This window comes from Oncorhynchus tshawytscha, linkage group LG08, assembly GCF_018296145.1.
Source record: "Oncorhynchus tshawytscha isolate Ot180627B linkage group LG08, Otsh_v2.0, whole genome shotgun sequence".
NCBI classification, from domain to species: Eukaryota; Metazoa; Chordata; class Actinopteri; order Salmoniformes; family Salmonidae; genus Oncorhynchus; species Oncorhynchus tshawytscha.
Genome location: NC_056436.1, coordinates 31,090,831 through 31,162,919, shown reverse-complemented (window position 1 = coordinate 31,162,919; position 72,089 = coordinate 31,090,831). Strand labels below are relative to the sequence as shown.

General features: G+C 43.2%; 1 protein-coding gene across 1 annotated transcript; it reads left to right on the top strand.

Moving 5' to 3' along the window:
* Nucleotides 1–40,228: 40,228 nt before the first annotated feature.
* bmf1 (BCL2 modifying factor 1) lies at nt 40,229–53,010 on the top strand. The gene is made up of 4 exons (XM_024430049.2): nt 40,229–40,384; nt 43,651–43,850; nt 44,263–44,465; nt 49,225–53,010. Exons 2-4 carry the CDS (start codon nt 43,676–43,678, stop codon nt 49,339–49,341), a joined length of 495 nt encoding a protein of 164 aa, XP_024285817.1. The 5' UTR covers nt 40,229–40,384; nt 43,651–43,675; the 3' UTR covers nt 49,342–53,010.
* Nucleotides 53,011–72,089: the final 19,079 nt, after the last annotated feature.

Below are 72,089 nucleotides of genomic sequence, written 5' to 3'. Positions count from 1 at the left end.
TCTGACCAAAATCACAACTGATGTCCAATATTAGACTACTTACTCTGAGAGTGAATGACATTATGCTGACTACAAGCTGATAACACACCAGCAACAAAACCTACCTCTCTCTGTTGTGTGGATAAAGGATTAACCTCCCATTGCTTATGTTCTCCAGCTCTTTGAACCAGAAACTCTGAGGCCCCAGGGGATAAAAGAGACAACTTGCTGAGAAATTTTAAAAAACTGTGAGGGCTCCTACACATCAAAGGCTTGAGTCACTTTTGGCTGCACTTTTTAGACTTCTGTCTGGTGGAGTAGAAGGGCAATTGTGTGTGTGTGTTTCACTTGTGCACGTGTTATTGTCACGTGCACAAGTACAGTGATATGCCTTTCTTGCTTAAATATCAGTAGTACAATAAACAATTTTTTAAAAAGTAAAGTAGAACAAAAAGACGCGAGAAATAGAAAAAAGAAGAACACAAAAAAGTAAGCAAGCTATATTCAGGGTCAGTTCCAGGGTCAGTGACAATACCACATTTACAATGTGCAGGGTTACTGGAGTCGTAGGATAAGATATGTATAGGGGTAAATGAAGTGTGTTTGTTTGTTTTGGAGTGTCAGTGTGAGTGTGTGTGTGAGTGTGTGAGTGAGTGTGTAGAGCAGTGGTTGACAACCGGTCGATCGCCAAATATTTCTGTAGAAACGCCAACGAACGGTAAAGGTTTGCGCTCCTTTTTAAAATTGTGTTGAGCTGTTGCGGGTAGGGGCACATTAATTCAAAGGTCCTACACACCGGGTAAGCAAAGTGTTCCCATGGGACAAACTCTGACTGGCAAATCTGTGACTAAATCGAGTGCCCAATCAGATAGCTCAAATCACTGTGGATACAGAGCTTCCATGACCCTGGCCACAGCCAAGTTTAATAGGCTACTAGCCTACATAAGATTTGATAACGTTTAAAACCATGACCACAGAGAGACTGTCAATGAACACACAGCAAAGAGCTGCTGTTTTTATGAGTGAGTTCATGCTTAAGTTAATATTCAGCACTGTCACTGTTTTTATTCAACACTATTACAAAATGCACTTCTCCGTACTTCCGCTTGGGCTGCAGCTGCAATCAATGAATGAGTAGTATCGATAGCCCTGCATCTTTATTATTATTAGCAGCTCGTCGTGTTGATTTTAATATTAAGGAATATTTAACTTTCTCTGGTTATAGGAACAACATAAATTTGTGCATGAGGCAGATGAGGTGCGACACGAGTTTCACCATCTCTGGTCAGTCTCACAGGAGAAAAGGAAGGAGAAAGTAGGGACCGTGAGAGGAGGTTGGGAAAAATAGTTTTGAACGGTCATCCAACTCGGAATTCCAAGTCGGAAACTCTGGCATCTTTCTAGAGCTCCGACTTCTCGACCTGAAGATCACTGACGCCGTGATTTGACCTGGTTGACCATCAGATGCAGGTTCCATCAGTCCAGTAAAATAAAAAAGCTAATTATTTCAATTCATGCTCCACAGCCTCACAAGTGCTTAAACCAACTGATCTATTTTGTTATCGAAGCTCAAGTTTTGAAATATAACATGGTCTCATTAACAACATTGGCAGGCCAGTCATATAGCCAATATGCTGTGATTATGTATTAGGCCTACTGCCCAAACTTCCTTCCTACAAAACTGTTTGTGAGGTTAATGTAAAAAAAAATATCTGAGCAGTAGATCTCAGCTGGCTTTTTGACTGTGAAAGTGATCTTGACCCAGAAAAGGTTGGTGACCACTGGTGTAGAGTGTGCATAGAGTGAGTGTATGAGTGTGCATAGAGTGAGTGTGTGAGTGTGCATAGAGTGAGTGTGTGAGTGTGCATAGAGTGAGTGTGTGAGTGTGCATAGAGTGAGTGTGTGAGTGTGCATAGAGTGAGTGTGTGAGTGTGCATAGAGTCAGTGCAAAAAAAATATATATGGCTGGGGGATAGAAGCTGTTCATGAGCCTATTAGTGTAAGACTTGTTGCTCTGGAATCGCTTGCCATGCGGAGGCAGAGAGAAGAGTCTTTGGCTTAGGTGGCTGGAGGTGGCAGGCCTTCCTCTCACACCGCCTGATACAGGGGTCCTGGATGGCAGTCTGCACCACCTTCTGTAGAGCCATGCGATTGAGGGCGGTGCAGTTGCCATACCAAGCAGTGATGGAGCCAGTCAAGATGCTCTCAATGGTGCAGCTGTATAATTTTTTTGAAGATTTGAGGGCTCATGCCAAATCTTTTCAACCTCCTGAGGAGGAAGAGGTCTATCTCGCCTTCTTCATGACTGTTTGAGTATGTGTGGATAATTTTAGTTTCTTAGTGATTTGGACACATAGGAACTTGAACTCGAGGTGACGAATATTCGAGGTGATGAATATTTAAGATACTCCTTGAAGAGGTAGGGTTTCAGGTGCTTTCGGAAGATGGGCAGGGACTCTGAAGCTGATTCCACCATTGGGGTGCCAGGACAGATAAGAGCTCGGACTGGGCTAAGCGGGAGCTGCCCTCCCGTTGGATTGGGAGGTCCAAGAGACCAGAGATGGCAGAACAGAGTGCTCGGGTTGGGATGTTGGGTTTGAGCATAGCCTGAAGGTAGGGAGGGGCAGTTCCTCTTGCTGCTCTGTAGACAAGCACCGTTGGAAGCCAAGAGCTTTGAAGGTGTGTTCGGAGGAGTGAGGTGACATGGGAGAACTTGGGATGGTTGAAGGATAAGTTTCAGAGGTTTGATGGCACAAGCTGAGATGTCTGCCACTTGGGTGTCAGACGGGGGAAAGAAGAAAATTAGTTGAGTTTAATACTCATAGCAATGATAGGAGAGATCATGTGAAGATACTACAGAGCCGAGTGACTTGGTGTATAAAGAGAAGAGGAGAGGGCCAAAAACCAAGCCCTGCCAGACACCAGTAGTGAGAGTACGTGGTGAAGACACAGATCCTTTCCACATCACCTGGTGGGAGTGGCCTTGGATGAAATCCAACAGTGTGCAGAGTCTGAGATGCCTAGCCCTGAGAGACTGGAGAGGAGGGTCTGATGGTTCACTGCATTGAAGGCAGCTGATAGATCTAGGAGGATGAGAACAGAGTAGAGAGAGAGTCAGCTTTGGCAGTGTGGAGAGCCCCCATTACACAGAAAAGAACAGTCTCGGTTGAGTGACTTGTCTTAAAGCCTTTTTTACCCCCTTTTTCTCCCCAATTTCAATCTTGTCTCAACGCTGCAACTTCCCAACGGGCTTTGGAGGCAAAGGGCGAGTCATGCGTCCTCTGAAACATGACCCGCCAAACCAGGAGACAGGAGGGAGAAGGATTTAGCAGAATGGACGGATGATAGGATAGAAGAGGAGAAGGTAGTGGGAGAGAGAGAGTGAAGTTTGCAATGGCACATGACCATCTGTTTAGGGGCTGAGTGGCTAGGGTTGGAAGAAAGGGAAACAAAATAGTTTTCGGAAACCATGAGGGGGTTTGCAGTGAGATTAGTAGGTGAACAGCCTCTAGTAAAGATGAGGTCAAGGGTATAGCCTGCCTTGTGAGTTGAAGTGGATTGGGAAAGTTTGAGGTCAAAAGAGGCACGGATTGGAAAGAGAGTTGGAAAGAAGTTAATCGAAGGCAGACTTTGGGAGGTTGAAGTCACCACGTACGAAGAGCAGTGAGCCATTGTCAGAAAGAGCAGGTGTTCCTAATGTTTTGTACACTCAGTGTATACTGAGTGTACAAAATAGTCACAATAACAGCTGAAAACTCTCTCGGGAGGTGAAGGGGTCAGCATTTGACCATCAGGTATTCCAAGACGAGTGAACAATGGGTTGAGACTTCCACTGCACTAGAGTCAACACACCATATGTTGTTGATGAAGAGCAATACCCCTCCCCCTCTCGATTTCCCTGAATCCAATGTCCTGTCTGCCCTGTAGAAGGAGAATCCATCGAGTTGGATAGCCATGGGGGGTATCTTGTCTGAAAGCCATGTTTCAGAAAGGTAGAGAATATTACAGTTACGAGAGTCCCGTTGATAGCAAATATTATCAACAGAATGGAGGGAAGAGGTGGCCGATTTTCCCTTCGCCTTTATCTCGCCAGGCTCCCCCTTTCCTGGCTCTTTTTCACCAGCATTTCCTCTTGGATCGTAATTACACAAAGATCCCAGGGCAGATGAGTCAAAGTTGAAGGCAGAATTGCCGATCTGATGTTTAAAAGTTATTCTCGGTCATAAGAAATTATAGCGGATACATTTAGTGCAAAAAAGTAAAGCTAAACGCCGAAAGAGTCACAAATTAGCAAAGGTGGTTCGGCGCTCACATGAGCTTGGGCACGTGTGTGTGTCCGCGTGTTGGTGCTATTTCTGTTGGCAGGTGATGGTGTGTGATAAAAAAAAAATGTGTGTTTGCATGTGTGTGTGTTGATCATGTCTGGTGTCAGGTAAGGGTCTGTCTGCTTACTACATTGTGTGAGATAATGAAGTGTGATTAAATATGAATGCTAAGCATTTATTAGCAGAAACTGGATCTACACGGCCCAGGCGGTTTAATTAGAAGCTGATGAGAGATGCCATCAACGGTTCTTTTCCACACATATAGATTGGGTTCTTTACTTTACCTGGACCTCCGCATGGGCCCACTTTCAGACAGACACAGGTAATTAACCTCCTATAAACAAACACTGATCTACTTACAGGACCATGGCACTGATCTGTCTCTACTGTAAATTCAAATGTACATATTTTGTATATAGTCTATTCTGCCCATTGCCTGTCAAATCATATTTGAGATATTTTGTCAGATCGTTAACAGATTTTTTTAATGCCCTGGCACCTGATGTTATGAGTCAGAAAAAAACTACAGAATGATACACTATATATACAAATGTATGTGGACACCTCTTCAAATTAGTGGATTTGGCTATTTCAGCCACACCCGTTGCTGACAGGTGTATAGAATCAAGCACACAGCCATGCAATCTCCAGACGAACATTGGCTGTAGAATGGCCTCACTGAAGTGCTCAGTGACTTTCAGCTTGGCACCATAAGATTCAAATTTCTGCCCTGCTAGATCTGCCCCGGTCAACTGTAAGTGCTGTTTTTGTGAAATGGAAACATCTAGGAGCCACAATGGCTCAACCGAGAAGTGCTAGGCCACACAAGCTCACAGAATGGGACTGCTGAGTGCTGAAGCTCATAGTGTGTGTCGGTCTTATGATAATTGACCGTTAATTAAACACATTTAGCATATCCTGGCTTTCAAGCCATTTTAAGAAGTCTAATAAATCCATGTATTATAGCCTACACCTTCACAAGAAATCTTTTTTTTTTTTTTAACTCCAGACAGGTCTAAAGAAGCATGATATGAAGAAAATGTAATCTACTTCAGAAGAAAATAATTGTAAACTCTGAGTTGTCCTTATGTTAGGTCCTGATGTGGCTATGCCAAATGGCTGTGCGTTACACTAGTTCATTTAGCAGACAAGATTTGCTCATAATTCCGTGGCATTATTTTATATTATTTTATAGTATGAAGAATACAATTGAACAAAGCTGATTTAAAATATAAATATTTACCCCAAATTATTTGAGGGAGTGCGCACATGCATGCGGCTATTCTGTGTTAACAAACAAATTTGTACTCCTATATGCTTAATTTAGAGTTATTAATGTAGCTTTCGTTGCTCTACAAACGTCAAACTATATGTTTTGATTTTTAATACATTGTAAGGCTGCATGATGAGTCTACGCTCCAATAGGCTGTACACACTCCAATAGTCTCTCATTCACAATTTAACAAGCACTTGATAATGCCTCGCATTGGCCATAATGCACCCCTAAAAAAGTGCTGCCTTGTGCCCTTCTCCCTGAGTGTGCTGCGCAATCAAGTCATGTGAACAGGTCTTTCTCACAGGCTACAAGTGAAGAAAGACACATCGGGGACGCAATTGCGTGCATCCTTGTCCAATTCCAAGGTGCATATTGAAGATATTGGAAGAACTGTCCACAATTACTTTTCATCAGCCAACAAGATTAATAGGCCTAACGAACACCAAAAGCACTAGCCTATGTCAATCTACTATCCCCCATATTACAAAAGTGTACCTATTCTATTCTGTGCGAGAAATAAATATTCCAAACATAGTCTGGGACAGTTGTGGGATGCAATAGATCCAAAATTAATACAAGCACTAGCATCAAAAAAAACTTTAGCTTAAAATGTTGATAATGTAATGCACATATGCAATGCACACACAGCAATGTACATATCATAGTAGGTTTAAGTAGTATAAGCGCAAATGTTCAGTTTGCAGTCAAAAGTGACCCCAAATGCAATTATGCATGTAATGCTTTTATTATAAAGGTGCATTTTTATGGTGAAAATGATCTTTCCCGAACTTGAAACTCACGCACTGCTTATACTGTATATACCAGCTATATATGCGGATTAATGTGCTTAATTTTAAGAAGTTATTTGGCCACTTTAGTGATACAAACCTTATTTAAACATATAGGCCTATGGGCTAAGCTACTTGAGGTGTGAGACTATGTGTCACGTTCTGACCTTAGTTCCTTTGTGATGTCTTTGTTTTAGTATGGTCAGGGCGTGAGTTGGGTGGGCAGTCTATGTTCTTTTTTCTATGATTTGGTATTTCTGTGTTTGGCCTGGTATGGTTCTCAATCAGAGGCAGCTGTCAATCATTGTCCCTGATTGAGAACCATACTTAGACAGCCTGTTTTCACCCTTGAGTTGTCGGTGATTATTTTACTGTTTAGTGTGTTTTGCACCTGATGGAGCTGTTTCGGTTGTGCTTTTTTTGTTTCTTTGTTTGATAGTGTTCAGTTTTAATAAATAACATGAACAAGTACCATGCTGCGCTTTGGTCCTCACCTTCTTCCACCGACGACCGTTACACTATAATTTGAAAAAGTCACAAAAAGTGATAATATATCATTCACAAGTGATAGGCTAATATTGTCACCCATCAGACTATTATTGATTTAATCTGGTCTTTACATACACTAAATAACACGTGTGACATTTGTTTTGATTTCGAATCGACCATTATCATTCACCTGTATCGAAACAAATACATAGCTAATGGAGGACGCTTTTCCTTGTTGTTTATTTTCATGCCAGCTAGGTAGGCTATACTGCTCTTGTAAATATAAGCAATGTGCATAATATTAGGAAAGTTGAGAAAATAAATATAGTAGGCCTAGCCTATAGAAAGCTGATGGGATCCTCCTCTTTTTAATAGAGGCCATCACTCTGTTTTCTCCTGCAATTGCATAGCCTACAGAAAAGTTTTGCAACATGAGCTCATGGGCTCACATTAAGTGTCTGATTAGATTTTCAAATACATTTGCATTGATGTCAGTGTGATTAGAGGGACAATAGAGTGCTGAGTACAAGGCGGTATGCAAGTTTGGTAGGCTATTGATGACCAACAGCAGCAGCAGAGCTTGGAGATGCCTAATTACAGTGACTAAAAGGTTATATGGAATTTGACTGAATTCATGACTCGTGACTGCTACTGTAATACGGTCACAGCCCTAGTTGCAAATTCACTACCGAGTTCCAAACGGCCTCTGGAAGCAACGTCAGCACAATAACTGTTTGTTGGCCGCATCATGAAATGGGTTTCCATGGCCGAGCAGCCGCACACAAGCCTAAGATCACAATGCACAATGCCAAGAGTTGGCTGGAGTGGTGTAAAGGTCATCGCCATTGGACTCTGGAGCAGTGGAAACGTGTTCTCTGGAGTAATGAATAACATTTAACCACCTGGCAGTCCGACAGACGAATCTGTGTTTGGCGGATGTCAGGAGAGAGCTACCTACCCAAATGCATAGTGCCAACTGTAATGTTTGGTGGAGGAGGAATAATGGTCTGGGGCTGTTTTCATGGTTCGGGCTAGGCCCCTTAGTTCCAGTGAAGGGATATCAACGCTACAGAGTACAATTACATTATAGATAATTCTGTGCTTCCTACTTTGTGGCAACAGTTTGGGGAAGGCCTTTTCCTCTTTCAGCATTACAATGCACCAGTGCACAAAGCGAGGTCCATACAGAAATGGTTTGTCAAGATCAGTGTGGAAGAACTTGACTGGTCTACACAGAGCCCTGACCTAACACCTTTGGGATGAATTGGAACACCGACTGCGAGCTAGGCCTAATTGCCCAACATCCGTGCCTGACCTCACTACTGCTCTTGTGGTTGAATGGAAGCAAGTCCCTGCAGCTGTTCCAACATCTAGTGTAAACCCTTCCCAGACCAGTGGAGGATGTTATAGCGGCAAAGGGGGGAGCAACTCCATATTAATGCCTATGATTTTGGAATGAGATGTTGAAGTGGATGTCCACATACTCTTGGTCATGTAATGTATCATCATATCAAAAGGTTCCTAAGAGCAGTATGACACCTTTTTATTGGTGGAGATTTGTGCGAGAACAGCCCTTTGTGTAAAAATAAGTGCTTTGTTGGTTTGAGGGCTCTTTGTATTGTCATAAGCCTGGTGTGAGATTGACTCAGTCACAGGGAGTGGTCTCGGTGCTTTTCATCCTCTCCTCCACCTCAGCCACCACAGCGTTGTCTTCCCTTTACTCCCTCATTTCAGGGAGACAGACATGTCCACAGCTGTTTGGACATGCCTGCTTTGTGGTGGCATTACTTTAATGTGAGCCTGACATCAGACAGGGTGTCTTTGTTACAGCAGGTTGACAGGTCAACTCTCCCACAGTCATCCTCTATCAATGTGTGCATGCAGACACCAGACCTTCACGGGACGGAGCCGATCACAAAAGCTCTACACACCACTCAGGGTCTCATTAAACCATGTCGTGATACTTCAATCTCTCTCCTCCCTCTGGGTAACCGGTGGCCCCATGATCTGAGAACACTCTATGAACTGTTCGGGGGATAGAGAAAGCATTCCTATTGATTCACCTGACATAGGAATATCTGAATGGGTCCTAACTATGAAGGTTCCACGACTCTGATGAAGGTGATCCCGACTAAACGTAAGCCTTTTGTTTCTATGTCTCGACAATATATATTTCAGATCTATGCAGAAAGAGTACTCACTTTCTTTGTTTCCTGGATAGTCACCAGTTAAGGTTTCTTGGGGTAAGGAAAGATTTTGGGGTCTTAGCTATGACTTACAGAGCTGAGATGAAGGAGGAGGGTATCTGAGGGTAGCATGTGCCTGCAGTCACAGGGCGTTCTGATGATGTTCAGGGAATAGTCAATTGAAGAACCGTAGTCGAAGATGCCACTTCATTTAAGAATCAATTTCCTCTCTTTGCCCTCTAAGGAATGCACATAGCAACAGGCCTTTGACTCTGTTTTCCAGTAATATACAGTGCATTTGAAAAGTATTCAGATCCCTTGAGTTTTTCCACATTTTGTTACATTACAGCCTTATTCTAACATGGATTAAATTGTTTTCCCCCTCATCAATCTGCACACAATACCCCATAATGATAAAGCAAAACCAAGTTTTTAGACATTTTTGCAAATGTAATAAAAATGTAAAACTGAAATGTCATATTTACATAAGTATTCAGACCCTTTACTCATTATTTTGTTGAAGCAACCTTGGCAGAAATTATAGAATCAAGTCTTCTTGAGTATGATGCTACAAGCTTGGCACGTTTTTATTTGGGGAGTTTCTCCCATTCTTCTCTGCAGATCCTCTCAAGCTCTGTAAATCTATTTTCAGATCTCTCCAGAGATGTTTGATCAGGATGAAGTCCGGGCTCTGGCTGGGCCACTCAAGGACATTCAGAGACTTGTCCCGAAGCCACTCCTGCATTGTCTTGGCTGTGTGCTTAGGGTTGTTGTCCTTTTGGAAGGTGAACCTTCTCTTTCATCTTTCCCTCGATTCTGACCAGTTTCCCAGTCCCTTCACTGAAAAACATCCCCACAGCATGATGCTGCCACCACCATGCTTCACCGTAGGAATGGTGCCAGGTTTTCTCCAGACGTAACGCTTGGTATTCAGGTCAAAGAACTCAATCTTGGTTTCATCAGACAAGAGAATCATATTTCTCATTGTCTGAGACTCCTTTAGGTGCTTTTTGGCAAACTCCAAGTGGGCTGTCATGTGTCTTTTACTGAGGAGTGACTTCCGTCTGTCCACTGCACCATAAAGGCCTGATTGGTGGAGTGCTGCAGAGATGGTTGTCCTTCTGGAAGGTTCTCCCATCTCCACAGAGGAACTCTAGAGCTCTGTCAGAGTGACCATCGGTTTCTTGGCCACCTCCCTGACCAATGCCCTTCTACCCCGATTGCTCAGTTTAGCCGGGCGGCCAGCTCTAGGAAGAGTCTTGGTGGTTCCAAACTTCTTCCATTTAAGAATGATGTAGCCCACTCTGTTCTTGGGGACCTTCAATGCTGCAGAAATGTTTGGTAACCTTCCCCAGATCTGTGCCTCGACACAATCCTGCCTCGGCGCTCTGCAGACATTTCTTTTGACATCATGGCTTGGATTTTGCTCAGACATGCACTGTCAACTGTGGGACGTTATATAGACAAGTGTGTGCCTTTCCAAATCTCAAGGATGATCAATGGAAACAGGATGCACCTGAGCTCAATTTCGAGTCTCGTAGCAAAGGGTCTGAATACTTATGTAAATAAGGTATTTCTGTTTTTTTATTTGTAATACATTTGTAGAAATTGTGAAAAACCTGTTTTGATTTGTCATTATGGGGTATTGTGTATAGATTGATAAGACATTTTTTATTAAATCCATTTCAGATTTAGGCTGTAACGTAACAAAATGTGGAGAAAGTCAAGGGGTCTGAAAACTTTCCGAAGACACTAGATAGAGCATGTCTGGCCAGAACTGTGTTGTTGTTTTTGTCCTGTCTCGTTTAAATTACGCTGTTTCATGTATCATGGATCCTCTCCTGAGATTGACCTGGCCTGATTGAAGAGGTCAATAAGCAAGGTATAACAGGTTAGATGTCAACAGGAAGAAAAAAAACATGTCAAATAATTCTCAGAAACAAAATATAAATCCGTCTTTAGGTCTTCTGTTGGAAGGCATTCATAATCATGATTACAGAGTCAGCCTTCCGAGACAAAGGGAAGAAGCAGGATATCAACAGATGGACACTGACAGATTCTTAGATCAAAAATGATTTCCAAGCCAATTGACTCAAAAAGAAAATTGTTTTAGAGCTCATAGATTCTTGAAAGACATGACAATCTCAACTTTTCCCCCACAAATATTTGTCTTAATATGAACACAATTTGAAATATATATTTTGATTGACCAAAGTATCAGCTATCACACCATGTAAAGGATCAACTTCAATTTTTTTTGCAATTAACTGGATTTATGTCAACCCCGTCAGACATATAAAAGGCATTTTATTTGTACAATTATTGTCCAACAAGTGTTTAAAGGCCTTGATTGTTGAATTCTAACATTATACTATTCAAATATGTAATACAAATCTCTAAACTTCTTCTTTTGTTTCATAGCACCATGAAATGCTCCAGGGCAAAACATTTGTTTTGTTGTTGTTGTTGTTGCATTTTGGTGTTTCTAGATTTACAACATTTAGAAATAAAACATTATCCCTTAGCTATAGCACAGCAAATACTTTAATTGTTTACAGAAGAGTTATTACAACATTTTTTTCTCAATATTGACAAAAGAATTGACCTTAAGGGGGTTAGCCATCAGTGACGGAGTTGACAAGCCAAAACAGATACTCAAAACAGACATATTTTTGCCTCTAAAAATAAAAGTTCAATACGAACATTTGTAAAATATGTATTTATTCATTTGAAAATCCACAATAAGGACATAACAATTCTTTCAGATCTTTCAGCACTGAAGGAGTAAATCTGACAGAGTTGACCAAAATAAAGCGTTCTTCTTTATTCAATTTGCTGTACAATATACTGTAGTTTTTCCTCAGTTGCTTGATGACTCTAAAACCTAAATAAATGTAACATATTTGATGTTTATGATGGTTATGACCATGGTAATTCTAATATTGTTTGTTTAAATCTATCAACAGTAGAGAACTTTAAGGACCATGAGTGGTCTTGTTGCACTACATGCAATGAGGACATGATTAAGGGGTCCTTATGGTATAGCTGAACCTGCTCATTCCTGACTAATTCAATTTTGTTGAGAAATATAATTTAATATGCAATTGTTTTAAGCTGTTCATACCATGGATCATTTTGCTAGTTCTAAAAAAATATATACAGTACCAGTCAAAGGTTTGGACACACCTACTCATTCAAGGGTTTTTCTTTATTTGTACTATTTTCTACTTTGTGGAAACTATGAAATAACACATACAGAAATATCCAGTAACCAAAAAAGTGTTAAACAAATGAAAATATATTTAATATTATAGATTCTTCAAAGTAGCCCCCGTTTCCATCACTCCATCACTCTCCTTCTTGGTCAAATAGCCCTTAGACAGCCTGGAGGTGTGTTCGGTCATTGTCCTGTTGAAAAACAAATGATAGACCCACTAAGCGCAAACCAGATGGGATGGGGAATCGCTGCAGAATGCTGTGGTAGCGAAGCGGTGCAGCCAGCGGGTTTCTCCACGCATCGCGCGGACAGAAACGAACATCTTTCTGGTAAGAAGAGGGGCGGGGGCGTATGCCTTATGACTAACGTGACATGGTGTGATGACAGAAACATACAGGAACTCAAATCCTTCTGTTCACCTGATTTAGAATTCCTCACAATCAAATGTAGACCGCATTATCTACCAAGAGAATTCTCTTCGATTATAATCACAGCCGTATATATCCCCCCAAGCAGACACATCGATGGCTCTGAACGAACTTTATTTAACTCTCTGCAAACTGGAAACGATTTATCCGGAGGCTGCATTCATTGTAGCTGGGGATTTTAACAAGGCTAATCTGAAAACAAGACTCCCTAAATTTTATCAGCATATCGATTGCGCAACCAGGGGTGGAAAGACCCTGGATCATTGTTACTCTAACTTCCGCGACGCATATAAGGCCCTGCCCCGCCCCCTTTCGGAAAAGCTGACCACGACTCCATTTTGTTGATCCCTGCCTACAGACAGAAACTAAAACAAGAGGCTCCCACGCTGAGGTCTGTCCAACGCTGGTCCGACCAAGCTGACTCCACACTCCAAGACTGCTTCCATCACGTGGACTGGGAGATGTTTCGTATTGCGTCAGACAACAACATTGACGAATACGCTGATTCGGTGTGCGAGTTCATTAGAACGTGCGTTGAAGATGTCGTTCCCATAGCAACGATTAAAACATTCCCTAACCAGAAATCTTGGATTGATGGCAGCATTCGTGTGAAACTGAAGGCACGAACCACTGCTTTTAATCAGGGCAAGGTGTCTGGTAACATGGCTGAATACAAACAGTGCAGCTATTCCCTCCGCAAGGCTATCAAACAAGCTAAGCGCCAGTACAGAGACAAAGTAGAATCTCAATTCAACGGCTCAGACACAAGAGGCATGTGGCAGGGTCTACAGTCAATCACGGACTACAGGAAGAAACCCAGCCCAGTCACGGACCAGGATGTCTTGCTCCCAGGCAGACTAAATAAGTGCTTTTTGCGGTCTCTCCTTCACTGCCCGCATTTGAGGACAATACAGTGCCACTGACACGGCCTGTGTGTTTACGGACATATTCAATCAATCCCTATGTCTGCTGTTCCCACTCCTTCACTGCAGCCCAAGAAGCTGAGTAAGACATTTAAACGTGTTAACCCTCATGAAGGCTGCAGGCTGCACCCTGGGTCTCGACCCACTGCCCTGTGCAACTGGGTTCTGGACTTCCTGACGGGCCGCCCCCAGGTGGTGAGGGTAGGCAACAACATCTCCTCCCCCACAGCTGATCCTCAACACTGGGGCCCCATCGACAAGGGTGCGTTCTGAGCCCTCTCCTGTACTCCCTGTTCACCCACGACTGCGTGGCCATGCACGCCTCCAACTCAATCATCAAGTTTGCGGACGACACAACAGTGGTAGGCTTGATTACCAACAACGACGAGACGGCCTACAGGGAGGAGGTGAGGGCCCTCGGAGTGTGGTGTCAGGAAAATAACCTCACACTCAACGTCAACAAAACTAAGGAGATGATTGTGGACTTCAGGAAACAGCAGAGGGAACACCCCCATCCACATCGATGGAACAGTAGTGGAGAGGGTAGCAAGTTTTAAGTTCCTCGGCATACACATCACAGACAAACTGAATTGGTCCACTCACACAGACAGCATCGTGAGGAAGGCGCAGCAGCGCCTCTTCAACCTCAGGAGGCTGAAGAAATTCGGCTTGTCACCAAAAGCACTCACAAACTTCTACAGATGCACAATCGAGAGCATCCTGGCGGGCTGTATCACCGCCTGGTATGGCAACTGCACCGCCCTCAACCGTAAGGCTCTCCAGAGGGTAGTGAGGTCTGCACAACGCATCACCGGGGGCAAACTACCTGCCCTCCAGGACACCTACACCACCCGATGCTACAGGAAGGCCATAAAGATCATCAAGGACATCAACCACCCGAGCCACTGCCTGTTCACCCCGCTGTCATCCAGAAGGCGAGGTCAGTACAGGTGCATCAAAGCTGGGACCGAGAGACTGAAAAACAGCTTCTATCTCAAGGCCATCAGACTGTTAAACAGCCACCACTAACATTGAGTGGCTACTGCCAACACACTGTCAATGACACTGACTCTACTCCAGCCACTTTAATAATGGGAATTGATGGGAAATGATGTAAATATATCACTAGCCACTTTAAACAATGCTACCTTATATAATGTTACTTACCCTACATTATTCATCTCATATGCATACGTAGATACTGTACTCTATATCATCGACTGCATCCTTATGTAATACATGTATCACTAGCCACTTTAACTATGCCACTTGGTTTACATACTCATCTCATATGTATATACTGTACTCGATATCATCTACTGTATCTTGCCTATGCTGCTCTGTACCATCACTCATTCATATATCCTTATGTACATATTCTTTATCCCCTTACACTGTGTATAAGACAGTCGTTTTTTTTTGGAATTGTTAGTTAGATTACTTGTTCGTTATTACTGCATTGTCGGAACTAGAAGCACAAGCATTTCGCTACGCTCGCATTAACATCTGCTAACCATGTGTATGTGACAAATAAAATTTGATTTTGATTTGATTTGGTAGCCATGCTGGTTAAGTGTGCCTTGAATTCTAAATAAATCACTGACAGTGTCACCAGCAAAGAACCCCAACATAATCACACCTCCTCCTCCATGCTTCACGTTGGGAACCACACATGCAGAGATCATCCGTTCACCTACTCCGCGTCACACAAAGACACTGCAATTGGAACCAAAAATCTCAAATTTGGACTCATCAGACCAAAGGACAGATTTCAACCAGACTAATGTCCATTGCTCGTGTTTGTTGGCCCAAGCAAGTCTCTCTTATTATTGGTGTCCTTTAGTAGTGTTTCTTTGCAGACATTTGACCATCAAGGCCTGAGTCATGCAGTCTCCTCTGAACAGTTGATGTTGAGATGTGTCTGTTACTTGAACAATGTGAAGAATTTGGGCTGCAATCTGAGATGCAGTTAACTCTAATGAACTTATCCTCTGCAGCAGAGGTAACTCTGGGTTTCCTGTGGCGGTCCTCATGAGAGCCAGTTTCATCATAGCACATGATGGTTTTTGCGATTGCTCTTGAAGAAACTTTCAAAGTTCTTGAAATTGGTCTTTTACCAACCCTACCTTGTCCCAACACAAATTATTGGCTCAAATGCATTAAGGAGGAAAAAAATTCCACAAATGTACTTTTAACAAGTCACACCTGTTAATTGAAATGCATTCCAGGTGACTACCTCATGAAGCTGATTGAGAGAATGCCAAGAGTGTGCAAAGCTGTCATCAAGGTAAAGGGTGGATACTTTGAAGAATCTCAAATATAAATTATATCTTGATTTGTTTCACACTGTTTTGGTTACTACATGATTCCATATATGTTATGTCTTAGTTTTGATTTCTTCACTATTATTCTACAATGTAGAAAATAGTAAAAACTAAAGAAAACCTTTGAATGAGTAGGTGTGTCCAAACCTTTGTCTGGTACTGTGTATCTGAGAGATATCAAATCAAATCAAAGTTTATTTGTCATGTGTGATGAATACAACAGGTGTACGTACACCTTACAGTGAAATGCTTTACTTACAGGCTCTAACCAACAGCGCAAAAAAAGGTATTAGGTGAACAATAGGTAAGTAAGAAATAAAAACAACAGTAAAAAGAAAGTGAAAAATAACAGTAGCGAGGCTATATACAGTAGTGAGGCTATAACAGTAGCGAGGATACATACAGGCACCAGTTAGTCAAGCTGATTGAGGTAGTATGTACATACTATATGGATATGGTTAAAGTGACCATGCATATATGATGAACAGAGAATAGCAGTAGTGCAAAAGAGGGGTTGGCAGGTGATGGGTGGCAGGACACAATGCAGATAGCCTGGTTAGCCAATGTGTGGGGGCAAGGTTGGTCTGGCTAATTGAGGTAGTATGTACATGAATGTATAGTTAAAGTGATGATGCATAGATGACAAACAGAGAGTAGCAGCAGCGTAAAATAAGGGTTGGGGGGGGGGGTCACACAATACAAATAGTCCGGGTAGCCATTTTACTACCTGTTCAGGAGTCTTATAGCTTGGGGGTAAAAACTGTTGAGAAGCCTTTTTGACCTAGACTTGGCACTCCGGTACTGCTTGCGGTACCATACTCTCGATGGTGCAGCTGTAGAACCTTATGAGGATCTGAGGACCCATGCCTAATCTTTTTAGTTTCCTGAGGAGGAATAGGCTTTGTTGTGCCCTCTTCACAACTGTCTTGGTGTGTTAGGATCATTCTAGTTTGTTGGTGATGTTGACACCAAGGAACTTGAAGTGCTCACCCTGCTCCACTACAGCCCCGTCGATGAGAATGGTTGCGTGCTCGGTCCTCCTTTTCCTGTAGTCCACAATCATCTCCTTAGTCTTGGTTACGCTGAGGGATAAGTTGTTATTTTGGCACCACGCGGCCAGGTCTCTGACCTCCCCATAGGCTGTCTCGTCGTTGTCGGTAATCAGGCCTATCACTGTTGTGTCGTCTGCAAACTTAATGATGGTTTTGAAGTCGTGCCTGGCCATGCAGTCGTGGGTCAACACGGAATACAGGAATACAGGAGGGGTCTGAGCACACACCCCTGGGGGGCTCCAGTGTTGAGGATCAGCGTGGCAGATGTATTGCTACCTACCCTCACCACCTGGGTGCGGCCCATCAGGAAGTCCAGGATCCAGTTGCAGAGGGAGGTGTTTAGTCCCAGGATCCTAAGCTCAGTGATGAGCTTTGAGGGTACTATGGCGTTGAACGCTGAGCTGTAGTCAATGAATAGCATTCTCACATAGGTGTTCCTTTTGTCCAGGTGGGAAAAGGCAGCGTGGAGTGCAATAGAGATTGCATTATCTGTGGATCTGTTTGGGAGGTATGTAAATTGGAGTGGGTCTAGGGTTTCTGGGATATCAAATCAAATCAAATGTCAGCTGATACTGTATCTCAAAGTGCTGTACAGAAACCCAGCCTAAAACCCCAAACAGCAAGCAATGCAGGTGTAGAAGCACGGTGGCCAGGAAAAACTCCCTAGAAAGGCCAAAACCTAGGAAGAAAGCTTGAGAGGAACCAGGCTATGAGGGGTAGCCAGTCCTCTTCTGGTTGTGCCGGGTGGAGATTATAACATAACATGGCCAAGATGTTCAAATGTTCATAAATGACCAGCATGGTCAAATAATAATAATCACAGTAGTTGTCAGGAGTAAATATCAGTTGGCTTTTCATAGCCGATCATTAAGAGTATCTCTACCGCTCCTGCTGGCTCCAGAGAGTTGAAAACAACAGGTCTGGGATAGGTAGCACGTCCGGTGAACAGGTCAGGGTTCCATAGCCACAGGCAGAACAGTTGAAACTGGAGCAGCAGCACGGCCAGATGGACTGGGGACAGCAAGGAGTCATCATGCCAGGTTGTCCTGAGACATCGTCCTAGGGCTCAGGTCCTCCGAGAGAGAGAAAGAAAGAGAGAAAGAGAGAATTAGAGAGAGCATACTTAAATTCACACAGGACACCGGATAAGACAGGAGAAGTACTCCAGATATAACAGACTGACCCTAGCCCCCCCGACACATAAACTACTGCAGCATAAATACTGGAGGCTGAGACAGGAGGGATCAGGAGACACTGTGGCACCATCCGATGATACCCCCGGACAGGGCCAAACAGGCAGGCTATAACCCCATCCACTTTGCCAAAGCACAGCCTCGACATCACTAGAGGGATATCTTCAACCACCAACTTACCATCCTGAGACAAGGCCGAGTATAGCCCACACAGATTTCCGCCACGGCACAACCCAAGGGGGGCTGCCAACCCAGACAGGAGGATCACGTCAGTGACTCAACCCACTCAAGTGACGCACCACTCCTAGGGACGGCATGGAAGAGCACCAGTAAGTCAGTGACTCAGCCCCTGTAATAGGGTTAGAGGCAGAGAATCCCAGTGGAGAGAGGGGAACCGGCCAGGCAGAGACTGCATGGGCGGTTCGTTGCTCCAGAGCCTTTCCGTTCACCTTCACACTCCTGGGCCAGACTACACGCAATCATATGACCCACTAAAGAGATTAGTCTTCAGTAAAGACTTAAAGGTTGAGACAGAGTATGCGTCTCCCACATGGGTAGGCAGACCTTTCCATTAAAATGGAGCTCTATAGGAGAAAGCCCTGCCTCCAGCTGTTTGCTTAGAAATTGTAGGGACAATTAGGAGGCCTGCGTCTTGTAACCGTAGCGTACGTGTAGGTATGTACGGCAGGACCAAATCGGAAAGATAGAGACGACTGTACAACCATCAAGATTAATTGTCAGATTCAACAGAATATCTTTTTGTTTCTTGGGACCTAGAACAAGCATCTCTGTTTTGTTCGAGTTTAAAAGTAGAACGTTTGCAGCCATCCACTCCCTTATGTCTGAAACACAAGCTTCTAGCAAGTGCAGTTTTGGGACTTCACAGTGTTTCATTGAAATGTACAGCTGTGTGTCATCCGCATAGGAGTGAAAGTTAACATTATGTTTTTGAATGACATCCCCAAGAGGTAAAATATATAGTGAAAACAATAGTGGTCCTAAAACGGAACCTTGAGGAACACCGAAATGTACAGTTGATTTGACAAGCCATTCACAAAGACAAGCTGATATCTTTCCGACAGATAAGATCTAAACCAGGCCAGAACTTGTTCGTGTAGAGCAATTTGGGTTTCCAATCTCTCCAAAAGAATGTGGTGATCGATGGTATCAAAAGCAGCACTAAGGTCTAGGAGCACAAGGACAGATGCAGAGCCTCGGTCTGACACCATTAAAAGGTAATTTACCACCTTCATAAGTGCAGTCTCAGTGCTATGATCGGGTCTAAAACCAGACTGAAGCATTTCGTATACATTGTTTGTCTTCAGGAAGGCAGTGAGTTGCTGCGCAACAGCTTTTTCAATTATTTTTTGAGAGGAATGGAAGATTCGATATAGTGTCACCATTGTGTCAAGAGATATAGTACTAAAACACGAGTGTCTCTCTTGATCCTAGGTCCTGGCAGAGTTGTGCAGACTCAGGACAACTGAACTTTGGAGGAATACGCAGATTTAAAGAGGGGTCCATAATTTGCTTTCTAATGATCATGATCTTTTCTGATCTTGTCTGGACGGAAATCAAGGAATCTTTGGGTTGTCTGAGAATTTATAGCACGACTTTTGATGCTCTTTGGTTGGTGTCTGAGCAGATTATTTGTTGCGATTGCAAACGTAATAAAATGGTGGTCCGATAGTCCAGGATTATGAGGAAAAACATTAAGATCCACAACATTTATTCCATGGGACAAAACTAGGTCCAGAGTATGACTGTGACAGTGAGTAGGTCAAGGGACATGTTGGACAAAACCCACTTTTTTTTGTAAATTGAAATTTGCTATTGTAAATGTTAGCAACACCTCCGGTGTTGATGTGGTCTGCTTGGCACATGTTGGTATTACAATCAGGGACATGTTGAAAATGTCAGTGAAGACACCTGCCAGTTGATCAGCACATGCCCGGAGCACATGTCCTGGTAATCCGTCTGGCCCCGCAGCCTAGTGAATTTTTACCTGTTTAACGGTCTTACTCACGTCGGCTAAGGAGAGCGTGATCACACAGTCGTCTGGAACAGCAGATGCTCTCATCCATGCCTCAGTGTTGCTTGCCTCGAAGCGAGCATAGAAGTGATTTAGCTCATCTATGATGAGCAGGCTCGTGTCCCTGAGCAGTACGCAGCTGTGCTTCCCTTTGTAGTCTGTAATAGTTTGCAAGCCCTGCCACATAAGACGAGCGGTGTAGTACGGTGTAGTACGATTAAATCTTAGCCCTGTATTGAAGCTTTGCCTGTTTGATGGTTCGTCGCAAGGCATAGCAGGATTTCTTATAAGCTTCCGGGTTAGAGTACCGCACCTTGAAAGCGGCAGCTCTACCCTTTAGCTCAGTGTGAATGTTGCCTGTAATCCATGGCTTCTGGTTGGGGTATGAGTGTACAGTCACTGTGGGGATGATGTCCTCGATGCACTTATTGATAAAGCCAGTGACTGATGTGGTGTACTCCCCAATGCCACCTGAAGAATCATGGAACATGTTCTCATCTGTGATCGCAAAACAGTCCTGTAGTTTAGCATCTGCTTCATCTGACCACTTTTTTACAGACCGGATCACTGGTGCTTCCTGCTTTAATTGTTGCTTGTAAGCAGGAATCAGGAGGTGTAAGGGTTTTCGTCTTCCTCCTCTGACGAGGAGGAGTAGTAGGAAGGATCAGAGGACCAATGCGCAGCATGGTAAGTGTTCATTATATTTATTTAGAACTCAGAAGACTAAATAATAAAACAACAAAGAGAACGAAATGAAACCGAAACAGTCCTGTACGGTGCATACATAAAACACAGAACAGAAAATAATCACCCACGAAACACAATAGAAAACAGGCTACCTAAATATGGTTCTCAATCAGGGACAACGATTGACAGCTGCCTCTGATTGAGAACCATACCAGGCCAAACACAGAAATAGCAAATCATAGAAAAACTAACATAAATAACCCACCCAACTCACGCCCTGACCATACTAAAACAAAGACATAATAAAAGAACTAAGGTTAGAACGTGACAGGAGGATAGAGTTGTGTTCGGATTTACCAAATGGAGGGCGAGGAAGAGCTTTGTACGCGTCTCTGTGTGTGGATTACAGGTGATCTAGAATTTTTTCCCCTCTGGTTGCACATTTAACATGTTGATAGAAATTAGGTTCGAACTGATATAAGACAGATCTGGAAATTATACTCTTATTTTTTACCCATATTTTACAATTTTTTTTGTCACTAAGCTAATTCCCTATTTTGGGGTATTTTGGGTATTTTGTTAGCATTCCCATTAGCTGTTGCGAAAAACAGCAGCTACTCTTCCTAGGGTCAACACAAAACATGACATAATACAGAACATTAATAGACAGGAACAGCTAAAGAACATATCTACATTTTTTTTAAATTGGCACACGTAGCCTACATATCAATACATACACACAAACTATCTAAGTCCATATACAATATACTGCCATTTTAACTGGTACTGGGCTATCTTCAAATGAGTCTTGTGCGGCTTGTCGGTGTCCTAAAGCAAAATATAAACATATTCATGAGAGTCTCACCTTTCCCTAGAGGAGTCACATTCATTTGAAGCCCAAACGGTTTGTTTTCTTGAGAAGACCGATTATTAGGATATCTCCTTGTCTGACAAACACACCTGTAGCTCTGTCACCTTCCACCGCAGTTGCGGAAGGCCGTCATCGGCGGATGCGGTGGATTGAGACGCAGTGTTATGACTTCTACAAATGGTGCGGTGGAGGAGTCAAACGCAGAGAGAAGGTAATGTCGTACGTGAATCTATTTATTCCAACGACAGCGGAGACATGGACATGCCAACACTAGGGCATAAGAAACCACCCGTCTAAAACTGTCCAGAAAATAATGAGGAATACACTTCTACACCAACACCAAAATAACAGAGAACAAGCCCGCACAAATACCCAGTGGGCCTAGAGTTCCCTTAAATAGCCTACAAACAAACACTAACTCAAAACAGGTGTACCCAATTAAACCCAATAAACAGAAACAAACGGAAAGGGAATTAATGGCAGCTAATAGGCCGGCGACGATGACCGCCGAGCGCCGCCCGAACAGGAAGAGGCACCATCTTCGGCGAGATTCATGACACACAGCCCATGCAAAAAAATGATATCTCTAGCTTAAACCGATGGATTTTGGTGGCATTTTTGTTAGTATGCAAATTTTAGTATAGGTAAAAAATTACACAAAAAACTACATACAAATAATTTTTCTGTTAATATCCATTATTGTCATTTTTAGAAATTTCAAACACTTTTGGAGAGTTTGAAATTGGGATCCTTTGCTCTGGCCAAGGGCATTTCCAAGCATAGTGCCGACATGGAAAATGAATCATATTTAAATTATTTAGAAAATTGCATGCAAATATTTGTATTTATAAAATTCCTCTAAATGTAAAGTTTAACTCAAATAATGCAACAATATATATTTTTTACTATAACAATAAACTTTCCCTGCCAGAAAATAATTGTTCCGACTTTCAAGAATCTCTTAGCTAATTTCCTGCTATTCTACATATTTCATGGTTTATGACATGCACCTGCTGCTTCGACCTCTGAATCCTCGGTTATGAAAAACCAACTGACATTTACTCCTGAGGTTCTGACCTTTTGCACTCTCTACAACCACTGAGATTATTATTTGACCCTACTGGTCATCTATGAACGTTTGAACATCTTGAAGAACGTTCTGGCCTTAATGGCCATGTACTCTTATAATCTCCACCCGGCACAGCCAGAAGAGGACTGGCCACCTCTCAGAACCTGGTTCCTCTATAGGTTTCTTCCTAGGTTCCTGCCTTTCTAGGGAGTGCTTCTACATCTACATTGCTTGCTGTTTGGGGGTTTTAGGCTGTGTTTCTGTATAGCACTATGTCACATCTGCTGATGTAAAAAGGGCTTTATAAATACATTCGATTGATTGATCTGGGGGGCCCGACCTCCAGGGTGTCCCAACCCAAAAGCTTGTGGGCAAAATGGGAGGAGGCCCAAAGCTTGTAGGCTTAACACGCTAGTGGTTGCGTGTTAAGTGACTCCGGTGTAACAACCTCATAGGCTCTGAGAGTTTAGAGTTTATTAGAGTTTAAAATATGTGCAAACAGATTACATTAATAGCTAAATCATTTAGTAGCTTAGATGGTATTTGTGGCTAGTGGTGTTACATATCTCAACACCTATCACAAACTGTAGACACTCACAATAAGGCAGTGTCATGGTTTTGACTTGGGTGGGACAGGGTCCAGCAATGACTCCTTAGGGCACAAGGCTCAAACTGGAAAACAATGATCTCCAAAAAGAACAAGGGCCTTTGTATAATGTGATACTCATATAGAAAGGTGTTCGTATACATTAGACTGGGGCGCTATGTGGTCAGACCCAACTAGGCTATAAGCTGCAGTGGGCGATGTATGTTTACCAGACCGACTAGACGGTGTGAAAAGTTGGCAGTTTGTGTCTGGCCTCTCGGTTACAAGGCCAGATCAGGTGTCATTGCTTCATAACCAGGCCGTCCATCCTCCTCACCTTCACCCTTTCTCTGTCTCTCTGTCTGAAAGAGTCTGGGGTCAGACACACATTAACCCCATACCCCTACTGCCTGTTACATTATTCACTATGTCTTCACCTGAGAGCACCTACAAGGGGCTGCAGTGCAGACAGACAAGCCCCTTGTCATTTCTGTCTCCTCTCCCCTGTCTCCGTTTGTCATGCGTCGCTATGGCCAGTGGTAAGCTAGAGTAAACCAACCTGGAAATAAATACCATTCAACAGGAGGAAAATATATGACTATAGGTTTATCATACACTTTGCCAGGCTGTAACATTTGATAACCAATTTTCTGATATGTGATACCATGAATCTAAATAACAGCAGCAATGTGCTGGAACAATAATAATGGTGCATTACGAAGCAATATAATCTTTGAAAATGCTTTATTGCAGGTTTTTATAAAATCCTAGGCATGAGAAATTACAGTAACTGTAAACAAAAAGATGTAGATGTTGCATGTAAATGTCTCCAGGTCATTCAGCTCTTAAAGCTGAAATCAATAGCGGTGAAACTGCCATGTCCGTTTGCGATATTACAACAACAAAGACACTACTTCCAAGAATTGTTACCACAATGTTGGATGCCAATTTCCTCTAAACAAAAACAATAATAAATGCAACTGGGGCGGCCAGTGTCGCTGTTCTGCCTATCGTGGAGCTCAGCTTTAACAAAAACAACAGATCACTTTGATGGTATGACAACAGACCTGAGGCTAATCTAGCAGAAGGCTTATGCAGAGCAGTGTGTGTGCGTATGCTCATACACCATACTGCTCTATCTTGTTATGTTATCCCTGATTCTGCTCTGGATCCTTCAAGCCTGATCTTCATGTAACTGCCCAGTATTTCAAGATGTCTATGAAATATGACCAATAATTAATTTGAGTGAAATAGTTATCTTTCGAAAAATGTATTAACGATAAAAAGCTGCTTTTCTGTGTTGGAATGGTGTGGGCATGCCCCAACAACAGAATTGTGTGGGTGTATATCAGTCATTTAAGATATTCATGAAAGTAGACCCCTGATTGGCCCGCTCAGATGACATCATGTTCTATGAGGAAATAGCCAGCATTTTTTTAAACAGTCTGTTTGAGATACAAGTTTGAGGTGTTTTTTTAAAGTGTTTTTTTTTCTTCTCCAATTTATGCTTTAGCCACAAATATAGGTATAGGGTGAGTCAACTTTTAAAAGGGAGATTTTCACCGGACATTTACATTAAATAGTTGACATGGAGTGTTCTTGACCCTGTCACGCAGACGTGAGACACCCCTAGAAAAACACTACCTGTTTTGATGAATTCTGGGAGGAATCCAGAATATGATTGAATAAAGGAGATGGCTGAGTGAATCCTTACAAGTGGTAAAAACATGTGTGGTGTGCACTCAGAGAAGGGACAGAGGGGATTTCCTAGAGCCAATGACACAGCGGCAAGTCATTGGGGGGACAGCCTCTGAGGACAAGTGGAAAAGGCTCCTCTGTTACCAGGTCACTGGGGCTTCTTGAATGTGATCTCTGCCATTGGGTCAGTGTGCCTCATACGCCTCTCCTAACTGGCTGGCCATGCAGATGCAGTTGCTATGGAACACATCCAATTGGAGCACATGCAATCCCCTTTCCAGTTTCTAGGCAGGATTCACATGTTGGAGTTGTTTTGGTGGGAAACTGAATGTGTGTGTGTGTGTGTGTGTGTGTGTGTGTGTGTGTGTGTGTGTGTGTGTGTGTGTGTGTGTGTGTGTGTGTGTGTGTGTGTGTGTGTGTGTGTGTGTGAGAGAGAGAGAGAAAAGAGAGAGAGGTTTTTGAAGTTGCTGAAGAAGTGGAGCATGTGATTGTGCAGCCATGCGCGTGTGTTTGCATGCGTGCGCACTCCCGCATGAGAGAGCTGTCTGATGCAACAGAAAGTGATGCTGGCATTTCCTCTCCAGGCTTCTGAGGCTTCGATGGGAACTTGTTTATTTTTTCGCCCTCCTCCAGGAAGCACTTGTAGCCAATGACGGCCCTGTTGCCATCAAAGGCAGTAAGATATGTTTGTTATGTCTCCATTCCAGTCCCATGCACCCCTCATCCACAGTTTCATTAGGAACTGATTACCCTGGTCATCTGTTGAAAAGCTCTGTGAATGTCAATATTTTCATATATCATTCATAGAAAGCCTTTATGCAACACAGCTTGTATCAGTAAACTGACACATTATAGATAGTGGAGGAAATATGCCCATAACCAGGAGCCACCAATGAATAAAATGTATTGTTGAATGCAATATTTATGTTCCTAAATAGCAGAGCCAGAGAGATACCCCTCTATTCATTAATATTCAAGAAATAGACCTATCTTTATACCTCCTGGGAGTAGCTTGATGACAAGACGACAACCTCTGACTGCTCTTCATGTCTAATACATAACTACAGCATACAGAATAACATACAAACCCTATTATCATTCATTACTACTTGTTTAATCATCCAAAATGGTATTTAGCTTTTCTCCATTCAACTGGTTAACACAGGACTGAAACCATGAGAGTAACCATTGATATGAAGACAGATATTTCAAACCGTGCATTTTTGCATCACCTCAGATTGAGGAGATAAATATTGGTGGCCGCTACGTGAACCTGGAGATAGCCTGGTGAATTGGCCCAGGGCCAGAGTTGTCCCTGCCTCTGGGATTCAAGACTGAGAGCAAGACTGGGTTCAGTTCAGGCCTTCTGTGGACCAACATAATCATATTTCTCAGTTTTTACATCAGCTTTAGAAGAGAAATAAAGCTAATCCCAAGAAAAAATATGAACACTTCATACACTTCAACAGTGCCAATTGGGCTGTAAAATGTAATGGCAGACTAAGCCACTCTGCTTCCTAAAATTATATGCTGTTGCAGACAAAATGAGAGGCTATTTAAGAAACTGACATAATACAGTACTGTAATTAAAGCTGTCAAATAGTGTGCTTTTTGGTTTCCAGAGAACAAGACATTGAAATAAATGAAATTAACTGTTTGTTAGCCATGACTCACTTCCCTCAACTAAGAGTTGCTGATACAATTGGAAAGGTGCTGATTTGAACACTCTCATGACACCTTCACTGTCAAAAGGCTACTTTTCAAATGACAAAGGGCCAGTCAGAGTAAAAAAACAGTTTTAAAACCCACATCTTGATCCAAGAAGGCGTAGCAGTCAGAAGCTTTGTCCTTTGTCTTGCCATGTCCCATGTAGATATCTTTTCATATATTTTTCTTCGCATATCTTTTTTAGGTTTTTCCAAATCTCAACTTCAAAATACTCTCCTGAAACCCGTCTCACCCAATGTGGTGTGGATCTGTTTTTTCTAAAGTGTTTTTATTTACCTTGGAACCGGAATCCCCCAACAGAAGCTAGCCAGCTCACGGTCATAGCGGTCATCAGCTAACCTTTAGCTCGGAAAGCTCTCGCCAGTTTGTACAACGCTACTCAAACCAGAGCAACCCTGACCTATTTTCTCTCCATATCCCCGGATTCCTACCGCAAGCTCTGAACCTTCTCACCAGATCATCGCAGCTATCTAGCTGCAATCCAAGTGACTACTCCTGACTAACGTCTGTCCCGAAGTAAGCACCAATTAGCCTGGAGCTAGCCCATGCTAGGCCCATTCTCCAGGCTAGCTGAAGAGGCCCATCAGCCACTCCTGGGCTACAATACCCAAACCCCTTCTACTGCCGGTACGGGGCGTGGAACCCCGCCGATCCTTCACGACTGGACTACCAACGTAACCTGCTCGAGGGGGTACTCAACTTGCCACAATGCCGCAACGTCCTCTGAATGCCCATCTGCTAGCCTGCTAGCCGTGGCCCTCTAGCTGCTAGCCACGGCCCGCTAGCTGTCTAGAGCATATTGGACTGTTAGCTAAATAGATCGGCCAATTTTTTGGGCCACTATACCTATTTTGCCAATTGGACTTGGACCCCTCTGTTACTCGGAACCCTACTAATCCATTCATAACAAATTCACAACTGGTCTATTGACGTCACCGCACGTGGAGGCTAAAACAAACTTTCCTCCGTAGCGATGTCCTTCTAAGGCCCTTCTGCTAGCTTGCTATCCCGGTCCTGCTAGCTGTCTGAATTGCCGTGTCTCCAGCCAGCCCAACCACTCACTGGACCCCTATGATCACTCGGCTACGCATGCCTCTCCCTAATATCAATATGCCTTGTCCATTACTGTCCTGGCTAGTGATTATTGTCTTATTTCACTGTAGAGCCTCTGGCCCTGCTCAATATGCCTTAACCAACCATTTAGTTTCACCTCCCACATATGCAGTGACATCACCTGGTTTAAACGTGTCTAGAGACAATATCTCTCTCATCATTACTCAATGCCTAGGTTTACCTCCAATGTACTTACATCCTACCATACCTTTGTCTGTACATCATGCCTTGAATCTATTCTATCGTGCCCAGAAACCTGCTCTTTTACTCTCTGTTCTGAACGTACTAGATGTTCTGATAGCCTTTAGCCGTACCCTTATCCTACTCCTCCTCTGTTCCTCTGGGGATGTAGAGGTTAATCCATGCCCTGCAGTGCCTAGCTCCACTCCTACTCCCCAGGTTCTCTCATTTGTTGACTTCTGTAACCGTAAAAGCCTTGGTTTCATGCATGTTAACATTAGAAGCCTCCTCCCTAAGTTTGTTTTATTCACTGCTCTAGCACACTCTGCCAACCCGGATGTCCTAGCCGTGTCTGAATCCTGGCTTAGAAAGACCACCAAAAACCCTGAAATTTCCATCCCTAACTATACAGTAACATCTTCCGACAAGATAGAACTGCCAAAGGGGGCGGTGTTGCAATCTACTGCAGAGATAGCCTGAGTTCTGTCATACTATCCAGGTCTGTACCCAAACAATTCAAGCTTCTACTTTTAAAAATCTTTCCAGAAACAAGTCTCTCACCGTTGCCGCTTGTTATAGACCACCCTCTGCCCCAGCTGTGCTCTGGACACCATATGGGAATTGATTGCCCCCCATTTATATTCAGAGCTCGTGCTGCTAGGTGACCTAAACTGGGACATGCTTAACACCCCGGCCATCAATGAAAATGAACCCACCAGGTATCAATGAACCCACCAGGTACAACCCCACATCCGTAAACACGGGCACCCTCATAGATATCATCCTAAACAATTTGCCCTCCAAATACACCTGCTGTTTTCAACCAAGATTTCAGCAATCACTGCCTCATTGCCTGCATCCGTAATGGGTCTGCGGTCAAACAACCACCCCTCATCACTATCAAACGCTCCCTAAAACACTTCAGCGAGCAGGCCTTTTTAATCAACCTGGCCCGGGTATCCTGGAAAGATATTGACCTCATCCCGTCAGTAGAGGATGCCTGGTTATTCTTTAAAAGTGCCTTCCTCACCATCTTAAATAAGCATGCCTCATTCAAAAAATGTAGAATCAGGAACAGATATAGCCCTTGGTTCTCTCCAGACCTGACTGCCCTTGACCAGCATAAAAAAAACTGTGGCGTTTCAGCATTAGCATAGAATAGCCCCCATGATATGCAACTTTGCAGGGAAGTAAGGAACCAATATACACAGGCAGTTAGGAAAGCTAAGGCTAGCATTTTCAAGCAGACATTTTCATCCTGTAGCACAAACTCAAAAAAGTTGTAGGACACTGTAAAGTCCATGTAGAATAAGAGCACCTCCTCCCAGCTGCCCACTGCACTAAAGCTAGGAAACACTGTCACCACCAATAAATCCACTATAATTAAGAATTTCAATAAGCATTTTTCTACGGCTGGCCATGCTTCCCCCCTGGCTACCCCTACCCCGATCAACCGCCCTGTAACCCCCACAGCAACTCGTCCAAGCCTCCCCATTTCTCCTTTACCCAAATCCAGATATCAGATGTTCTGAAAGAGCTGCAAAATCTGGACCCCTACAAATCAGCTGGGCTAGACAATCTGGACCCTCTCTTTCTAAAAATGATCTGCCGAAATTGTTGCAACCCCAGGGCCAGAGATTGGAAAGATTGGAAAGCTGCCGCGGTCATCCCCCTTTCCAAAGGGGAGACACTCTAGACCCAAACAGCTATAGACCTATATCTATCCTACCCTGCCTTTCTAAGGTCTTCGAAAGCCAAGTTAACAAACAGATTACAGACCATTTCAAATTCCACCGCAACTTCTCTGCTATGCAATCTGGTTTCCAAGCTGGTCATGGCGGCAACTCAGCCACGCTCAAGGTCCTAAATGATACCATAACCGCCTTCGATAAGAGACATTACTGTGCAGCCATATTCATCGACCTGGTCAAGGCTTTCGACTCTGTCAATCACCGCATTCTTATCGGCAGACTCAACAGCCTTGGTTTCTCAAATGATTGCCTCGCCTGGTTCACCAACTACTTCTCTGATAGAGTTCAGTGTGTCAAATCGGAGGTCCTGTTGTCCGGACCTCTGGCAGTCTCTATGGGGGTGCCACAGGGTTCAAATCTCGGGCCGACTCTCTTCTCTGTATACATCAATGATGTCGCTCTTGCTGTTGGTGATTATCTGATCCACCTCTACGCATACGACACCATTCTGTATACCTCTGGCCCTTCTTTGGACACTGTGTTAACTAACCTCCAGACGAGCTTCAATGCCATACAACTCTCCTTCCGTGGCCTCCAACTGCTCTTAAATGCAAGTAAAACAAAATGCATGCTCTTCTACCGATCGCTGCCCGCACCTGCCCGCCCGTCCAGCATCACTACTCTGGACGGTTCTGACTTAGAATATGTGGAAAACTACAAATACCTAGTCTGGTTAGACTGAAGCTGGAGACTGATATCTCCCTCACTAGCTATAAACACCAGCTGTCAGAGCAGCTCACAGATCACTGCACTTGTACATAGCACATCTGTAAATAGCCCATCCAAATACCTCATCCCCATACTGTATTTATTTATTTATCTTGCTCCTTTGCACCCCAGTATCTCAACTTGCACATTCATCTTCTGCACATCTACCATTCCCATGTGTAATTGTTATATTGTAATTACTTTTCCACCATGGCCTATTTATTGCCTTACCTCCCTTATCCTACCTCATTTGCACACACTGTATATAGACTTTTTTCTATTGTATTATTGACTGTATGTTTGTTTATTCCATGTGTAAGTCTGTGTTGTTGTATGTGTCGAACTGCTTTACTTTATCTTGGCCAGGTCACAGATGTAAATGAGAAATTGTTCTCAACTAGCCTACCTGGTTAAATAAAGGTAAAATAATATTTAAAAAATAAATGTTAATATTTTCTTATGGCTTAAAATTCTACTTCCGCTAGGTTTGCAGGGGCCAATGATGACCTACTCTGTAGTAATTACTACAGGAATTTGATTATTTTCTCTCTCCAATAAACTTGAAAGTGATTAATTGAAAGCTCCTGTTTTATTGATGTAAAAAGCATGCTGCCATAATGAAAGCTTCCTCTCCTCTCAGCTTTGTTTTTTTTCAATGGTCGCTCATGCGAGAGTGATCCAATGTCCAATATCACACTGAGAGAGAAACCAATCCTGTTTTCCACGGAACATCTCCAGATCCTTGGATACACTGCAAATGGGACCAATCCAGGCAGAAAGTCCTACCCCATTGAAGGTGGACAGAGAAACCAGGGAACCGTGACTTCTCACACAGCTCACTACTGGGACATCACAGTTGATAGGGGTGGGAGCTAGAGGAGTTGGGGGCAGGGTGATTGTCTTGTTCTGTGAGAGAATGCAGGGTCACCCTCTGCCCCAGCTGTCCAAGTGTTTATTGATCAGTGATAATAACCCTGAGGGGAGAAGGGGAGGCAGATCATAACAACCAGCACCTGCCCTGGCCAGCCCTGCCCTGCAAACTGAACTGAGCCCAGGACTCAATACTCACTGCATCCAAATGAGCCATAATAGTGTCAAACAAAGGTAACATGACAGGCTAGGGTGATATGTTTTGTCATAACCCCAGTCCCAGTGAGCCTTGTCAGAGAGACAGGGACTCTCAACACATTACCAAATTCAATGGCAGGCCTATGAGTGATATGATAATAGCACACAAGGATAGCTTATGTGTGAAACAGCCCAGCTTTTCAGCTGTTTAGTCCAATTAAGGCAGAAGATCTAAGGCAGTGCTTCTCAAACTGTGGGGCGCACCCCCTATGGGAGAGAGAGAGGGGAGGTCGGCCGGGGAACTCAGTTTGGCTTTAAACTTACTCTTGAAAGTTGTAATAGTAGAACCCACAAGGTGCAATTTTGAAATTGGGTAGTGCATCATCAGTTCCTCTTGTCATGTTAGTCATTAGATACCATAGAGAGATATTTATAACGTGTAAGAAATGTCCAGATCAACTAGCCCATGTCAGCGAACATTTTTTTGTTTAGGTGTTTTAGTCACTCAAACATCACATGAATACACATTAGAAATGGCTAAATGTATAGAATTGCAAGAAAATTAAAACTGCCACATTATCTTTGCACCCCATGACAAAATGTGTAGAACTGGCAGAAATAAGCTTTAACTCTGCAAAAGAGAGATGTGAACAGTTTGTGTCATGAACAGTACTTCTGCCCATAGAAATACATGTGGTGCACACCTGCAGGAAGGGGTCCCCAAGTGAAAAGGTTGGGAACCCCTGATCTAAGGGTTGGGGGGTTATATTCAAATGTAGGTTGTCCACCCACTCCGCCCAGATAGGGTGGACATGCGCATTGGTGATTTTGCACGCCCAATTTTTCAGTTTTGTTTTGTTAAAAAAGTTTGAAATATCCAATAAATGTCGTTCCACTTCATGATTGTGTCCCACTTGTTGTTGATTCTTCACAAAAAAATACAGTTTTATATCTTTATGTTTGAAGCCTGAAATGTGGCAAAAGGTCGCAAAGTTCAAGGGGGCCGAATACTTTCGCAAGGCACTATATATATATATATATATATATATATACAGTGTATTTGGAAAGTATTCAGACCACTTCACTTTCTCCACATTTTGTTACGTTATAGCCTTATTCTAAAATGTATTTTACCCCTCATCAATCTACACACAATACCCCATAATGACAAAGTGAAAACCGTTTTTTAAAACATTTTGGCAAGTGTATATAAAATAAAAGCAGATATACCTTATTTACATTAGTATTCATACCCTTTGCTGTGAGACTCAAAATTGAGCTCTGGTGCATCCTGCTTCCATTGCTCATCCATGACATGTTTCTAAAACTTGATTGGACATGATTTGGAAAGGCACACACCTGTCTATATAAGGTCTCACATGTACAGCGCATGTCAGAGCAAAAACCAAGCCATGAGTTCGAAGGAATTGTCCATAGAGCCCTGAGACAGGATTGTGTCGAGGCACAGCTCTGGGGAAGGGTACCAAAACATTTATTCCTCATTGAAGGTCCCTAAGAGTGGCCTCCATCATTCTTAAAAAGTTTGGAACCACCAAGACTCTTCCTATAGCTGGCTGCCCGGCCAAACTGAGCAATCGGGGAAAAAGGGCCTTGGTCAGGGAAGTGACTAAGAACCAGATGGTCACTCTGACAGAGCTCCAGAGTTCCTCTCCGGAGATGGGAGAACCTTCCAGAAGGACAACCATATCTGCGGTACTCCACCCAATGGCGTATATAGGTATGGGCGACCTGGGCAGCCGCCCAGGGCAGCATCTTGCCGGGGGCGGCATGGGGTGCCCGCAACAAAAATTTGGAATGATGACACTTGCGTGATCGGTTTCTATCACTCATTTGCACATCACGTCAATGATATCATGTCACCGTGTGGGACTGGGTCAATTAACCTTGTCGGAGTGGGAGCCCTGATTCTAGTTTGTGAGCTAGTCAGGCTAATGCCTGAGAAGGTCTTCCATTCAGAAGTACGAGATGGGGAGGGTGGCGGGGGTAGGTTAACCACAGGTCTACCCACTGGAAGCCAGAGGAAGGGGGAGTGGGGGAATCTGTCAAATAGAGCACCTCTAACTTTGTACAATACTAATGCAATTAGTAAAATCAGTCACACCCCGAAATGCTACCAAATAAACCACAATTCATTCATAATACTGTGAATATATAGTTTCACATTTTTTTCTGGTTTGTGCGAGATTGTTAAGAACAATGTAAAACCAGTCTGCACACCACCAAGGTGAATTGGTTCAGTCTTGACTCTTAGTTGACAGTGTTGGAGGATGGGTAATGTATTGATGCTCGAGTGTCAAATCAACACAAATGGATAAGAAAAGGTCTAAGCCATCAGGTGTCCAGTTTAGTAAAAAGAGGAAAGAAGAAGAGGAGAAACATGCAAAAGATAAAAGTATGCAGGCTCTGTTGCAGAAAGACTGATACATGTTTGATAGTGTCTTGATGCTGTATTGCTATATTGTTTGTCCTTCATGTTCTAATACTTTAATGTTACCCCTTCCTTGTGTTTAAAAAATAATAATAATAAATAAATAAAAATGTTAAAAGGGTTGCAGCTATGTCATCTCTTTATGAGTATAATGTTATGCATGTAATGAAATAGGCTAGTATAATACTTGTGTTTGTTAGCCTATGTTGCTATGTTGCTTGCTATGCTATTATGCTATTACACATAGGGTGACAATATTCAGTTTCCTGTTCAACTAGTTTACATAACATTGGATATCATTTCACACAGTTTCATCGTGATAATGTGTGTAGCCTGCAGCAAAACATTCAAACCTAACTAGCACATTATTGATTTGGTTAACTTTCATTGAGGTGACATCATAAAGGTTTTCTGTGATTGTATTGACTAGGTCCTGAACTCAGTAAGGGGAATTTCCCATGCTGTATGCTAACTTAAAAGACGTCTATATTATACTGGTATTTTGTATTTTTTTTGTGATATATTGAGTCTTTTGGATTGTCTAATACCTAGAATTAGCCAGGGAGGTTGTATGGTTCAATTGGTTCCTATTCTGAAAGTTTGATAAATTGTGCATGTATATTTAATTGTGCAACAAATGTATTTCGGGTGTCAGACTCATATACGGTATTTCAATGCAAATTCAGGGGCACTTCTAAAATATTTTGGAGCACCCTCTGGCACTGGCCAGGATGAGGAGCCATCTACCTCCTCAGCCACACAGGTGTTTTCACAAATGTTGTCTGAGCCTGAGGATGAAGATGAAGAACCATTTGCTTCCACATGTGTGTGTGGGGGGGTGGGGGAAGGGGGTAGGTAACAATGATGATTTTATTATTACTGTGTATGTATGTGGGATGTTCCACCACTATAAATGCTGTGAATAATGTGTGTAAACTAATGCCCATGTGCTCTCCATTAGAAATGCCTGTAGCAGTATCCCCACCAAATGAACCACTGTCTACAGACCCTGCTGACCGGCCTTCAGTTCTGACACAACTAGTTTGCAGAGGACCAAGTGAGGTACCATCTAACTTTCTTTTCCCAAGGAATGAGAGTGATGGAAGAAGTTGCCACCACCAGTATTTCAGGAAGACCTTGGTGAGTGGTGAAAAAATCCCTAGAAGTTGGTTGGTGTATTCTGAAAGAAACAAACTCTTTTCTAAGAAGAACATTTATTTCGTAAACTCAGGACTGACAGATGTGTCAGTCCTGTGTCACACCACCAGCTACCTTGGCCACCAAATACAGAATTAACTCATTGATTTGTTGAGAAGCAATGTCATTTCAATAATGGTGAGTGACATCAAGCTGGCAAAATTCTTCTCTATCATTCTAGATTGCACCTCAGATGTCAGCCACACTAAACAGTTGTCAGTTGTGATTAGAATTGTGTCACTGAAAGAGGAGCCCCACATAAAGGAACATTTTCTGGGGTTTCTGGAGGCAGAGGAGTCCACGGGCCAACATTTGGCAGAGGACAGTCTATGATAATGGGGCCAACATGAGAGGCAAAAACAAAGGTGTCCAAGCCAGACTCCTGGAAATGAATCAAAGAGCTCTATTTGTGCCACGTGGGGCTCACACGTTGAACCTGGTTGTGCCTTATGCTGCTGAAAGCTCTGTCGATGCCACAGGTTACTTTGGCATCTTACACAAACTGTACTCCTTGTTCTCAGGCTCCACACAGGGATGGGCCATCCTGAAAAAACATGTGGACATCACTTTGAAGATGTGGACTGAGACAAGGTGGGAGATTAAAGTTAAGAGAGTCGAGCCACCGAGGTATCAGGCAGCAGTGGTGAGGGAGGCACTGATTGAGGTAAGGGAATTCAGGAAAGATTTTCCACATTGGAAAATATGGGAGAGACGTTAGGAGTGCTGTCAACCTTCCAAGGTCTCTCAAATGAGGAGCTGACAGAACAATGTGAGGCCCTTAGTATGACACTGCACTATAAAGAACACTCAGACTTGGATGGCAGAGAGCTTGCACAGAAACTGAAGAACTTGCCTGACTTGCCATCGAAGACCATAACCCTGCTTGAGCTGCTGATGTTTATACATGAAAGGGGACTCTCAGAAATGTATCCAAATTTGTGGACTGCTATCAGAATGTATCTTAATTGGATTCATTTACAGGAGTGACCGTAGCTGAAGCAGAGAGGAGCTTTTCAAAGCTGAAGCTCATCAAATCCTACCTGAGCTCCACCATGTTACAGGAACGCCTTAGTGGCCTTGCTGTCATCAGTATTAACCATGCAATTGCTGGGCTGATCGATTTAAGCTGATCGACTCCGTAAATTTGTTATTTATTTACAAAAATATACATTTACGTTCAAAAGTTTGGGGTCACTTAGAAATGTCCTTGTTTTTGAAAGAAAATGTAAAAAATCTCCATTAATATAACATCAAATTGATCAGATATTGATCAGAAACAGTGTAGACATTGTTATGGTTGTAAATGACTATTGTAGCTGGAAATGGCTGATAAAAAAAAAATGAATATCTACATAGGTGTACAGAGGCCCATTATCAACTACCATCACTCCTGTGTTCCAATGGCATAGAAAGAGGAGTGGGAGGCCCCGGTGCACAACTGAGCAAAAGTACATTTTTATTTTATTTTTTATTTCACCTTTATTTAACCAGGTAGGCTAGTTGAGAACAAGTTCTCATTTGCAACTGCGACCTGGCCAAGATAAAGCATAGCAGTGTGAACAGACAACAACACAGAGTTACACATGGAGTAAACAATAAACAATCAACAAGTCAATAACATAGTAGAAAATAAAGAATCTATATATATTGTGTGCAAAAGGCATGAGGAAGTTGGCAATAAATAGGCCATAGGAGTGAATAATTACAATTTAGCAGATTAACACTGGAGTGATAAATGATCAGATGAACATGTGCAGGTAGAGATACTGGTGTGCAAAAGAGCAGAAAAGTAAATAAAATATAAACCGTATGGGGATGAGGTAGGTCAATTGGGTGGGCTATATACCGATGGACTATGTACAGCTGCAGTGATCGGTTAGCTGCTCAGATAGCAGATGTTTAAAGTTGGTGAGGGAGATAAAAGTCTCTAACTTCAGTGAATTTTGCAATTCGTTCCAGTCGCAGGCAGCAGAGAACTGGAAGGAAAGGCGGCCAAATGAGGTTTTGGCTTTAGGGATGATCAGTGAAATACACCTGCTGGAGCGTGTGCTACGGGTGGGTGTTGCCATCGTGACCAGTGAACTGAGATAAGGCGGAGCTTTACCTAGCATAGACTTGTAGATGACCTGGAGCCAGTGGGTCTGGCGATGAACTTGTAGCGAGGGCCAGCCGACTAGATCATACAGGTCACAGTGGTGGGTGGTATAAGGTGCTTTAGTAACAAAACGGATGGCACTGTGATAAACTGCATTCAGTTTGCTGAGTAGAGTATTGAAAGCTATTTTGTAGATGACATCGCCGAAGTCGAGGATCAGTAGGATAGTCAGTTTTACTGGGGTAAGTTTTGTTGCGTGTGTGAAGGAGGCTTTGTTACGAAATAGAAAGCCGACTCTAGATTTGATTTTGGATTGGAGTTGTTTGATATGAGTCTGGAAGGAGAGTTTGCAGTCTAGCCAGACACCTAGGTACTTATAGATGTCCACATATTCTAGGTCGGAACCATCCAGGGTGGTGATGCTAGTCGGGTGTGCGGGTGCAGGCAGCGAACGGTTGAAAAGCATGCATTTGGTTTTACTAGCGTTTAAGAGCAGTTGGAGTGTTGTATGGCATTGAAGCTCATTTGGAGGTTAGATAGCACAGTGTCCAAGGAAGGGCCAGAAGTATACAGAATGGTGTTGTCTGCGTAGAGGTGGATCAGGGAATCGCCCGCAGCAAGAGCAACATCATTGATATATACAGAGAAAAGAGTCGGCCCGAGAATTGAACCCTGTGGTACCCCCATAGAGACTGCCAGAGGACCAGACAACATGCCCTCCGACTTGACACACTGAACTCTGTCTGCAAAGTAGTTGGTGAACCAGGCAAGGCAGTCATTAGAAAAAACGAGGCTACTGAGTCTGCCGATAAGAATATGGTGATTGACAGAGTTGAAAGCCTTGGCCAGGTCGATGAAGACGGCTGCACAGTACTGTCTTTTATCAATGGCGGTTATGATATCGTTTAGTACCTTGAGCGTGGCTGAGGTGCACCCGTGACCGGCTCGGAAACCGGATTGCACAGCGGAGAAGGTACGGTGGGATTCGAGATGGTCAGTGATCTGTTTGTTGACTTGGCTTTTGAAGACCTTAGATAGGCAGGGCAGGATGGATATAGGTCTGTAACAGTTTGGGTCCATGGTGTCTCCCCCTTTGAAGAGGGGGATGACCGCGGCAGCTTTCCAATCCTTGGGGATCTCAGATGATACGAAGGAGAGGTTGGACAGGCTGGTAATAGGGGTTGCCACAATGGCGGCGGACAGTTTCAGAAATAGACGGTCCAGATTGTCAAGCCCAGCTGATTTGTATGGGTCCAGGTTTTGCAGCTCTTTTTTTTTACAGCGGAGCTGTTGGCCGAGGTTGGAGTAGCCAGGAGGAAGGCATTATCACAGATTTATCGGTGGTGACCGTGTTACCTAGCCTCAGTGCAGTGGGCAGCTGGGAGGAGGTTAGAGTGTCTAGTTTGAGAAACTGACGCCTCACAAGTCCTCAACTGGCAACTTCATGAAATAGTACCCGCAAAACACCAGTCTCAAAGTCAACAGTGAAGAGGTGACTCCGGGACGCTGGCCTTCTAGGCAGAGTTGAAAAGAAAAATACCTATCTCAGACTGGCCAATAAAAATAAAAGATTAAGATGGGCAAAAGAACACAGAAACTGGACAGAGGAACTCTGCCTTGAAGGCCAGCATTCCGGAGTCGCCTCTTCACTGTTGATGTTGACACTGGTGTTTAACAAAATTAGCATTACACAAGCTGAATTAAATCTAAAAGTCTTTGAAAATAAAAAGCTTGCGGTACACTCAGTTGTCCATTGGCATTTCATAGGGATACACTTGTTTTTGAGAAATCTTCAAAAAAATAACAGGAATTTCGCATTAATATGAAAAGCATATACTAAAATGTGAAAATACTACATGTCATGTTTCACAATCGATATCTATCTTATGTCTATATTGTTTTATGCCCTGCGGGTTCGGGAAGAAAGATGAGGAGTTCAACGGGAAAGTAAGCCTGTCAGGTAGCCTTCATTCTCGCACAGCATCCAGCCTAGCTGACAGGATGCTGTGCAATTTTTCACATAATTTTTTTTCTCTGGCCTCCATTGATTTAGTCACCCTAGTTTTGGCCATCCTACAAGGGTAAAAACTCCAATAACTTTTGAATGGATTATGATAGAGACATGAGGTTTGGACTTTCTTAGAGGTTATCTACACAATTAACATACTATTTCACCCATTGGTCAAAATATGCATTATTGATTGGACACCCTATCTAATTACATTTTATTGCCAAATGCATGCCTATCTAGAACAAACACAGCAATGTCATCCTAAATATGAACATAACCTTTTGCCACATACTGTTGGTATTAGGCCTACTACATCTGTTTAGAAACGTGTCTAGTCATAGCAAAACAATTGTGTGGGCATAGGGTAGCAACCCAGTCATTACAGTTTTAGTAGCCTACAACTTTCAAAAATTTTTCTAATTCATAATATCACTGACATTAATTTTATTATATCGAATATACAGTAGTACTAGGCTATAAACCCTTTGTGCTCACTTGTTCTTACTTTCGTTGATGGCAATTCAGTCAGCTGAGTGTAAGCGACAAACCAAAGCTGTCTCACGCACGAGCGAATTTCCCATCCACGTGTCTGAATACACGATTTGGAAGCAGGATCAAAACAAACCCTCTGATTGGTTATGAGAAAAAAATGCTAATGAGCTCTTAAAGGGCCATACACTACTCACGTTGTAATGCCAAAGATAACACAATTAAACATCGCCTGCATACTGCTGTTTCTTTAAGACCACTTTATTTATTTTTTATGTTCACGCCCAGTATTTGAGGGCGGAGAGATTTTGTAGCTGATGCCTGTGAAATGAAATCAGCTTGTTGCCGTTTGTCTCACAGAATCAAAGTTGCGGTGGAGTGATACGGACTAAATCCTCTTGGGTTTACAGTGAACAGAGACCATTTACTTTTGTCTATACACCGGTAATATCATCGAAGGACATATCTTGTGGTGAGTTCCGGGTCATAATGTATCAAATAAGATTGAACAGTGTAATTCACCTGTTGTTTTGTATTGTATATTTGGTTTGCTGGTCTGCCTGTGCTGTAAAATGTTGGACATTGTGCCATTGAGTCGCGCTACATTGTCTCTCACACCACCCCCGGTATAGTCGCTGGGACTATTCCCATTCATGATGTGTGGACATTTCTCACCGATATAGGACATTATATGGATATTTGACAATTGACTTGACGGTAGTTGCGTGTTGATGTGATATGGCAAACAATCGTAGCCAGCCACATAACATAGGCTTTTTTATTTTGTGTGCGCGTCGAATTGGCATTCCCTCTCTGGAGAGCTTAGTCGGCACCGTGTCGGCATTTCCAGTGTCTCCAATGGTTTTACTCAAACTCCAAACAAGCAAGCCATTTTTCCAAGTACTCAAGTTGGGAAATAACACATCTGTGTTTTAGTTTATATCGTCAAATTCGCTCAAATTTGCTTAATAACTTGCATGGTTTATAAACAAATTTAATTAGTAAGTGTAATAAGACAGATATGACAGGTTCCTTCAAAATTATCAGAGCGTGCTACGAATCTCACGATAAAGAAGAGGATCAAGAATATCTGCGGCCGCACAATAAATTATGCAATACACTTGACAGTTGAGAGAGATGGTTGTCATTCCCATATATCACTGCTTATTATGAACCAGAGGCTATTTTATATATATATATATATATTTCACCTTTATTTAACCAGGTAGGCCAGTTGAAAACAAGTTCTCATTTACAACTGCGACCTGGCCAAGATAAAGCAAAGCAGTGCGACACAAACGACAAAACAGAGTTACACATGGAATAAACAAACATACAGTCAATAACACAATATAAAAAAGTATATATACAGTGTGTGCAAATGTCGAGGAGGTAAGGCAATAAATAGGCCATAGTAGCGAAGTAATTACAATTCAGCAAATTAACACTGGGGTGATAGATGTGCAGATGGTGATGTGTAAGTAGAAATACTGGTGTGCAAAAGAGCAAAAAAGTAAATAAAAACAATATGGGGATGAGGTAGGTAGATTGGATGGGCTATTTACAGATGGGCTGTGTACAGCTACAGCGATCGGTTAGCTGCTCAGATAGCTGATGTTTAAAGTTAGTGAGGGATATATAAGTTTCCAACTTCAGCGATTTTTGCAATTCGTTCCAGTCATTGGCAGCAGATAACTGGAAGGAAAGGCAGCCAAAGGGGGTGTTGGCTTTGGGGATGACCAGTGAGACATACCTGTTGGAGAGTGTGCTATGGGTGGGTGTTGTTATCGTGACCAGTGAGCTGAGATAAGGCAGAGCTTTACCTAGCAAAGACTTATAGATGACCTGGTGCCAGTGGGTCTGGCGACAAATATGTAGCGAGGGCCAGCCGACGACAGAATACAGGTCGCAGTGGTGGGTAGTATATGGGGCTTTGGTGACAAAACAAATGGCACTGTGATAGACTACATCCAGTTTGCAGAGTAGAGTGTTGGAGGCTATTTTGTAAATGCCATCGCTGAAGTCGAGGATCGGCCTATAGGCTACTAATGTCAATTACCTGAATAGTTTTAGTGTCCTGTGCTCAACACATCCGTCTTGACCACACTCCTTATACATAAGTTCATTTTGATAGAATATTTTGTCAGGTAGATAGATAGAATATTTTGTCAGGTTTCCAGATAGTGGGTTGGGGGTGGAGGGGGGTGTAGTCTGTTGTGTGTGTGTGTGTTGTCAGTATGGGTGGGGGTGATGTTCAGAGTTGTCTTGAGTTATAGTAGGCTATATGTGAGTCAATTGAGCCCAATACAGTAGGGGGAGCCACTGGTTGACACACACTTGAGGGAACAGACTTTGGTCCGTGGCAGAGAACTGAATGGTAGTTGTAACAAAATACCGCCAGAATATACTTTTGTGCAACTTCCATGTTCTTGTATTGTGTTTGTCAAAACAACGCACTAAGTGGTTTTGCATGTAGGGTTTATTGCGAATGCATACAGGGTGCCATAGCAAACCTCTTTACACAGAATAATAGGCACTAAAGAAACTGAGGCAAATCTCTTTTGGTGAAGAAATGAAAAAGCATCCTCAGAACCTGGCATGTTGACAAATCCAAGGAGAGAAGAAGAGACTGGCTCCGTCTTTCTTCATCCAAGGCTGTCATTACCCATTTGCGGCAGACTCTCATTTGGAAGTGTATAGTGGTGTGGTAGTAGCCTAACCCTGTATTACAGTATTGATGGAGAGTTCTAAAAGGGTTCACGAGGCTACTTACATTTCAGCAGTATTTTGATAACACTTTGACCGCCATATAGCTGAAGGCTGTGTGATGCTGTGAATTAACCAAACATAGAGATTGTTCTCTGCTCTGCTAGCCAAGGGCCTCAGGAGAATCCTAGCATGAATCTCTGCCAGTACTGGAGGGATCCTCAAGTTTGATCTAGCAGCAATGTTGTAGAGAAGCTTTTCACTTTTTTTCTTCCCTTTTTTATTTTTTATTTTACTTTTATTTTTTTACAAATCTCATTAGTAGTGTAGACCTATTCAATATGAGCAAGTCTCTAGACCAAGCGTCAGACTCGTCATTTAAGCCTGTTTGTCGTATTTGCAAGTCTAGGCTCTGTTGTCTCGGCTACTCTGCATGGTATAGTCATGGTATAGTCAAGCCATTGGACTGTATGAGGGACAACGCTAGCCACAGGTCTGCTGGGTTGAGGTCGGAGAGAGATGGAGCCTGCCTCTCACTCAACCCTGTCTGCCAAACCCCCCATTTTGGTACATTTAGCCAACGAGTCTCCAAACCACAGCCAACTGTATGGTTTGATCACTATGACGAGCTGAGCGATTTGTCTAAATCAGCACTGTGCTTCACAACCACAGACAGAGAAGAGCTCTGCTAGCTTTCTGTTCCACATAGATCTCCTCTACGGACTGTGCTCTGCTCTGGCTGGATCAGCCAGCATAGCCTTTATTTATAGAAGGGTAGTTATTATGGATTATAAAGGTTGTCTTTAATGGTAATTATTGTTCTGACCAAATGACCAAGTACATTTACAGAATGGTAAATGTTCTCTATGGTAATGCCTGAGGCAAGGTCATCTCATCAGTACAGAGACAGACATGTTTAGAATCCACATTGATTTGAAGGTAAAGATCCCAATTTGTCAATATCAGTACAGTAGTCAATGGAAGTCTTAGCAGAGTAATATGCTTAACTCTCTCTCTCTCTTCTCCCTCTAGGCAGGTCTTAGCAGATTTCTGCCGAATGGATGATGAGGAGGATGATGTGTTTGTGCCAGACTCCTCCCACTGCTGGCGCACAGCCTTCAGGGAAATAAAGTACGAGGACAGAGGCACCCAGACACCCAGCCCTGCCCTGGCACTGCCCAACGACATGCTACCCTGTGGGGTGGCCCAGGAGCCCAGACCACTCTTCTATGGTGAGGCCTACAACACACACATGCACACACACACACACACAAACAAACAAACACAGTGTGAGAAATAGGTAAGAGTGGAACTCTGCTGTAGTCAGCTCCTGGCGCCTGATAGTCCTAGCCACAGAAGCTTTTATGACCTGTGTGTAGTGTACCCAGCTGCTTTCCCATTCAGATGGCGCCACATGAGGTTGTTTAGCCTGGCCCTGTGCAGACGTGACGACAGGCCATACCTGTATAACTGACCCTTTACTTGGACACCGTGGCGCTGTCTGTCAGTAATGCCCTCTTTGTCCTGGCACACTACAGATAACGCTGGTAATTTAAAAGATTACTGTGTGTAAATTTTGGAGTGTTATGAGGTGCAGGGCTTATGAAATTGACCTGACCAGTATCTATGGCCTTTTTCCTACAGGCAACGCAGGCTTTCGATTGCACTTTCCAGCGCGGTTTGAGCAGGTTGGAGACCGGGGGCCTCAGGAGCAGCATCAGGTGGAGAGAGGGAGGATGGAACGGCTTCAACAGCAGCCTCAGCAGCCAGCACAAAGCATGGAGGTCTGCATTGGACAGAAACTCCAACTCATCGGAGACCAGTTCTACCAAGAACACCTTCAACTGGTGAGGATACCCACCGTGACTGACTGCACAACACAGCTAAAGCACACTGGATAGGCCTACTGTACTCAGGGGCCTGCAGAAAGAGTGAGCACCAGAAGTGGCTTCTTTATGGGCATCCGTTGTAGTCATGTCTAAGTGTCCCATGTTTGTTTTGGCCAGTGAACATGAATTAGCCCATTGTTCTGACCTCTCATTCTACCTCTCCAAGACACAGCTTAACCAGGGCAGCCCCTCCCCCTCCTCAGCTTCCTGTTTATTTGTCTCTGCTTCTCTCCCCCCATTTCCTCCCTATGCTGCCACGGTGCCACAGGGGGCATGAAGGAGTCCACCACAGACATTATGGTCAGGGTGACATTGCTAGTTACTGTGCTGAATACGTTGAAGAGCTCAGACTGTAACTCTCTTGACATCAGTGGAGGCTGGTGGGAGGAGCTAAAGGAGGACATGCTCATTTTAATGGCTGGAATGGAATTAATGGAACAGAGTCAAACATGTGGATTCCATATATTTGATGTGTTTGATACTGTTCCATTTATTCCATTCCAGCCATTACAATGAGCCTGTCCTCCTATAGCTCCTCCCACCAGCCTCCTCTGCTTGACATACTATACATTTGGTTGTATTGGTGGTAGAACTGTGGATCTTTGAGATTTTCTTTCTGCAGAGCACCAATGGCACATTTTGAGGAGAAGGAAACACTAAGAGAGTCATCAAGCAGAAAAAAACTAAAGGCACACACTTACACACATAAACACACTCAACACACTCTCACACAGAGAAAAAGCAGAAGTGGCCGGACTAGGTAAACATGTTGTAACCCGAAGCTTGGCGCATGAGCCCGGGGGAACAGATGTGGTTAGGGAGTCTCCAGCCAGTCCTGCAGATCAGTTGCCCCCACCACCCACAATAGACTCCCAAATAAGAGGGCTGTGTGTCTGGAGGAGGGGCCGGGAGGGGCCCACTCACTTACTTTATCTAATGGGCTTAGGGGTTTGACCAACTAAAGACAACTGTCTTGAATTTCCTCAAAATCGCTTTCATGAAGTGCATGGACCTTTTCAGTCTCATATAGATAGATATTCAAGGCTTTATTTAGGCTCTGAAACTACATTTATGTCATCAGATTGGTGTAACTAAGCAGACTTCTTATTCGCTGATGTGTTTCTGATTTTCTCCCACACTCCGGCTGAGGTTAAATTAATACCACAGACTGCTGTCCTGTAGCCACACTGCACCGTGACTCATGTGATGTGACACAGGAAGTTAAAGGCAGAGTCAGGCAGGCGTTATGTTATCAGGGCTGCGATACACTGACTGACGTACAGCAGAGACAGAACCAGGGCAGAGGATGAGGAAGTGGCTCTTGCTCTCTCCTTACTCACTGGGTAAACGCAACAACAAGTGAGAGTAGTCAGAGTGAGAACACTGTGATGTCATATCCTGAAGCTGCATAGCTCTAGGGCACATACACTCCCACACTGCTAAGCCTAGCAAGTTAAGGAAAAAAACAACTGTGAGGTAACTTTTTATTTTTTTTCAAAGCCCAGAGAATAGTGGATCTGGATTATTGACTTTGGCAACATACTGTATATAGCAAACAACAGTTAGGTGTTATTTCAGTCCTTGAAGTTATTGACTACTCTCTTGTCATTCGAGTGGGCAGAATTACTGTTCTTGTCTGCAGAGCCCACTCAGCCCAGGGAGTTGTACAGGCCTGAGTCTCTGAGAGTTTCTCTCTGCCTGTCTGGCTGCTGTTGAGTGATGCTTGGACAGACTAACCCAAACAGATCAGTGTGTTTTTAATGCATGATCTCCAGTTTAGCCCATGGCTGCTATTCCTGGCGCTGTGCTTTCATTGTGTAATGCAGTCTTCAGCAGTGAGGTAGGTGACCCACCTCAGGCTGCTGGTGCTTGGCAGAACAGTCTGTGTGTGTGTGTGTGTGTGTGTGTGTGTGTGTGTGTGTGTGTGTGTGTGTGTGTGTGAGAGGAAGTGTGTGTGTGTGTGTGTGCGTGTATGTGTGAGCATGACTGTGATAGTCTTTCAATCTCTCACTTGGACTGCCACCTTTCAATGATATGTTTCTCGCTCTTGTCAATCGATCATTGCAATCATGTATTGTAGAGCATCAGAAGGCTTTCAAACGCAGTTTGACACCCATCTCCTTGACTGACTCATAAACAACCCCTTCCGTTTCCCTATCATCCTACCATCATGGCCCATGGCAGGGGGAGGCAGTAAGGTGCTTAAGTGTGTAAGTGGAGCGTTGGTGCTGACACATAAACTGCTCTCAGTCTGAGAAGGCTGGAGAGACAGAGCAGAGACCCCGAGAGCAGAGCAGTACTAACATGACATGAGGAGGGTAGCCATTTGAGACATGGCTGTAATGACAGTCACAATGACAGGAAGACTGCCACAGTCTGCATGGGTCGAGGAGCAGAGTTGGGTTACACCAAGACTCCTCCTGGTGCTCTCGATGAGTGTTGAAAACCCAAGCGCAGAATGTCCCTAGGGTATGTTTGTGTGTTTGTGTGTGTGTGTCTCAGATCTCCATTCCTTATCTTCTCACTGTTCTGTAAGGGCACTTCACTTTCTCTACAGTTGTTGAGATACAGATGTCTAGATTCCTGTCCTCTCCTGCCTGTTGGCTGTCCACTCCTGCCCTGAGATGTGTGGCTCTGAGTCTCTGGCCACTGGTCGTTGCCTGTCTGTGTAGCATATAAGCCAGTGCCTCTGTGAGCCTTAGGACAGACAGACAGACAGACAGACAGACAGCATCATGAGGCTCTGATAAAAACACATCAGGGTTGTGTTGGCGTGATGACATTCTGCATCTGGCTAGTGTCTGTTCTCTATCACTGGCTAAATTTAGAACCTGACCGAGTCGTATTAGACAGTTGGTGGTGTGAATCCTGAGTGAGCGACAGGGCTGGCCCACACCCCACCATCTCTGAGCTGAGCTGGGTGGAGGAACCAGAAGAGGAGGAAAGGGTCACTGTCAAACTCAGGGGCATTCTGCTGCTGATCTTAGAGGACAGGACATTGTGGCTGTGAAGCAGATATCATGTACACATTAGGTGCGGTTTAAGCAATGTTTGTTGATAAAAAGATATGAGCCCATTGTGTTAACAGATGGCCTGGAAGTATCTTGCCCTGGTATTGCTCACTGTAGGCCTACAAAACACTGTACAGCAATACTGACAGTCACAACTACCTGTAGTAATGGGCTTTGCCCTCTGTGAGAGCTGGCCTGTTCGGGTGTAATCACAGACAGATGGATGGGCTTGGTAATGTGCTTTGTAGTTGTAATTAGATCTAAAGAAAGGGTGTCTCAAGGCAGAACTGTGTTGCTATGTTAGCTGTTGTTAGGGCTCAGAGTATCTTCAGGTGAACTAGTTCAATTTGTGCTACGTATAATGTACATTTATGAAGAAGACTTTATGAAGCAGACAGTGTTATTATGCACTTAACCCTCAGTTAGCTTCAAATATATGCGACAACACAAAACTAGCACGATCAAGATTCCCAGAAGTCCCTCAAATAGCCAATGGCGATTCCCGAATTGTTTATTTTCTTTTTGTTTAACAAAAACTGGTGTGTGTGGAGCGTGCAGGAGCCGGTTTGCACCTGGCACCAGCTTATGCAACACTCTACAACAGCGTTTCCCAAGCTAAAGGTTACGACCCTATGTGGGGTCGCCTAATTTAAAAATGATGACAGGAACTAAAATAAAAAAGCACGCTTGGTTCATAGAACCGGGGTCATGTCAGTCACCTCCTGTAGCCGCTAGATACAGTTGTAATAAACAGAGCGGTTTCTGTTTTCTTCCTACAAATATGTCTCTATCTTTTGAACGGTTTAAGCTGTGGCAGAGAACCTGGGCCTTACCACAATGGAGAGTGCAGGCTAGTTATAAACAGCTTGATCTCTGTGGTTGGACACAGATGCTGCCTCAGCTGTTTTGTTAAGATGGTACAAGTCAACTCGGCAGTCACGCTTTGGTGGAATTGGAATACAATGGGATAATGTTGCCTGAAACTGCCAATGTGCTTACAGTGTATTGCCAAAACGTATTATCCAGCCTATTGCTGGTCTTTGTTAGTTTATGGCGTGTGTCTAAAAATAGCCGGGGTGTTATCAGGTCCAGTAGTGTCTGTTTCGTCTGTAGATTAGTTACTTTGTGGATCTAAGCTCAGCTCTCATACTGAGATGCATTTCTGTGGGTCTCCACCCTTCCTCAAGTGCTCCCTAATCCTATTTAGTGCAATTATCTTATCTCCTCCTTTCAATGGCAGAGATAGCATTATCCTCCAAATCACACACTATCCAGTTGGCTCTCTATCCAGAGAGGGAGGCTGCTTCGGATGTGCTGTTGGATTCTGCTTCCATAGACAAGAGCTGTGCAATGAATGTTTCTGTAGCATGGGGTGGTAGTTAGTGTTACACTGGCTGTATAGGGTTCTCAATCCTGCACACAAAGAGACGGTGTTAATAAGTAGTGCTGGGGACAGGCACAGACTGTTGTGAAAATATCAGCGCCATTCCGGTTTCTGGTTTTGACTTACTCCTCCTCAATTTACTCTGTTGATCCCTCTCACTGACAATCACCACACATCACTCACCAACAACCATCCAGAGCTCCAATTGAACACCCTGGTAAGTGAATGATGCCATCATTTGTCATTGACTATGCCAGTTTCCTGACTATCCTGTCCACATCCTGTTCTGACTCGGTTGTTTTTCTCCCTTGTTTTGTTGCAGTATCACCGAAACCAAAGGAACATGAGGCCCTTGTGGTGGCGCCTGGCCTCAGCTCTACTCACCCTGCTGTTTGAGCAGGAGGCCATCGCTGGAAGGGGGAGAGCAGGGTGGAGGTGATGGAGAAGACCAGCCCAGACCACCCCTCTCCTACAAGGACTGGACTCCTAATGGCACTGTCAAATGTAACATGGGTCAGTTTGGGGAAAAGAAGAGAGAAAAGGTCACCGCAGGACGGAGACAACCATTTTTTTTACAAGGTTCATTTTTTTCCAAGAAGATGCCATGTTGTTTCACGAGATTCCTCTACTGGACGATGTCCTTATTTTGGTAATTGTGTGATGTAGTATTTTGTACAGTCATTATTCCTGTTGAATTTGTTTGCACTTGTGTATGTGTACATCTTGAATGGCCTCCATGGACCTGGGAATGCCTTATCAATGTCTCCTGCCACAACCCAACGACTGTTGACATGAACCAAGCAGAAGAAAGCAAGATATGGAGGGATCTGAAGAAGGGAAAGAAGAGTGGTTCGTGGGGTTTTCTTTTCTGAAGTTTCCCAGGAAATAATCGGTCAAACTTGACAACTTACAAATTTCCAAAGGCACAGTTTCTCAGAACAAAGCATTTTGCACCTCAACTCGTCCTTCTCCTCAATGGGGTTGTGTGTATACTGTCATAATACTGTTATATTACATGTTGATTTTTCTTTGCTCTTCCAGTCACTTTCATTGCATTGATTTCAATAATTGTTTGATTTTCCCTGTGTCACCAAAAGTAATAAGAACAAAATTGTGGAGCCCTCGGTGGCTTCTAAGGTGGCTAGTGCCACTTTGTGGTGTGAAGGTTGATTTAGATTTATTATGATCCCCATTAGCCGACGCCAATGGTGACAACTAGTTTTACTGGGGTCCGACATATAACGAAAAAGACATTACAGACAAAAGACTTTTACAATTTAGATACAACTTCCGAGACAATGGGGATCCCACGAGTTACTTCAAGTTACTAAGAGAGAACACCGTATTTTCAATCATAGTCTATTTCTGATTGATCTTTTACTAATTCCATAAGTCCCAAAACTGGACCCCAGCCACTGTAAGAAACAGTGTGCTGATCATTTTAGTCTCTTAAGACTTTCAGGCCCTTCAAGTGGAGCTATGGATCCACATTGTTTGCACTATAGTACATTAGTCAGGAGTAGATTAGGTAACAAAACCAACCTCTGTTATTCAATGAAGGTGTTTAACTGTATCTGATTTGTCATGGTAACATTACAATGTTTTCAGTCACATTTCCATTCATTTTCATTCACATATCATCACAGGAACTGACCTATGGACCAACAGTCTGAGGTACGAGTGATGCTGGTTAACTGAAGGACTCATTGAAATTCCAGTGTTTTTTTAGCCCTCTAACTGATGTGCTTTTTAACCCACTGTCAGATATTCAATTGTATTCTGGACACCAATGCAATAATGTGCAAACAAACCAGTGAAACAACAGCCTTTCCTCTCCTCTCCTCTCAGGATTCTTACATGGGCTTGTATACTTCTTTTTGTACCTATGGGGTGATCTTGTATTAGTTCTTTGTCCTCGGATCCTGTGGTGTAACTGTTTGATAGAAATGACCACTGCTAATCCAATTGACAAGAGAAAGTGTCTGAGATTAGAAGTAACTGGTAGTGTGGAAGACTGTATTTGCTGTTGAAATTTGAATCTGTTTGATGTATTCTTGAAGATGCTGTTTGTTGTACATTTTATTGCCTTTTTACTTTACTTTCGTCCATTTTGAAGGAGCAGTATACATATTTTAGACACAACTCTTATTACCCGGTTATGTTTGGTCCTACAGTACTTATGTGTCATCATCTGTCTGTATAATCAGAGCTTTTATTTCAACCCTTCATTTAGAATACTGGAGATATGTCTCAGGGCCAGGGAAAATACAATACTTTTAGTAAGAGTTTCCCATGTAGAGTAGAAGGACAAAGGAAATTAGTTGTTAAGTCCAATTCTGTTGTCTGCATCAGTTGAAATACATTTGAAACATAACCATAGATACAAAGGTACACTTTAGACAGAGTGGTCAGATGATTACGCTTGCTATGACTCTGTTATGGCAGGGACTACGTTAGAAGCATGTGGGGCAGTGAGAGATCAGCTGAACGTTGGTGTTGTTTGTTGTTGTTTCCTGCAGATCCTGAACACTGAGCCAGTCACCGTAGCTTCCTGTCTCACTGTAGCACATTGACCCGTTTCTAAACTTGCTTATCTCAGTCTACTGTAGCCCACGTCTATGTGTACTGCTCCTCCATTTCCTTTAGGACTTTTGGTGTTGTTTTCAGTTTTGTATTTATTTTATATTTATTTTTTGTATATTCACCCTTTTCTACTGTATAGATTTTGTGTGCAATTTATCTTCCTTTTTTTGGTTCTAGATGTGTGTATGATACATTTGTTTGACTGTGCAGAGCGATGGTTGTCTGCACTGTGTCTGGTTTTCCCTGAGGGTAATAATCTCCAGAAATGGGCCCAATCGGTTAAGGCATTTATCTAAATCAGCCACGTCACGTCATCCATTCAGTAGACAGCAGTAGAATCTGTTTTCTGGTCAATGGCTTGGAGCTGGATCAGTAACCTTCCGATAATTTGCCTCGTTTTTCTTCAGTCACTGGGCATTGGTTATGGGTTCATTCCTTTTGGTCTTCTTTAGCGTTCTTTTGTAATCAACATGCACTGGAAAGTACTTTGCGTCTGTAGAGCTGGTGGCTCCCTGAGCTATCCCTGTGTTATTGTACAGTGTACTCTGGATCGTTCTCTCAAGTCTGTCAGGTGCTGAACTAGCTGAGTGTGTCTTTACTATAGCAGACCATTGACGAAGCTATAACCTGTATAGGACATTTTTTTTTATTTCTTTGAAAGAGAAACAAGCCACCATGATGCCCATAAATCATTTGGGAGAGAGGGTTCTGAAGCTGTGTAGTGCAGATAGTATATGGCAAGTCTATCTCAGCACTATGCAAGGCTACAGGAACTAAAAATAGTGAGTTTTGTATATTATGGATAAACCATAAGTGTCTTGAATTTTTGTAGTCCACTTTCTTTAAATTTGAAGTTTTTTGAGGAAGGTTTCAATTTGTATGTTTATTTTTTTATTATTTGTATTAAGAACCTTCCTTGGTCATTGTCTTCGTAACTTTTTAAATGTCTTTTCATATGAAAGGGCCAGGTTTTATACGGACAGTTTTTACGGTTTTAAATCCTTTTTAATACTTTTTGGATCTTTTTATGAGTCCAATGAGATCAAGTGCTTTTTCGTATAAAAATGAACTTGAAACATTCCTTTTGTGACTGGTTCTGGTGTAAACATGTTTTCAACGATAACAACAAAACAGAAAATGTATTTCACTGTTGTACACCATCTGACATCATCACCATTAAACCTGCTCCTTTCTAAGGAACCGATGAACTGTACATGTATTACTGACACCCTGGAAAATGCCTTTAACTGCTCAGTTTCAACTAAGTCTTGATTATCACACACTCTCTGTACTCCCAAGAAAAGAGACCCAGTGAAAATGTAGCATTTCTGTAAACATTGACTGTGTGTTTTCGAGACTGTACTGTGCACTCATTTATTTTTTAGCGTTTCATTTTTTTTGTCGAAGGACAATTTGTTATGTAGTGCAATATGCTGTACATATAAGAGCTTTTCTCTGCAAATCTTTTTCTGAATTTCTTCTTGGTTTTTTGGCTCTTTTTTTCCAATAAAATTGTATTAAAAGTGTAAAAGGTTTCTCTGTTATTTCTCTCCCCAAAAAGGTCCCCTGGTAAAAGTAGATGTTGTGGTTACTTGATAAATGACTCAAGTTGTGCTGAGGTAGAACTTATTATTCTCTCCCCTCCTACAATGTCAAACATCAAGACGTCCATGTGTTACAAGCATCATTGTGAAATGAAGCCACTTGAAACTAGCCAACCATCTAGCCAGCCAGCCATTAGAAGTTAGCCAGGCGTTTGGCATTGGTAGTGCTCATCACATCCCTCCTACTGAGAGTTCATTCATTTGGTGGGAGCGATGGGGCCTTCGGCCTGAGGATGAATGTTTAGCTGCTCTTTCTGTATACACACACAGGCCTGTCTAGCAGGGCGATAGCAACACTGAGGATGAGTAGCAACTACAGAAGACCTGTGTCCTGGTCTCCAGCAGAGCCCTGGTAAAGAGTGTCCATGGATAGAGCGAAGGAGAGAAGTGCCATCGCTCTGCATTACTGTCACTTCGACAAAGGGCAGAGCCACTGCTGCTGTGCTTGCAGATTACTTGCTACTGGCGCTCTGAGGGCAGGAGGCTTGATATATTGCCGATGACAGATATAAACATGTCCCTTGTGCATTATTGGACCCTGTAAAAGTGATGGAATATCATACTTAAGGTGAGGCCTTATGCTTTAAGGGAATTGTAAAAAAAAAAAAAAAATAATTTTCAACTTCATATTCATTATCTCCAGCACCAGCCCAACATCAACATATGTGAAAATTGCACCTTTCTATGTTTTGTAGTATAACAGATAGTGGGGGATAAGTGTTTCCAATGACATCATCAACTAATTAGTAGGCAATTAGTAGGCAATGCCTACTCATAACTGGTTAGAATCACACCATGCACACTGATGATATCATTTGAAACACTTACAGTGCCTTCTGAAAGTACTCACACCACTTTACTTTTTCCACAATTTGTTGTGTTACAGCCTGAATTTGAAATGGATTAAATTGAGATTTTTGTCACTGGTCTACACACAATACCCCATGTCAAAGTGGAATTACGTTTTTTGACATTTTTACAAATTCATTAAAAATGAATAGCTTAAATGTATTGAGTCAATAAGTATTCACCCCTTTGTTATGATATGCCTAGATAAGTTCAGAAGTAAAATATTTCTTAACAACTCACATAATAAGTTTCATGGACACTGTATGCAATAAAAGTGTTAAACTAGATTTTTGAATGGCTACCTTTTCTCTGTACCCCCCCACACAATTACCTGTAAGGTCCCACAGTCAAACAGATACTTTCAAACATAGATTGAGCCATAAAGACCAGGAAGGTTTTCTGATGCCTCACAAAGGACACCTGTTGGTAGATGGGTAAAAAAAAAGCAGACATTGAATATCCCTTTGAGCATGGTGAAGTTATTAATTACACTTTGGATGGTGTACCACTACACCCAGTCACTACAAATATACAGGCATCCTTCCTAACTCAGTTGCTGGAGAGGAAGGAAACCTCTCAGGGATTTCACTGTGTGGCCAATGGTGACTTTGAAACAGTTACGGAATTTAATGGCTTCGATAGGGGAAAACTGAGGATGGATCAACAACATTGTAGATACTCCACACAATACTAACCTAATTGACAGAGTGAAAAGAAGCAAGCATGTACAGAATAAAATATTGCAAAACATGCATCCTGTTTGCAAAAAAGGCACTAATGTAATAATGCAAAAATGTGGCAAAGCAATTAACTTTTTGTCCTGAATACAAAGTGTTATGTTTGGGGTAAATCCAATACAACACATTACTGAGTACCACTCTCCATATTTTCAAGTATAGTGGTGACTGCATCATGTTATGGGTATGCTTGTTAAGGACTGGGGAGTTTTTCAGGATAAAAAATAAATGGAATGGAGCAAAGCACAAGCAAAATCCCAGAGGAAAACCTGGTTCAGTCTTTTTTTCACCAGACACTGAGAGATGAATTCCCCTTTCAGCAGGACAATAACCTAAAACACAAGGCCAAATCTTCACTGGAGTTGCTTACCAAGAAGACAGTGAATATTCCTGAGTGGCCGAGTTTTGAGGTAACAGCTTTGACTTAAATCTACTTGAAAATCTATGGCAAGACCTGAAAATGGTTGTCTAGCAATAATCAATATTAGCTCCTATAAAAAAAGGGTTCCAAAAGGGTTCTTTGTGGTGGGATAGGGTTCTATCAAGAACCGCTTTGATCAGAATAACCTTTTTTTGAAGACAATGTTTCTTTGTAAGGAAATATGTTCTACCTAGAGCCTTTAACCCATGACAGTCTAAGCCCTGTCTACGCTTGGGAGGGGGGGTTCTACTAAGCTGCAGTGAGGGAAAAAAGTACATGATACCCTGCTGATTTTGTACGTTTGCCCACTGACAAAGAAATGATCCGTCTATAATTTTAATGGCAGGTTTATTTGAACAGTGAGAGACAGAATAACAAAAAATAACAAAAAAATCCAGGAAAACGCATGTCAAAATAAATAAATAAATTGATTTGCATTTTAATGAGGGAAATAAGTATTTGACCCCTCTGCAAAACATGACTTAGTAGTTGGTGGCAAAACCCTTGTTGGCAATCACAGAGGTCAAACGTTTCTTGTAGTTGGCCACCAGGTTTGCACACATCTCAGGAGGGATATTGTCCCACTCCTCTTTACAGATCTTCTCCAAGTCGTTAAGGTTTCGAGGCTGACGTTTGGCAACTCGAACCTTCAGCTCCCTCCACAGATGTTCTATGGGATTAAGGTCTGGAGACTGGCTAGGCCACTCCAGGACTGTAATGTGCTTCTTCTTGAGCCACTCCTGTGTTGCCTTGGCCGTGTGTTATGGGTCATTGTCATGCTGGAATACCCATCCACGACCCATTTTCAATGCCCTGGCTGAGGGAAGGAGGTTCTCATCCAAGATTTGACGGTACATGGCCCCGTCCATCGTCCCTTTGATGAGGTGAAGTTGTCCTGTCCCCTTAGCAGAAAAACATCCCCAAAGCATAATGTTTCCACCTCCATGTTTGACGGTGTTGATGGTGTTCTTGGGGTCATAGGCAGCATTCCTCCTCCTCCAAACACGGCGAGTTGAGTTGATGCCAAAGAGCTCCATTTTAGTCTCATCTGACCACAACACTTTCACCCAGTTGTCATCTGAATCATTCAGATGTTCATTGGCAAACTTCAGACGGGCATGTATATGTACTTTCTTGAGCAGTGGGACCTTGCGGGCGCTGCAGGATTTCAGTCCTTCACGGTGTAGTGTGTTACCAAATGTTTTCTCGGTGACTATGGTCCCAGCTGCCTTGAGATCATTGACAAGATCCTCCCGTGTAGTTCTGGGCTGATTCCTCACCGTTCTCATGATCATTGCAACTCCACGAGGTGAGATCTTGCATGGAGCCCCAGGCAGAGGGAGATTGACAGTTCTTTTGTGTTTCTTCCATTTGCGAATAATCGCACCACCTGTTGTCACCTTCTCAGCAAGCTGCTTGGCGATGGTATTGTAGCCCATTCTAGCCTTGTGTAGGTCTACAGTCTTGTCCCTGACATCCTTGGAGAGCTCTTTGGTCTTGGCCATGGTGGAGAGTTTGGAATCTGATTGATTGATTGCTTCTGTGGAAAGGTGTCTATTATACAGGTAACAAACTGAGATTAGGAGCACTTCCTTTAAGAGTGTGCTCCTAATCTCAGCTCGTTACCTGTATAAAGGACACCTGGGAGCCAGAAATTGCTCTGATTGAGAGAGGGTCAAATACTTATTTCCCTCATTAAAATGCAAATCAATTTATAACATTTTTTACGTGTGTTTTTCTAGATTTTTTTGTTGTTATTCTGTCTCTCACTGTTCAAATAAACCTACCATTGAAATTATAGACGGATCATTTTTTTGTCAGTGGGCAAATGTACAAAATCAACAGGGGATCAAATACTTTTTCCCCTCACTGTATATGGAATAATACCAAGGATCATTTAGCTATTTGATTTTGAATTCTGAGACCCCTTGAAGTTTAAAAAAATGTATATTTTAAATATTTTTGGAAAAAATGTTTTGCCTTACTGCTACAAATGCATTAAATAACAGATTCACAACATGGAACAACAGATATTCCCCCCCCCAAAAAATTATAGAGATGTTCATCCTTTTCAATAAGGCGTTGAAAGTTTTTTCAAGGTAAAACATGTATTCCTTTGGTTTAGTGCCAGGAATGGACATTTTGGTTGTCAAAAAGAAGGAAACTGTTTCAGTCGGACGGTACTCCTGAAAAAATAGAGATGATCATCCTGTTCAATAAGATATCTAAGGTCATACTTTTTAAAGAACTGATTAACATATTTGCCAACATAAAACACACACTTTGGTAAATGAAATGTTCATGTAACTTTTTAATACTTGTGGTACGTAACAAAAACATTTATAGACTATTTGTGGCTCCTGCCTCTCATCTTTCTATAGAGGGGTCATAATAGTTTATAGTCTAAACCGTTTGGATGCTACATATGATTTTGTGAGAAGACCGATTTTTTGGGATGTCTCATGGTCTGACAAACACCACTCTAGCTCTGTCACCTTTCACTGCAGATGCGGAAGTGCAACATCGGCGGATGAGGTGGATTGAGACCTATCCAATGCAAAAAAAAAAACGATATCTCTAGCTGAGGGATTTTCGTGGAGATTTTTTTATTGTGTAATTAGATTTGGGCAGGGGCACGGACGTCAACTCATTAACATCCTAATAATTATTTTCTGGAAGAAAGGCTTCTTTGATAATTCTTTGGAAGGCAATAAGGGTTCTACATAGAACCATACATAATATTTCCCAGCATGCTCTGTTGTTTGTTTTACTGTAATATCTGTGTTCTTGAATGTACATTGATTCGTTGATTAATTTTATGCTACACAAAGATAAATATGATACAGTTTTCTAAACTAATCCAATCTGTTAGTAATTGGATTTATTGCACCTGTTATTGAGATGGTTGTTCCAGTTTAGATGATTGAGGTAGTCTCAGTATTTCATTTTTCCCTACCCTGGCAGTCATTCTGAATGTAGGCTGCGGGTGATTACCATTTCACTTGTTGGATATCCTAACTTTGGCTGGATTCCAATAGAAATTACACATCACTTTGTAAGCCGGCATAATGTGACTTGCAGGCCTGTAAACCAGGACTTTCCATACACAACTGTGTTAGGGTATAACTAGGCCCTCAAAGAAAGGCCTTGTGATATATTTTTTACCTTAATTTAACAAGGCAGGTCAGTTAGGAACAAATTCTTACTTTCAATGATGGCCTAGGAACAGTGGGTTAACTGCCTTGTTCAGGGGCAGAACGACAGCTCGGGGATTCAAACTTGCAACCTTTCATTTACTAGTCCAACAATCTAACCACAAGGCTACCCTGCCACCCCATATGTAATGTATTGTCTAAAATTATTAAATTGTAAGGGCTAATAAGTCTCGTGGAACCTTTCATAGAGGGTTCTAGGCAGAACCGTTCATAGAGGGTTCAAGGTAGAACCATATACATGGGGTTCTTTGAAGAACCCTACACAGAGGGTTCTAGAATGAACCCTCTGCAAAGGGTTCTACCCAGCACCAAAAAGGGGCCCCCAATGGGGACAAACTGAAGAACCCTGTATGGTTCTACTTAGCACCTTTTTTTAGGTGTAGGGCTCTATTCAATCTGTATTGCTGAAGTTGAGGAATGTTCCCGCGTTAGCGGAGACAGCATTCACGGTAAACGCTGCATTTGCTGGCTCAATCGGAAATTACTTTTACATTTGTATCGCGCAATCTGTAACGCTTCAGTGACACAGATTGAATAGAACCCCTAGTTTATCTCCTTTGGACCATATCTTACAAGGATCATCATTACAAATATTACAGTAAAACCCAGTGTCATTTTGTTTTCAGCTCAGGCTGAGTTGAATAGACCAGTCAAAGCTGTGCTCTGTGTAAAGTAATCTCCCCCAGGGCTGACACGTGGCAGTCCGATTGTCATGGCTGCCAGGTAAGATTTCACACCCCAGTGACACCTGACTAACCTGTTTGGCCACTTCCAGCAGGAGAACTCCCTGGCCTCAGGCACTGGCCCCAACTCACGTATGTGTCAGAGGATGTGGAGGAGTCTCAGCACAAGACTAGAGAACAGCTATCCCAGCCATGGAAAAACCCACACAACTATTCACACTTGTAGATATTATAGGTTTGTCATTTAAAGTATCTCTTCAAATCCTAAAAAAAGCAACAAGAGGCTAAGAATCTACCAAAAGGTGAAAGTGAAAGAGTATTTGACCAAAACAAGTGAAGCAGTCAGGCCAGGTGTATCAGTGCAGTGATTGTACTTTGTCTGCTCTGAGGGGGGAGGTGGTAATCCTCTCCTGGGTTCACTCTCCCTCAGGGGGTGGAAGTCTGAGGCTCTGCTCTGCAGCAAGAAAAGGTGGAAGGCCCCATGGTTCCCTGGCTCCCTAGTCTGCTCCTCTTGGCTCAGCACTTTTGTGGGCTTGAGTCTTGGCTGTTCTTGGCACAGACAATGGGCTCTTTGTTCCCCTGGCCGCCCGCTGAAAGAGGCACCCATTAGAGGGAACGTCTATCTCTGGGGTCAGGCCCAGGGGTCACTCACAAGTGCAGCTCTTGTTTATGTCTGCAAAGCCAATCAAAACAGTGCAGCCTAAGTACGTAGTTAACTCGTCCGTGTCTGGGCCTTGTGGCTGAGCGGGGGCGGCTCACAAGAAGAAAAAAAGAGAATACGCTTGTGATTGTGCTCAGCTGATTTCATTCTGTCTGTGTAGCCTCTGGTAAGTTCTGTTTTCTCTCTGCTGAGGCTGAGAGTGGTGCTGAAGGCATCAGATAGGCACGGTATTAAGAAAAGAAAGTAGCTGTGAGCTGGAGAATAACAGCAAATTAGTGCTGACAGGCACCTCATCACCCCCTGTGTTCCACTAGCCACAGAACCCCCATCCCCAAGCACTGTACTCCTACCCAACACCATCTCACCCAAACGGCAAGGTAATTACTAACAGCGCACTCATTTCGTGAAGCTATCATTTCAGAAATACGTTTTTCTGATGGGAGAAGCGAGTGACTACAGCTCATTTGAATGTGGCTCCTATGACATTGTTAGTACATCTATTGTTTTTATTCTCTGTCATGCAATGTGGCATCTTGTCTGGCTGTTGTGAGTCATTTCCAACAGTCAACAACAAATAATGATCTCTGTGGCTCAAGTAAGAAAAGGACCCGTTTTCTGTATATGTTCTGTATATGTTCCAAGTTTGTGGAACATTTTCTAGTTGAAAAGAAGTGCCATTAGTTTCATTATTCTGTTTGTTGATGTCATGGCTGTTGCTACTCTGTAAAGCCATGCCTCCTCTGAACGGATCTGCAAAGTGGGCTGTTTAGAGGGGGCTGGGACCAGTACAAAGGTCTGCTGAGTGACAGCACCAAAACACTGTGGTTCTCCTGATTGCATGAAGTTGATGGCAGGGTACTGGTGTTGTCTGGGAAGACATATTAAAACCGGGATAAACCAACCTCATGATTACAGCACTTCTCTCTTTTGTTTAAGATTGTCCTTTAGATAGCATTGTGTATTGTTTGTTTTTGCCTTTAATTGTCTTGTCTTTGCTTTGGCTAAACTAATACCGGAGGTGCCTAGAGGTTCTGACTCACTACCTGAAGCACTGTTGTGTTGTTGTCTGGGTAATAACAAATGAACAGTATTACTAAGCATATGTCATAGTCAGTTGATAGTCATTGGTAACACCATTCTATCTTGCTTGGCACTGCCAGAGTTATCTCCATGCTCCCTCTGCAGAGGCAATGGTCTACTCATCAAATAACAACCTCAGCCGTGTCAGAACAAACACAAACACAGAAGGCTCTTCAAAGTTTTCTCCATCTCCTCTCTCTCTCTCTACTCGTCTCTGTACACATCGAACACCAGGAAAGTCTACAGTTGTCATGGAAACTCCAGCTAAGCCAATGCAGCCACATGGGATGGTGAGGGCATAGGGCTAAGCTGGACTGGACTGGACCGGGCATGCTTGGGGCAGTAGACCTCCCTCGGAACAGACTCCCCAGCTCCCAAACCCTCCATCACCCAACTCTAGCCTCCCAGCCCCCTAGCTCCCTGCAGCCCAGCTCTGCCACCAAATCACAGCTGTAATGAAAGCCACAGCACACACAACTATCAGCAGATGGATCTGTTGACTCTTGGTCAATACTGAAAGGATAAGTATTTATTGTGTTTTCTTTCCTGCAATTGAAGGCAAGGCGATACAGTGTGTGATTTTAATATCTGTGCATGAAACTTTAAGTCACTTCAGTTCAACCGTTTCTCAATTACTATGTCAGGCTACAGATGTAGGATCTTAATTTGAGCCAATTTGCTACAGCAGGACAATAATCCTGCAGCAACAGGAAATGTGAATTATCATGTGGATTTTAATCAATGGACATTTCTGTAGGGGTTGATACATTTGTCTTAAGGGAAAGTCAAGTCTGAAGTTTCAAAGTGGAAATTACAAACTTCAGAAGCCTTTTAAACCCTCAAACAAGGAAAGTTGTCCTGCAACAGGGTGATCAAATTAAGATCCTACATATGTATGAAAGTTATGTACTATAGTGGTATAGTGCTTCTAGACTACCTGACATGATGACTCCTTGCTGTCCCCAGTCCACCTGGCCGTGCTGCTGCTCCAGTTTCAACTGTTCTGCCTTATTATTATTTATATTTACTCCTGACAACTACTGTGATTATTATTATTTGACCATGCTGGTCATTTATGAACATTTGAACATCTTGGCCATGTTCTGTTATAATCTCCAACCGGGACAGCCAGAAGAGGACTGGCCACCCCACATAGCCTGGTTCCTCTCTAGGTTTCTTCCTAGGTTTTGGCCTTTCTAGGGAGTTTTTCCTAGCCACCGTGCTTCTACACCTGCATTGCTTGCTGTTTGGGGTTTTAGGCTGGGTTTCTGTACAGCACTTTGATATATCAGCTGATGTAAGAAGGGCTATATAAATACATTTTATTTTATTTTATTTGGTATAAATAAGGCAAAGATGCATTTAATTCATGCTTAGAGACGTAGGCTTGAGAAATAGGCATGGGATTGGGAATTGAGAACAGGGCTACAAGTGTTTCTAAATGCATGTGATTTGGGACAGTAAGAGTTCATCTCTTTCTCTCTGTCCATATTCTGTATTGTGTTGCCCCTTTAATTCTTATTTTCTTTTGAAGCCGTCTCTGTACAATTACTCTAAAAGAGAAGTTGTGCCATCAGCGTGCGGCACTGTGAGTTCCCCTCTGTTTACCAAGAGCAACACAGAAGAGCCTAGTCCTTTGTTGAGCGCCAGTCACTCCCAGCCACACAGCTGTGACACACACGCAAGCAGAAGTAAAAGCACACATATTCATGTGCACGCACACACACAAACTCTTGACACACATACACACAGTTAAAAGTATGCGTGCACACGCACACACATGCGGACGCACATTCACGCATGCACGCACACACACACACACACACACACACACACACACACACACACACACACACACACACACACACACACACACACACACACACACACACACACACACACACACACACACACACACACACACACACACACACACACACACACACACACACACACACACAAAATCTCTGACTCACAAACTCTAGCCATATCCTGCGGTCAAGGGGAGGGATTTAAAATCCTCCAAGCAAAGAACATGAACCTCGTGAACTTGCCTTTTTTGTCTCTGCCGGCTATTGTTTTCTGGACAACATTTTCCATTTTGTCGCTTTCACAAAGATTTAAGCTTTTCTGATAGGCCCCAATTAAAGGATCTAAACTGCAGACTTTTATCTATGCTTTGGAACGTCGCTTGAGGAGACTCAAGCACAGGTCTAATTATGCTTGTAGATGTCACTCAATATACAGGACATAAACAAGCTGTTGAGAACTAATTGTCAGGAAAAAGTTTCTCTCAGATGAAAATATGACAGTCACCATGGCCTCCCGAGGACACATCAGGCTCAACCCTCTGTGCTCCGTCCGTATGCGGTGTTCCAACACGCTATCACAGCTTATTGTGAAATAGACACAAATTACTTATTTGAAACTCGTGCAAGGCACACGTATTACATGATTTTCATCACAACGCATTTTGTGTGAATTACACGATTTTCTTTCTTCATAGCATATTCGTGTACATTACACAAATTCCAATTTGTTGTGGCTAGCGCTAGCTAGGCTAGCTAGGTGGCTAACAGTAGCTAGGCTAGAAGTTAAGGTTAGGGGGCAAGGTTAGGGGATAGGGGTTAAGGTTAGTTAGTTAACATGCTAGGTTAGTTAACATGCTAGCTAAGTAGTTAAAGGGTTAGGTTTAGGAGTTCATTTCAAGGGTTAAGGTTAGGGTTAGGGAAAGGGTTAGCTAACATGCTAAGTAGTTGCAAAGTAGCTAATTACAGAAAATTCTGAAGTTATCCATGATGAGATTCAATCATACAACCTTTGGGTTGCTAGATGTTTGAATTATACGCCCACCCATCCTCCCCAACTAACCTCCCTTCTGTAATTTCTGTCTTACATAACCTGCTGTCTTTTTCTGTGATTGAAATGCACTATGTACAAAACCGTGTACTGCACACAAAATAATTTACTTTTTCATGTGCCTGTTACCAATTTATAATAAGCAGTTTGTGCCTATTTCACAATAATCTGTTATACTGGGTTGTTCAGTAGCAGCGTTTCCTCATACCCAGTTTCCATACAGGCTCTTGCTGGGAGACAGTGAGTGTCGTTCCAGGCAGGGAGGCAGCAGATAAAGAGCTGATAGTGCCTCCTGGCAGAAGCCGGTCCGGTTCAGTGGGTGCAACGTTTTTTTATGGAGACAGTTGGCTGGGCGCCAGGTCAGAGACGTCTGGCTGGCTTGTTTAGTGTGAGTGTGTGCCTCACCTTGATAACAGAAGTGTGGCTGGGATGGAGCAGGGGGAGAGAAAAACAAGCACACCAGAGGTGGTGTTTGGGGCTCTGCATGCATGTGTGTACGGTTCTGGGTTAGCCTGCTCACGCAATCGATCCCTCCTAACAGTAACAACTGCAAAAACATTGGTGGAAAGTGTTAAACATTTTACCCAGCTCAGGTTTCACAACAGCAGACCAAGCCCTTGCTCTCTCTTGACTTCCCTCCCCCACTCACACTTTTTACCTTCTTTTTTTCATGTTTCCCCTCCTCTTCCCTCCCCCTCTCACTCATATACACATTCCCTCCTCCCCCTCCTCTCTGTGCTGGCTGTTGTTGACTGACTGACAGTGCTGATTTACTCCAGGCTTGGACGGCTGCCAGCTCATCTCAAACAATTGCACGAGTTGCAGGGCCTGCAGAGCCAAGTTCTGATGGCAATAAACAAAGTAGTAGACTGGCTCTCTTGCTCTCTCTGTACTTCTAACCCCCAGCAGGCCCCATGTGGCCAGCAGCTGTGGATAGATCCCACAGACCCCAGCACCAAGCCCAGAGCTCTGGACATCGCGAGCACCATCTTCATCATCTGTGCAATGGACTTATTTAGACATCATAGTTAAACACTGCATATCGTTCTGTTACATAAGCGCCAAACTCTTGTGAGGAAAGTGCTTGCCTCTTAGGTTTTCACACTGTCATGAATTGTGTGTTTGTGTATGATGCATAAATGGATTATTACACACAGGTGAGCAGAGCATATGACATAATCTCTCACTCTAAAGCCTTGTTCACATTGGCAGTTTGAAGTGACTGAAATCCATATCCGATCAGAGTCTGTTGTTTTTCTTGCAGTCTGAACAGCCAAAAAGCATATGGAATCAGATAATTCAAGCCGCATTTCAAACCTCCTAAATGACTGCTATGGCTAGCCAAAAATGACTTGTTTTGAAAGTTGGATAATCTTATCCTTTGAACATTCAAAGCAACTGGGAAACGTCCATGGCAGACATTGTTGTCACCTGCTACATAACTTCTGATTGATAGGAAACAGGAGTACCACCACCAATCAGCCTACACAACTGGGTACACACTCGTCATTACTATGGCAACTAGCGTAGCCATGTCAGCAAATGACTGCTCTCTGAACACACAGAAGAATTCCAAAACAGATTTGAAAAACAAAATTGATTTGAGCATTAAGGCCTGCAGTGTGAACAAGGCTTAACTGTTTCTCACAAGACGCTGATTTAAGGGAGAAAAATGACATTAGAATTGGTGCAGTCACTGACTTGGAGGGTTAAAAGAAAATGTCTACATTTTTCTACTTCATATTTATCGTCTTCATAGTATGCTATGTCTACTCATAATTGGTTAAAATCACATGATGTACACCGATGATGTCATTAAAAACACTTATCTTCCTCTATCTTATTTACTACAACACATAGAATTGCGCCATTTTCACATACAGTATGTTGATGTTGGGGTGGTGCTGGAGATGATAAATATGAAGTCAAACATGTTTGAAATGTTCCTTTCAGTCTTAGAATGCGACCAGACAGACGGCTGCCATCCCATCCCCACGGTCATTCATTCACACGCTGAGGTCACAGCGCAGGCCATCACAGCCAATCAACAGGCTCCTCCCTAACGCTGAGGGCTGGCATTATTACCCAGTGGACACGTGTAAACTCCTGAACCCAGACTCTTTTAAGAGACAACACAGAGACATCTGGAGCTGGAAGCCACCTGGGATGGACTCAGACTCCCATGATCCTCTCTGAGCTGGCTGCTCATCACTAACCTGATGACACCACTGTACCATGGGAACACATGAACACATTCCTCAATATAAACAAAACAACAAATGCGCCACATCTCATGAATGAACCTTTGGGGATTAGTCCTGTTTCTTGTCAGAAGGTTATCATCACAGTAGTACTTCTGCAATTACATTATTATTTTCAAAATCACACGTCTTGACTTCTTGTACTTTGGATATTGACTTTGTTAAACGCACTGAAAATAACCTGGCATGGAACCCCAGCTGAATTCACTTGGGAAGCACAGCAAAACAAAACAAAAACAAAGACACTCAAATGAACAGGTTTTCTTATAAATGATTCCCTTCGAAGACAGTCAAATGCATTTCAATTAGAAGCGGCGATAAGTGTGAGTAGGAAAACAAACTGTGAATTTAATGAACATTAAGTGTGTAACATTTGTTTCTGACATGTTCTTTTGGTGACTGCCATGCCCATGATTTGCTAGATTGCTGTAGCGAAATTTACCATGAACATTACATGTGTAAATGTAATTAAAAGTAATGAACATTACATGTGTAAATGTAATTAAAAGTAATGCACATTGTATGTGTAAATGTAATTAAAAGTAATGAACATGACATGTGTAAATGTAATTAAAAGTAATGCACATTGTATGTGTAAATGTAATTAAAAGTAATGAACATTACATGTGTAAATGTAATTAAAAGTAATGAACATTGTATGTGTAAATGTAATTAAAAGTCATGAACATTACATGTGTAAATGTAATTAAAAGTAATGCACATTGTATGTGTAAATGTAATTAAAAGTAATGAACATTACATGTGTAAATGTAATTAAAAGTAATGCACATTGTATGTGTAAGTGTGTAACATTTGTTTCTGACACGTTATTTTGGTGACTGCCATGCCCATGATTTTCTGGATTGCTGTAGTGAATTTTACCATGGTTTCTCATTGTCATAATACTTGACTATATGCTGTGTAGACTACCTGATACTAAGGCAACTTGGATATGAACTTCTCTTTGATTCTATTGGAGATAACTTTCTGCTGGTATAACGGCCATTGGTGGAAGAAGGTAAGTGACCAGCGTGGTAAGTGTCGCCAGCACAGCCAGCCCGGCTCCGGCAACTCAGGACAGACGGGCGACTCCGGCAGCTCAGGACAGACGGGCGACTCCGGCAGCTCAGGACAGATGGGCGACTCCGGCAGCTCAGGACAGATGGGCGACTCCGGCAGCTCAGGACAGATGGGCGACTCCGGCAGCTCAGGACAGACGGGCGACTCTGGCAGCTCCAGACAGGAGGGAGACTCTGGCAGCGCTGAACAGGCGGGAGCACCTGTAGGGAGGAGACGGAGAGACAGCCTGGTGCGGGGGCTGCCACCGGAGGCCTGGTGCATGGAGGAGGCACCGGATAGACCGGACCGTGGAGGCGCACTGGAGGTCTCGAGCACCGAGCCTGCCCAACCTTACCTGGCTGGATACTCGCCGTAGCCAGGCAAGTGAGGCGAGGTGGAATAGACCGCACTGGGCTGTGCTGGCGAACCGGGGACACCATGCGTAGGGCTGGTGCCATGTACCCCGGCCCGAGGAGAGCCGGCTTCATGGCACCTGGCTCGATGCCTACTTTAGCCTGGCCGATACGAGGCGCTGCAATGTAACGCACCAGGCTATGGCTGCGCACCGGGGACACCGTGCGCCTCACAGCATAACACGGTGCCTGCCCAGTCCACCTCTCTCCATGGTAAGCACGAGGAGTTGGCGCAGGTCTCCTACCTAACTTCGCCACACTCCCCGTGTGCTCCCCCCCAAGACATTTTTAGGGCTGCCTCTCGTCTCAGCGGCGCTGCCGTGCTGCCTCCTCATACCACCGCCGCTCAGCTTTCGCTGCCTCCAGCTCTGCCTTGGGGCGGCGATATTCCCCAGCCTCCTCCCATGTCCAGGAGTCTTGAGATTTCTGCCGCTGCCTGTTACCACACTGCTTGGTCCTTGGTTGGTGGGTAATTCTGTAACGGCCGTTGGTGGAAGAAGGTGAGGACCAATGCGCAGCGTGGTAAGTGTCTATATTGATAATTTATTATCATGAACACAAAAACAAAAATAATGAGAACGAACAAAACGAAACAGTCCTGTACGGTGAATACACAAAACAGAAAACAATCAACCATGAAACACAGGTGGGAAAAGGCTACCTAAGTATGATGCTCATTCAGAGACAACTAACGACACGAGTCTCTAATTGAGAACCATACCAGGCAAAACGCAAAACACAACATAGAAAAAGGAACATAGACAACCCACCCAACTCACGCCCTGACCATACTAAAACAAAGACATAACAAAAGATCTAAGGTCAGAACGTGACAGCTGGCTTGCTCATAAATGAGCTCCTTAATAAAGTCATCCAGTTTTCTGCATCTCACCCACGGACTTGAAGCCTCAGACACAACAGGAAGCCAAAAGATCATTGCTGATTTAGTCATCAGTCTCCCCCGTTTACTAACATTTCTAAACGTAACAAACAGGTTATGTAGGTCAGGTGTCAAAAGTATTGCAGATTACTGCATGGAGACTGGGTTGTATGGGCTCTTATGTGTTTTATTGTGGTGCCGTGCCATGCAGTGCTGTGGTGTAGTATGGTGTGGTGTAGTGTACTGTGGTATAGTATGCTGTGGTGTAGTATGGTGTGGTGTAGTGTACTGTGGTATAGTATGCTGTGGTGTAGTATGGTGTGGTCTAGTGTACTGTGGTATAGTATGCTGTGGTGTAGTATGGTGTGGTGTAGTGTACTGTGGTATAGTATGCTGTGGTGTAGTATGGTGTGGTCTAGTGTACTGTGGTATAGTATGCTGTGATGTAGTATGGTGTGGTCTAGTGTACTGTGGTATAGTATGCTGTGGTGTAGTATGGTGTGGTCTAGTGTACTGTGGTATAGTATGCTGTGGTGTAGTATGGTGTGGTCTAGTGTACTGTGGTATAGTATGCTGTGATGTAGTATGGTGTGGTCTAGTGTACTGTGGTATAGTATGCTGTGGTGTAGTATGGTGTGGTCTAGTGTACTGTGGTATAGTATGCTGTGGTGTAGTATGGTGTGGTCTAGTGTACTGTGGTATAGTATGCTGTGGTGTAGTATGGTGTGGTCTAGTGTACTGTGGTATAGTATGCTGTGGTGTAGTATGGTGTGGTCTAGTGTACTGTGGTATAGTATGCTGTGGTGTAGTATGGTGTGGTGTAGTATGGTGTGGTGTAGTATGCCATGATGTAGTATGCCTTGGTGTAGTATGGTGTGGTGTAGTATGGTGTGGTGTAGTATGGTGTAGTATGGTGTGGTGTAGTATGGTGTGGTGTAGTGTGCTGTGGTATAGTATGCTGTGGTGTAGTATGGTGTGGTGTAGTATGCCATGGTGTAGTATGCCATGGTGAAGTATGGTGTGGTGTAGTATGGTGTAGTATGGTATGGTGTGGTATGGTGTGGTGTGGTATAGTGTGGTGTGGTATGGTGTGGTGTGGTATGGTGTGGTATAGTATGGTGTGGTATAGTATGGTGTGGTGCAGTATGGTATGGTGTGGTACGGTGTGGTGTGGTATAGTATGGTGTGGTGCAGTATGGTATGGTGTGGTACGGTGTGGTGTGGTATAGTATGGTGTGGTGTAGTATGGTATGGTGTGGTATAGTATGGTGTGGTATGGTGTGGTATGGTGTGGTGTAGTATGTTGTGGTGTGGTATGGTGTGGTGTAGTTTGCTGTGGTATAGTATGGTGTGGTGTGGTATGGTGTGGTGTGGTATAGTATGGTGTGGTATAGTATGGTGTGGTGTGGTATAGTATGGTGTAGTATGGTATGGTGTGGTATAGTATGGTGTGGTATAGTATGGTGTGGTATAGTATGGTGTGGTGTGGTATAGTATGGTGTGGTGTGGTATGGTATGGTGTGGTATAGTATGGTGTGGTATAGTATGGTGTGGTGTAGTATGGTGTGGTGTAGTATGGTATGGTGTGGTGTGGTATGGTGTGGTGTGGTATGGGCGGGTAATGCTCTCCAAACGGTTGCGACGCCGGAGAGAGACAGAGGTGAGTCTGTGGTTTGTACAGACGGAGGATCAAGGCCACTGAGACACTCAATGTGAGACAGAACAGAACAGACAGACAGACGGATGGGTGTATCCCTTCAACTGTAGTGCACTCATAGGGGTCTTCTTCCTGTTTCATCACATGATATGTCTTCTCAGCCACAAAGACAGAATAAGACCCTTAGACCTGATGGAGAGAATATTACCTGGCAGAGGAGTTTTTCAGATAGAAGTCAAACTAAAGGTAGGACTACACGCAGGCCTTCCCCATAGGAATGTTAAACCACTCTATGGCTTTGAGTTTCTCATTCTTATATCAGTGTTGTTTACAGAGAGTAATGTTGTGTTTGTGATTAAAAAAACACGGTCTGGAGCAGTTTTCAAGGTTTCTTGGGAAAATGGTAAGTGTTGATCCCGAGAGAAAATAGATAACACGCAATGTTATGTCCCATAAATAAAACTATTCTACAGTTTTAGCGATAACAATAGGCATAACACCATTGTTTTGGCCCAGTTTCACCTGTGATAATTCTCTCTTTCTGACAAGATCACAGCACGTCTGATAAGCTCTCCAGCACATACGATAAAGCTGTAGTCCTTTTAAAACAATAAGATTGTGTTATCCCGGTTCTGTCTGTTTCTCCACACTGTGCCTGTGCAGTATCCCCTAATGGGTTTAGCTCATAATCAAAGAGATTACCAGCATTACGCTTGATAAATCCAGTCATGGACATGATAAAGAAAGAGCATAGCATCTAATCTGCAGTGAGTCACACCCTGCTGGTTCTAACATGGGACCACAGCTCTAATCTGGCTATTGACAGAAGGATTTCATCCTGGGAAAAATTACATGAATTCCCATACAGTGTTAACAGTCAGAGGGGGTAAACAGACACACAGATTTGTGTATGTCATTATGTCATCCTTAATGCATTTCCATGATAGAAGGACCCCACAGAGATCAATACAAAGATGCCACAAACACGAGACTCAGATGTCTACCTGCCTACAGGACAGATAAGGCTTCATGTAGGCCCCAGTACCAAAATAAGCCAAAGATGATTACTTTATTGAGTCTGTGTCATACACCATACAGATAACCAGCATACAGACCAGCCCACACACAACATAGATAATCCCATTATACATCATTCTAGTTACGTAGATTAAGGAACCCATACCACTCACCAGGAGGGCAACTCTTGGTTGGGCCCTGTGTCCATTGTAACAATCTGTCTAAGTGTGACAATGTTTTGTCACATTTCATAGCACTTTACTGTCAGATTCCCGTACAACTGACCAGGCTCACTCTCATCGTATCCGCTGTCATGGCTGTCTCAGACTACTCATTCAGACCGTTTGTTTTTGCAGAAACGTATAGATTGTCGAGAACGTTCCACTTCAAGTAAAGAGAGAGCAAACATGCAGGGATGAATAAACTCTTCTCCCTGGGTCCTACACAATGACTCTTACAATGCTTCCACTGGCACAGAGGGTTTGGCAATTACACTGTGACTGTTGCTGGCAGGAGTTCAGCGTCAGAGCCAGAGGAAAGGGGTAATGGTTGTATACACTGAGACCCCCCCACCCCTATTGAATGCCCAATGGCCTCTTTTGACAAGTTTGCTCCGAAACAGCCCCCCACTATCCCACAACCCCCCTGAACCTCTCCTTTCTCCTTGGTATGGTTTTTATGGGTCTGAGTCAGTCAGGGTCCAGGCCAGGGGGGCTTGTTTACCAGTTGGGTTTTGGGGGAGGGGTAATTACAATGGTGGGGAAAACAAACAGAGAATGGAGAGAGAGAGAGAGCGAGAAGCAGGACTTGGCTGATGGTCACATGGGTCTGATTATGTATTTGTTATTGGCCTGATTGGAGCTGATGTTTCCGTTGCTGCAGGATGTTTGGATGGAAAGGTGCAGATAACAAACACATGCTCCAACGGTGTAACATGCAGAGTCATAAATGACATAAGGAATAGAAAAATGCATGATATGAAAAGTTTCTGCTAATGCAATGCACCTCTGAGAGCATCCTGTTGGGCTGTATCACCGCCTGGTACGTCAACTGCACCGCCCGCAACCGCAGGGCTCGCCAGAGGGTCTACCCAATGCATCAGCGGGGGCACACTGCCTGCCCTCCAGGACACTTACACCACCCGGTAGGAAGGCCAGGAAGGCCAAAAAGATAATCAAGGACATCAACCACACTAGCCATGGCCTGTT

Bases quoted from the DNA above. Each gene is read 5' to 3' on its own strand.
- bmf1 (XM_024430049.2), top strand. From the start codon at position 43,676: ATGGATGATGAGGAGGATGATGTGTTTGTGCCAGACTCCTCCCACTGC. The intron at 43,851-44,262 runs GTGAGGCCTACA...TTTTTCCTACAG, and splicing joins GCCCAGACCACTCTTCTATG to GCAACGCAGGCTTTCGATTG. The intron at 44,466-49,224 runs GTGAGGATACCC...GTTTTGTTGCAG, and splicing joins ACCAAGAACACCTTCAACTG to TATCACCGAAACCAAAGGAA.